Genomic DNA, 70256 nt, shown 5'->3' with positions numbered 1-70256 from the left:
CAGACCAGAGCAGACTCTGGAGACACAGAGGAAAATTCCTTGCAGTGTCAGATGATGCCTTTTGTGTGGATTGGGAGTAAGAAGAGATAGGGCAAGAGGAAATGGCCTCAAGTTGCACCAAGAGAGGTTTAAACTGGATATTAGGAATAATTTCTTCACTGAAAGGATTGTCCAGCCCTGGCACAGCTACCCAGTGCAGTGGAGGAATCACCATCCCTGGAGGGATATAAAAGCTGTATGGATGTGGCCCTTGGGGACATGGGTTAGTGGTGGCCTTGGCAGTGCTGGGCAATGGTTGGACTCAATACTCTTAGAGGACTTTCCCAACCTAAAACCCTTCTATTATATCACTAAATTCAATTTCTTGCCTCTACTGCTTTCGGCTGGGATAGAGTTAAATCCCAAACAGGGTGGTCCTGTACCAGCTGCCTGTTGGGAACAGTCCCCAGCATGTGCAAACTCCTGAAGCTCCCAGTGCTTGGCAGGATGCTCCCTGGGACAAGCCAGAACCATTCCAGGGCAATGCTGTGGAAACAACCCAGCCTGAACACGCCAGGAGCTGTGCTGAGGGTTGGGGGAGAAGGAGCTGCACCCTCTGCATTTCACTCAGTGAGGATGTGGCTGCTGCACTTCTTCCCTGCACGGAAATAATTCACCAGCTCCACATTCACCAGCTTTTGCTCTTTCATTTGAAAGAGGAACCTTACAGACCCCAAATAACCATACCATAGGGACCTTAAAGTTCATCTTGTTCCACCCTGGCATGGGCAGGGACAATTTCTACTATCCCAGGTCACTCCAAGTCCTGTCCAACCTGGCCTTGGACACTTCCAGGGATCCAGGGGCAGCCACAGCTTCTCTGGGCAACATGTGCCAGTGCCTCACCACCCTCACAGGGAACATTTCCTTCCCAAAATCCCATCTATCCCTGCCCTCTGGCAGTGGGAAACCATTCCCTCCTGTCCTGTTGCTCCAGGCCCTTGTCCCAAGTCCCTCTCTATCTTCTCTGTAGGCTCCCTTCAGGAACTGGAAGACCACAATTAGGTCATCCCAAAGCCTTCTCCAGGCTGAACAATCCCAACTCTCCCAGTCTTTCCTCACAGCAGAGCTGCTCCATCCCTTTGATCTCCTCTGGACTCTCTCCAGAAGCTCCAGGTCCTTCCTGTGCTGAACCCAAACCTGGAGCAGCTCTGCAGGTGAGGTCTCACCTGAGCAGGGCAGAGAGGCAGAATCCCCCTTTTTCTGCTGCCCACACTGGGGGATCAGCCCAGGCTCTGGTTAGTTTCTGGATTTCATCCTGCTATGAAACCTTCCTGATGGCTTTCCTACCACAACATGAGCAAAAATCAGGGAGCAATCCCAGCTGTGTTGGGATGTTTGGGAGTTTGTTCCTTTATTTGACAAGAAACTTGATTTCACCCTTGAAATGTAATGTGAAATGCACCTTTTGGTTCCAGCAGCGTGGGATGGGATGGCCTGGCTGTGCTCTCTCTGCCTGCTGGCAGCTCTTACCCACACTCGTGCCTCCAGCACAGCTATTTCCCCCTGTGGTCAGTCAAAAAAAAATGCTCTCTCTTTTGGGGAAATTGTTCTGAATTACCAGTCACATCCAGATCCAGCAAGGACTGGTATAATTAAGTGGCTGGAAAATGGAAAGTGAGGAACAATTAGGGTTTGCTTGGCCTTTTCTCTTCTTTAAATTAAACTTTCAGTTTTTGACAGATGGTGGTTTAGATACCACACCCCAGTCTAAGGGGTAGAATCAGACTCTGAGACAATTTATACTTCCATCATGGGCAGAGATTGAAAGAAAACCCCAAAATGTTTTAAAATCCAGGGCTCTGGGTGGAAAATTTGTGTCTTGCTATCTTTGGGCATCTTGAGATTCAGGGTTTACATCAAGTGTGAATTTAAGATTGCACCCAGATTCAGGTCACAGATTTCTCCAGAGCTCTGATGGGTTGTAGGGGATCTTCTTAAAGCTTTTCCTAATAGTCCTGGATCCCTGAAAGCCATGATCCTGAGAAACAAAGTCACCAAAATGCAGAACCCAGCACCACCTCTGTAAATAAATCCTCAGAGGATCAGTGGAGCTGGGTGAATGCAGCAACAGAAAGTTGACAAATCAACATTATCTGCAGCAAAAGTCGCAAAGAAATCTCTAAAACTATTTTTCATTGTTGTCAGAGGTTTTCCCTCAACGATTTCAGTGCTTTTCGAAATCAAAGCATCTGCACAGGAACATTTTCACAAGTGTTGGCCACAAGTGATGTCCCAGTCAGCGTCGCAAATATTCCTGCTGGGACTCACAGGCAAAATTCCAACTGGGCAACAGAAACAAAGCCACGTGTCATGAGTCACTTCCAGTGATTTGGGCCAAATAATACAGACTTTTCATGCCAGTGAGGAGAAGGGAAGGATCACTGGGAAGGGTTTTTGGTGTCTGGTTGCTTCTACCCTTGTGAAGAGCACTGGGACTCATTGTCCAGCCCTGAATTTAGCTGCCCTGACAGGGAATCATATTCTGTCCATCCTATCAACATCCAGAAAATCATAGAATACCCTGAGTTGGAAGGGACCCACAAGGATCATCAAGTCCATCTCCTGGCCCTGCACAGGACAACCCCAGAATCACTCTATGTGCCTGAGAGTGTTTTTCCAACATTTCTTGACCTCTGTCAGGCTTGGTGCATCCATGCTTCTTCCTGGGATTTATCCCCAGGCTGTGCTGGCTCCTGAGCTGCGTTGGGAGCTGCCTGGGTCAGGCCTAGGATAAATTTGTGCCAAAGATCATGATAGCAACGTGACATAAAATAGGTGAATTCCAGCCCTGGCTCTGTGGATTATCCTAGCACACATTCCTAGAAAAGATAAAGCATTTTTCCCCCTCTTTCTCTGTGAAACATCCAGTGCAGAAATAAACAGATGTATGAGACAAGGCCCAAGGCTGGGATGAAATGTGAACTGGATTTGAATCAAGCAAAAGGCAACAGAGGATGGAGCTGGAAGAGCCAGGTGTGGAAAAGACAATGACTGATGGAAAACACAATGACAGATTGTTGCCTTTCCACCTGGGGCTGAAGGCAGGTAGGGACAAGGAGCTTCCCCACTCTTTTATTTCTATCCCTCTAGAAAATCTGTGCTCACAGGGACAGGCAGTCACTTACCAGCTCCTTCCTGAGCCACGTCAAAGCTTCATCAATGCTCTCAAAGCCACCTATCCTCCCTGAGGTGACAGTCCCCTTGTCCTGGGCAGGGCTCCCGTTGAGGTGCAGCTGCACCTTCCTCATGGGGACAGTCTCCCCCGGGGTCTTTTTGGCCTTGGTGGCCTCATCCTCCCCATCTCCCTCGGCCTGGGGGCTCTTCCAAGCCTGCTCCTCCAGCTTTGCCTTCCATTCCAGGTAGGAAGGACGCCTGGTCTCCAGCCTCAGCTTCTCTGTCAATGCCTTGAGGGTCCTCAGGTGATCATCTGGAGGGGGAACCCCCCCAGAGCCAGAATCCATGCTGTCCAGAGCCTCTTCTATTTGGATTTGGGGGACAGACATCCTCTCTGGGAGTCCAAAGGCATAGAGGTGGGCTGGAAAGGACCAGGGATGGAGATGAGAAGCCTCAGGGTTTGGCCAGGTGTCACAGGGTGCCCAACACAGCTCCTTGGAGGGTGGCTGAGGTGTGGACTTCTGCTCAAGCACCACTCCAGCCTAGGATGAACACCTAGAAAAGAAAAAAAAAAGGATTGGTTTCCACTTTGAGTAGGAAAAGGGAGTGAGGAAAGAGAGATAGCTCATGCTGGAGCAGGGAGTGAGGGTTTTGGGAGAGGCTCAGTGCCAAGGTGCTGCTGGGGAGTGTGAGCTCACCTCGGTTATCTGAGTGCTTTGGGGCAGGAACAGACAGGCTCTGGCTTTTAGCAAAGCTCTGGTTACCTACAGCTCCAATCTTAATTCAAGGGGACATGGAAGGGTTGCCAAGGGGGCCAGGACACATTGCCAGACCCCAAAGTCCTCTGGAGACAGCAGTGAATGCTGCTGGATGTTGGGCTGTCTGGTTCTGCTGATTTTCTGCCTGGCAAACCCACATTTCACCATTTAGGCAAATCAGGTCCAGACGAAAAAAGAGAACCTGAAAGAGGGGAAGTTTAGATATTAGGGAGAAGTTTTTCCCTGTGAGGGTGGTGAGGCCCTGGCACAGGTTCCTCAGAGAAGCTGTGGCTGCCCCTGGATCCCTGGAAATGTCCATGGCCAGGTTGGACAGGGCTTGGAGCAACCTGGGATAGTGGAAGGTGTCCCTGCTCATGGCAGGGGACAGAGGTGATCTTTAGTGTTCCTTCCATTCTGTGATTCTGTGAACCCAAAACTTCTTCTGAGATTTTGAGTCAGAAGGAGAACTGGAAAAAGGGATTTCTTCTTCCCCACACCACATCCCCCTCCAGTTTTACAGATCTGGGTTTAGGTCTGGGTGTGCTAAAGATGCAGCCTTGGGATTCTTCTCCCTCCTGACCCAATCAGGATCATTGTCCCAGCCATGTGGGGACTAACTGGGGTGCTGGAATGATTTGGGTTCAGACCCTCAGGGAGACTTGGACTTGTGGTTTCCCACATCCAGTTTCTCCAGTGGGAATATCCTTGTCACACCCCCTTGGAGCTTCCTCCCCACTTCTCCTCCTGTCAGCACTCACAGAACTGTGCCCAAAGCTGGTGTGACAAACCAGGGGACCTGGAGGGACAGAGCTCTCAAACAACTCTTCAAGAGTTAAGCCCAGGCAGCTTCTGTATTCATTTGCCGGCAGGATCAGATAAGAGACATTCTCAAGGTCGTGTGCTCATCTATAGCTGAGCTAGGAATAGATCCAGAGCTCTCCTCTGAACGTCAGGCACAAAACAAAATACTTTTTTTGCCTGCCTGGTGAGATGCCTGGAAAACCAGGCAGGATAAGTGCAGCTTCCTAGAGTTACTCAGCCATTCATTCTTCTCCCTGCCATTCCCACAAAGGCGTGTGCAGCTCTGAAATCCAGACCATAATTACGCCTCTCCAACCTTTTCAGTGAGAAGATTCAATTTAAAATAAACACCGAGAGAGAGAGAGAGAGCAAGATTTATCCCAACAATTGTGTGGGGGCACATGAGCTGAACGAGGAGTTGATAATGTACACACAGACAGTGTGGGGGTGGAGAGTTAGTCATGTTGTGGTCTCGTTCTGCTCCTATTTATGTTAATGGGAGTTTTACGGGGAGAGGGAGCTCTCACTGCCACTCTGTCAGGTTGAAGCCAACAGCTCTCGTGCCTGGAACAGCAACAATTTTCCTTCTTCTTGAAGGAAAATTGAAAAAAAATTCAAAATTGAAAAATTGAGGGGAAAGCAGTGATCTACCCTGGTGGAGGGGTGCTCTGCAGGGCTCAGGGCATGTCGATGAATTTACCTTTCTTCCCTCTCCAGCCTCCCCAAATCAATAAAGAAAAACAAGTAATGGCTTTAAAGACCTCACTTCTGAGCTTTTTTCCTGTCCATTGAGGTTTCTGTGGAGATTGCTAAGGGTGGCCCAAGCCCAGCAGTCCAACAGTTTCCTGCAGTTCCACCCTGGGATGCTGGATTTGCTAATCCCCAGCAAAGATCATATTTTTATCATTTTCTGAATGCCACAGCTACAAAACAGAGCCCCACACGAACTCTTTTGTCCTGTGGCTTTGGTGTGTATCAAATCCTCAGGGTGGGAAAGGCCCCTGGTATTTGAGCCCTGGACACAGCTCAGTTAACATTTAGAGCATTGGACCATGAAAACAGGACAGCAGCTTGGAGCATCCCCTTTGTCACAACCCTGCTGTCATCTCCCCCTCCCTGTCACCACAACTCCCAGCAGCTTTGCAGGAGATTGGGTTTTTCTACCCTAAAAGCAGCATTGATTCCACCCATCCTTCACTTTCTCTCTGGTGTAACATGAAACATCTCCTTCCCTCTGCAGGGACACCCTAAACAGGCAGCTCTGTTAGCCAGCCTGCCCAAACTGGAAGGAGCCACCTCTAATTTCCCATCAATATCTTGGACTTGGATCAAAGACCTGCTGTGGAGAAAGAGATCTGAAAGTTGTAAGCGTGTGAAAAATGCCCTTGTGCTGTAACACAAACCTCTGGTGCCTGAGAGTTACCAAATTCCCAGGAACAAACCTGCCTCTGGCTCAAATCCACACACTCCCAGTCTCCCTGCCCTAGGTTTCCCCCTGGGCTGCCCTGTGTGAGGGGATTTAAGTGATTAGTCCTTGATTTGTCTCATTATCACACTTGCCACAGGGAGTTGATGCCACCCCTAATTAGGGGTGACGAGTTCAGCACCAAAGTGGGGTGAGGGTTTGCTCACACCTCACTGAGAACCTTTGTCAGGAGTTTTCCCCCTTCCCTTTGAGGAATCCTGAAAGCACAGCACACAACAGGTCACTGAGACAACAACAAAAAAACCCTTTTTTGGGTTGAGTTTCCATTGGAGAAGTCAAGTGACCTACCCCAAGGGACCAGAGAGTCTGGGATGGAGAAATAATAGGATTTAAACTGGGAGTTCAACAATTTGCCAAGGTGGAGGTGTGGGAGCAAATTATTCTACTTCTTTCATTATTCCTGGTGGGCTGCAGATTCCTGTCACACCATTTCTTATCCCAGAGGAGCAGTGGTTGTGGAAGTCTGTGCTAGAGGAATTCTGATCCTCTGGAGGTTGGGAAGACAAAAAAAGCCTCAATATGAGACAAAACCACAGCTGAGAGAAGCCCTTTTGCCACACAGACCATGGATGGCACTTCTGGCATGGAGCAAACAGGGCAGAGGTAATGGCTCAGCCTGATGCTGACCTTCAAAAAACCCTTCAGCCCCTTTGTGCCTCAGTTTCCCTCTCTCTGAGAAGTCAGTTCATGCAATTTGCCTTCAGGGGAAAAGCTCTGAGGATTTTCAGAGATGAACAGAATTCACCTCTGGTGTCTGCAGGTCTCATCTGGGTGCCCATGAGTCCAGCTGGTGCAGGGACACTCTATATGATCCAGAGAGTTTGGGATGTGATTGCCCAGATCTTTTGCTCCAAAGGTTTGCACAGATGTCACCCTGGGCTGTGCAGAACACCTCCTGATCCTACAAAGGAAACCCCTGGAGCAAATCCTTCCTGCCAACATCACCTTCCAGCTCTGCAGGTCCCAGTGAGTGAGGAGGACCCTGAAAGGTGGGATGAGGGAACACCGAGGTGGAGTGAGAGGTGGTGGACACAGCCTGGTGTGCAGGGAGAGCTGTGTTTGCCTCCCTCCTTGGCACAGCAATGACACAGGGATGGGGTGGGGATGCCTGACCTCCCTGGAGGTCTCTGACCCGCCCTGGGTGTCTGCTGCAGGTTGGGAGGGGGACAGAGAAGAGGAGATGCTTGTGAGAAGAGGTTGCCATAGCAATGGAGTGAGGGAGGACTCCAGCTGCTCACAGCAGTGCATGGATGCTCTGGAGCATCCTCAGGGCAGCAGAGACTCAGAGGCCTCAGGAATGGGGTGAGGGAAGGAGAAACCCACCAGGATCAACACTGCAGCTCCCCAGAGCTGGTGGTTCCCTTTCAGGGTGGCTGCACATCCATCATTCCTTTCTCCATGCCAGAATGGCCTCACTCAGGAGAGGAGCTGCTGTGCTCTGTGGGTTTGGTGACCTGGGGGCTTCCTCCCCCTGGGGTTCCCTGCCACAGCCCCCCATCCTGCTGTTCTGCACAAGAGTCCTGCAGGGATGGAGAGCAAATCCCACTGACTCTGAAGAGAGCTGATTTCCCTGGATTTTACTATTCAGTGTTTACCCACCCAATCCTTTTCTGCAGCAGCTGAAATCCTCTCCTGCAGAAAACCAGCCTGGTCCCAAAGTGACCTTCAGCCTCCCTCCCTTCAAAAGGACAAGATCCCAGCAGGATGAAGACCTGTCTGATCCCAAAGCCAGGACATTCCCCAGGGCTGGAACTGGTGCTGTCAGGATCAGATGCTCTCTGCCTGCTCAGGATGGTCAGGACAGAGTGGAAAGGGCTCTGCCCATGCTGGAGGAGTCATGGCAGAGCCCTCAGTGCCACCAGAAATGGTGCCCATGGAGACCTCCTGGCCACACTCCTCTGCTGTGAGGTTGTTCCTTTCTCCATGAAAAGATGACAGCACTGATGTGACCAAAACGGGCACCACGAGCATGGATGTGGACGTGGCATTCACAGATAAATGGGGAAAAGGGAAAAAGGGTTTTTCCATTCCCATCCCACCTGGAGCAAGATGAAGGTTTGCCCTGGCCCATCCTTCTGCCCAAATGGCCTCCAGAAAGAGCCCTAAACACTGCAAGGGAGGGAGGAGGGGAGAGCAGTGGGGGTGGAGAAAACCCACCAGGGGAGTGGAGGAGTGCAGAGATGGCTGCCACATCCCTGGAAGTGTCCAAGGCCAGGCTGGACAGGGCTTGGAGCAACCTGGGACAGTGGAAGGTGTCCCTGCCCATGGCAGGGGGTGGAAAGAGATGAGTTTTATGGAAGGGACCTCCCTTCCAACCCAAACCATGCTGTGATTCTGTGAGATTAGAGGGGACCAGTTTGCACTCCCTGCCCCAAGGCACTTCTCCCTGGCTGGTTTCCAGCATCACCGGTGCAGTCAGGACCTGTTTCAGTAAACACATCTGTACCTTCCTGCCTAACTGCATCTGCATCCCCCACACAGCTCCCAGTAGGCTCCTTGGGAGGGAGCAGGGCTGAGGGAGCTGCCTGCTTCAGATGGGCCCTTGCAGCTCCATTTTCAGCCCAGTTAGGCTCCCCTCTACCAGCAGATTTCCAGGCTTTGTGTGGCAATCCTGCATGAAGAAATATTTGGCATTCCAGCAAACCAGTCTTCCAGGCGGTTGGAAGTAGCTGCAAAGTGGGGAGCTGGATGGGGTCAATGCTCCCAACCCACCAGCCCAAACCAGGTAGGATTCCTCCGAGGAGGAAAAGGATTTAGGAGCAGAATCAAAGGCAAGTTTACAGGTTCTTGGTGAAGTCACCATGTTTTTTGTGAGGTCTGTGGAGCCACAGATTATGGGCAAGGACTTCTTCTCCAAGCACTGCCCCAGACTCCTGGCAGGTTTTGGCCCTAATTTTGGAGATGGCCTGGCTAACCTGATCCCAGAGATGCCACCAAAGGACCTGTGGCTTGGCACAGCTGGCTGTTCCTTTATTTTCCCTGCTGCCACCCCAAGCACAGCCGTGTTTCAGCAAGGAGAGGCAGGGACCTCTGTGCCTGTGTGCCCAGGGTAATGAAAAGGGCTGGGATTCCTTGGGAATGAGCCAGGGCAGGCTGAGAAATGCTCTCTTCCCGGGAGACTAGTACGGGGACTTATTTTTTTTTTTCCCCCAATGCAGCATGCAAGGGTGTGTTTTCAGAAAGAAAAATAACCACCAACCTTTTTTTTTTTTTTGCTTTGCTGAGCTCCAATCTGCCCAGCACCAAGCTCAGCCCCTGCAGGGACAAACGCCAGGTCCAGCTCCCACTGGAGACCCCCAGGCTCTGAGTTAACACGATCAGGGGAGTGGGGTCAGCCCCCCAGTGACACCCTAATCCCCTTTACATGCCTCCTGTCCCATCCAATTATCCGAGCCGTGATCGTCCAACCTCTGTCCTCAAACCTGTCTTCTCCCAGTGCTGAGCTGCACTTTGGGATTTAATATCATTTAAGATGAGCTGGTTGCAAACAGACCCCCCCTCTCCCTCCCTTCAGAAGGGCTACACTACTCCGAGGCTGATTATTTAAATTTTTATTTTAATTTTTTTTCCCCCTGCAGTGCCTCTGCTACATTTTGCAAACACCTAATGGCTGCAGGGCTGTTGCAAGCCCGGCAGAAGCTGGATTCCTCCCATTCTGCTGGATTTTTACGGTGTACAGACCCCCCCACGAAGAATGAGGAGGGGACTGTAATGGGCATTTGAAAGCCGAGAAGAGCTGGCATGCAAAACCCAGCAGCAGCCCCCGAGTGCTGAAATGATGGCTGGCAGAGAGAAAACCCACAGCAGCCAAAACAGGCTCGTTCCCGCTGGAAAGTGGGGAGTTCCTCGGATACAGGGGATGAGCAGACAAAGCCAAGGGAACCAGCTGGGCACAGCTCCTCGCTGGAAGCCAGCAACTTGCTTTTCATCCATTTCTCCCCCCCGATACAATGTAGAAAAGCTCCGGAGGGTGCAGCAGTGTGGAATAACAGGGGGAGCATCGCAGGAAAACAGGGAGGAAGGAATATCCTGCGGTGGGAGAGGTGTCAGCCTGGCCGGACCGGAGCTGGTCCAGGCTGTAGGATGGGTTGGTACCCTGGTGTGCAACACCCCGGGGCGCTTGGGTTTGCACAAACACCCGTGCTGGGAGGGCTGTGGGCTGACGCTATTATTTTAACAATTAGCCCCGAGCTGTTATAAAGGGCTCTGAAGAAGTTCTGGCTGGTTTTTGTTGGTTTTTTTTTGTTTTGGGTTTTTTTCCCCCCTCCTTGGTGTAAACCTGAGCTGCGAGGGCTAAACCTGAGCAGGTGGAAACCTGCTCTGCTCAGCACACACTGCCTGCTTCAAAAAACCAGATGTAGCTACGCCCTGCGCTCATCCCACCATGTCTGCACTGCACAACCCCAAAAACCTCGCCAGGGCTCCTGCAGAGCTCAGGTTGGGGGCAGAAAGAGCAACAGGTGACTGTCCCGAATCCCGGCCACACTCTTCCCTGTTCCACCTCCTCCTGGAGGGGTGAGAAGCCCCGAGCTGCTCCCAAAACCCAAAAACATCATCGGGAAGGAGGATTCAGACCCTGCGCTGATTCCCAGCGTGATTCCCCACCGTGCCGGCAATTTCCAGGGAATCTCGGCGAGTGTGGCTGAGGGGACACAGAGCAGACCCCAAGCCACCACAGCAGGGCGGTGAGGTCCCCATCACCCCTCTCTGCTGCTCCCCAGGCACCTGGTCCTTGCTGTTTTCCCGTTCCGGGGGGCTCGGAAAGCCGGGAATCACCTCCAGACAGCAGCCCTCCGACAGCTCCCAGCCGGGTGTCCCCAGGGTGGCTGTGTCCCCCCAGGGTGGCTGTGTCCCCCCAAGCCGAGGCGAGCAGCAAACTTACCGCGGCTGCAATCAGAAAGGGAATCGCACAGACATCTTGGCTCCCTCCTTCCACCTCGTGTCCCCAACTTGCTGTTCGCAGAGCGGTGTCACCAGTGCCTCCAGGAGTCTGGCTCATCCTCCTCCTCTGTGTCTCGCTTCAGAAATCTGTGTGTGTGGTGGTTGTTTGGTTTTTTTTTTTTCATTTAAGGGACTTTTTTTTTTTTTTCTCTCTCTCTCTCCCAGCGGTTGCGTCAGGGCTGTTGCCTGGAGACAGGCGAGCTATTCCAGTTTGAGCTTTTCAGTCCCGATTTCCTCTCTCTCTTTCATTCATACCACCGAGCCCTGAACCTACCTCCCACCAAGCAATAACCCTGGAGAGACCTGAAAGGGAGGAGCTGCACAGCCTGGGTCCTAAACATCCTCCGGCACGCAGGCGAGGGAGGAGGATCAGCGATGCTTTCGGCGTGGATAACAGCGATGGAGAGGTCCATGTCGGGCTGGTACCCTCAAGGCTTGCAGGAGATGCTCGGAGAGCTGCTGTGCTCCCAAAGGAATCTGTGGCTCTTCTGGACACCACCCAGCCTGGTGTCCCTTTGCTGCTCCTGTTTCACACCGTGGATATCAGCCCTCCAAAGAGCTCTGGCACTCGGGAAAGCTGTGGGATAACGTTTTCCAGGCGCCACAGCTTGTCCAGGGTCACCGTGTGTGGCGAGGAGAATTCTGCAGGGATGCATCAGCATCTCTGGGAAGCCCTGGGGTGGAACCTCGGGGCTCCATGGCTGGTGCCAGGTTGCTGATGCCATCCATCCCCAGGCAGGAACCAGCTTAGGAACCAGCCTGTGCCTGAATTTTGTGCTGGGAAAGCTCCTGTTGCTTCCACAGCTGTCCTAGTGGGGCTGGAAACCATTTTAGCTGTTTCCAAGGAGGGACTGAGAGAGGCAGTGCCCTGGCTGGTGGCTGAGTGGGTACAGAATCAAGGGCAGGGGACAGAGGGGGTTTCCTTCCTTCCTTCCTTCCTTCCTTCCTTCCTTCCTTCCTTCCTTCCTTCCTTCCTTCCTTCCTTCCTTCCTTCCTTCCTTCCTTCCTTCCTTCCTTCCTTCCTTCCTTCCTTCCTTCCTTCCTTCCTTCCTTCCTTCCTTCTTCCTTCCTTCCTTCCTTCCTTCCTTCCTTCCTTCCTTTTTTTTTTTTTTTTTTTTTTTCCTTCCTTCCTTCCTTCCTTCCTTCCTTCCTTCCTTCCTTCCTTCCTTCCTTCCTTCCTTCCTTCCTTCCTTCCTTCCTTCCTTCCTTCCTCAGAAATTGGAGGTTAACCCCTCAAAGCCTGGGGACAGCTGTCCAAAACCTCCCACACCTCACACATCTGGTGGCTCAGAGCCACTGCCCACGTTTGCAAACCTGGTGCTGCGAAGGGTTAAGCCTTGGCCATCGACCCCCAACCATCCAGGCCCCTTCCCACATTCCCACGTTCAGCTTTTGTGAGAGAAACCCCTTCACAGCATTTTTTTTTTTCTTTTTTTTCACCCTTCCTTTCTGGTGCCTAAACCTCCTCCCCACCCCTGTGAGCAACCGGGAGAGATTTACAGCTCCTTGCTGAGCTCTGCATGGCAGGGCTGGGATTTCCCACCTCCCTTCCAATGCCAGGGGTACCCCAGACCCCCACAGTCATTTAGAGGCTGTGCCTGGAATTGGGATTGGAAGTTTGGGGTGCAGGGGAGGGGGTGCCCTGGATGCAGCAGTGCAGATTCAGAGTGAAGAGCAGCGTTTTCACATTTCTGATGAAAATGCAAATCTTTAAAAATTTTCTAATTTATTTTTGCTTCGCCAGCACCCTTTTTTTGGTCAGATTTCAGATCTGCATATGCAAACTCAGCCTGGTGATCAGCTCCTGCTGTGCTGCAGGGAGGCACCTGAAGGCTGCTGATGATGGAGAGGCACCAAGGGAGATGGAAGAGTTGTTGTCTGCGTGTTAAAACCATCTGACAGAGACCTACAGCTCTTAGCAAGGAATCCCAGAATCCCAGGATGGGTCAGGTTGGAAGGGAGCACAGTGGATCACCTGGTCCAGCCTCTCATCCCAGAGCACAGGGCACAGGTCTGTGTGCAGATAATTCTGGAATATTCTCAGTGAGGGAGACTTCACACCCTCTGTGGGATCTGTTCAGTGTTTGGTCACAGCCCAGGCAAGAAGTTCTTCCTCATGTCCAGGTGGAACTTGCTGGGCATCACTTATCCCTTTCCTCTTATCCTATTTCTGGGCCCCACAGAGCAGAGCCTGGTCCATCAAACACGTGGAGATTTAACATTTCCTGCAACATCTTATCCAAACCAAAACTGGGCTCCTGCTGATGAACCAAACAGCACCAGGGAACAGACAGACACAGGATGAAACCCAATCCCTGGCCTGGTTTTGATGTGGGATGAGCAATCCCAGCACATGGCTCAGGAATGAACAATCTGGGGCTCCTTCCTGACAAACAAGTCGGATTCAGCCACCCAGATTTGATAGCCAGCAGTGTTTAATCACAGGGATGTGGCCAGACAGGGTCAGTTGGCCTCATGGCCAGAGCCCAGGTCTAGCAGGGTGAGTTTACCAGCAGAGGTGTTGCTCCCAAGGCTGGATGTCTGTCTGTCTCCTCACAGGAACAGACCACACACTGTCACCCTCTCCCTCCTCTGTAAATGTTTATTTTTAATTCAGTTGCGTAATGGATTTCAAACGAGCTGCCATAAGATAGCAGTGAAAGGCTGCAGCCTCTGAATCCAATCCATGGGGTCTGAATTTTTTTTGGCCTGGATTTATCTTGGTTATGTTGTCTTCATCTGAAAAACCTGGTGGGGAGCTGCTGAAGAGCAGTGATGCTCCCACTGGTGATGCTGTAACACAAACCACCTGCAGAGGACACCTGAGATTTTGTGGGATGAGTCAAAATAAACTTGTGCAACACCAACACTGCCCACACCTAAGGCCCAGTGCTTTTTTCCTTTCCTCAGATACAAAGAATCCTTTCTGTTTCACTCAGAGCTCTGGAGTCTGCCAGTTCCCACATCACCCCTGGGCACAGGACCTTTTCCAGTGAACTGTAGAATTATTGGGAACACAAGGATCCAAGCCTGAGTTCTTGCTGGGATGTGGTTTTGCAAAGCCCAAGCTGGGAATTGCTTGCTGTAGTGGTAATTCACAGAATCATGGAAGGGTTTGGGTGGGAAGGGATCTTAAAAATCATCCAGTTCCACCCCCTGCCATGGGCAGGGACACCTTCCACTATCCCGGGTTGCTCCAAGCCCTGTCCAGCCTGGCCTTGGACACTTCCAGGGATCCAGGGGCAGCCACAGCTTCTCTGAGGCCAGAGCCTCACCAGCCTCATAGAGAATAATTTTTTCCTAATATCTCATCTAAACCCTCTCTCTTTCAGTTTGAACCCTGGAGCTCTGCCTGCCCAGGATGGGAAGAGGAGTCTGTGGTGCTCCAACCATCATTATCCCATCCTAGCCAGCTGCTGCCTCCCTTCCCTCCACAGGGATTTGTACCAGGAAAGTCCTCTGGCATGGCTGGGGGATCACCTGGGAGCAAATCAGCCTGGAGATGTGGCAGAGGCACCTACAGAGGGCAGCAGGTCTCCAGGTAATGCTGTCCCTTGGTGTCCCCAAGGGCTGCCGAGGTCACTTGTGGTCACCTGGCTGCTCATCTCCATGGATCACTGAGGGACCTGGCACTGTTTCAGTCTTCACAGAAACATGGAATGGTTTGGGTTGGAAGAGACCTTAAAGATCATCTCATTCCAATCCCTTGCCATGGGAAGACACATTCCACAATCCCAGGTTCCTTCCTGGTATCTACATTATTTTCTCTATGGGTTTCTCCCAGGTGAGTCAAACATCAAAGAAAAAAGGAAAGGGCAATGATGCCTGAAATCCAACCAAAATCATGGTGGGAATTTTCAGCCAGTTTGTTTTTTCAAAGGTAAAAGTAAATCCATTTGGATTTATTAATCCAGTTAGATTCCACAACTAACTCTGTAAATGTGTATATTGAGTCACTGAATTATTTCTCCTTCAACTCAAAAAAATTTTCTAAGACCTGAAAAACTAGAAATCATTTCCAAACAAAATCAAGACCTTTTCCAAAGATTTTGACTGGCTCATTTGTCATGGCTTTCCTTTGACAAACCTACTAACCCAATTCATTGCAACAATCCATAGAAGTAAAAAGCATTTAAAATCTCAGGACTAATGTGTATTTTTTCCACCTCTCTTCTTTGCTGGGAAAAAAAAAAGGGATTTCAGTTCCAGTTTTACTAAAAATATTTGTAAATTATTTCCAGAAGTGCTAGTTATTCCAAATTTCCTCCTCCAGTCTTTATCTGTCCACCCAGAAAGGCTTCACCACCAAAAACCACAGGACTGGGGGGTCTTGGATGAGCACCATCTCCTCAAAATTCAGTTTAAAAATGCTCTGATTGCCCTGAACTCATTTCCTTGGCTTTGTGAGGAAGGGAAAGGTAACACAGACACCTGCTTTAAGTTGGGGTGGATGAAGGGTGGAGTCCAAGCTCCAGCTTTCCTCCCTTGTCACCCCATATCCTACAAAGATCCTACATGCTCTCTCCCATGGCAAGAGCTGGCAGAGATTTCCTGGATTTGTCACTGATTGTCAGGAAACACAGTTTCACTTCAACAATCTCCTCAATGCAGGACAAAAAAAAAAAAGAAAGACCAATAATTGGATTTTTTCTTCTTCCACCCAAGCTGTTGGATTTCTTTTTTAAATTTTTATTTCTAAATCAAACCAACTCTTTTGGGGACATTAAAATGAGAACAGCACTTGAAATGTGTTTGCTTGTTAGACTCCCCTGCTTTGCTGTTTGTTCAGCCTGATGAATGAGCCATAAAATCAAATGTTTGCAACACTCCCCATGTCCACTATTCCAGAGAGACCCATACTTTGGAATTTGCCTCCAGACAACTTCTCCTGCAGAAATCCATCAGCAGGACAGTGTTATCTTAGCCAGAGGTGATCCTTGAAACTGCAGGACCAAGAGTGAAGATTCAACCTTCTCTTATATAAGGTTTTCATCTCAAAGAAAAGAGCTGAAAAACATCCCATTGCTTGGCCAGCCTCAGGCAGGATCCCTGTTTTCCTGTTGGATGAAGCTCTGGCTGGTTTTCCTCTCTCCTTGTCCCAACGTGCAGCAGTTTTATCCCAAATCCAGCAGCATCAGGAGGTGACACTCATCAGTTTCCTGGCCTTCAGATGAGCTGGTGGGTCTGGAACCCTGCAGAAATGAGGGTGGAAATGAGAATGGTGGAGCTTCACAGCGTTGTATGGTGAAAATAGGAGGGACCTGGAGCTTCTGGAGTGATTCCAGAGGAGACCATGGAGATGCTCCAAGGGCTGGAGCTCCTCTGCTCTGGAGCCAGGCTGGGAGAGCTGGGGGTGTTCACCTGGAGAAGGATCCAGGGAGAGCTCAGAGCTCCTGCCAGTGCCTAAAGGGGCTCCAGGAGAGCTGGAGAGGGACTGGGGACAAGGGATGGAGGGACAGGACACAGGGAATGGCTTCCCACTGCCAGAGGGCAGGGAGAGATGGGATATTTGGAAGGAATTCTTGGCTGGGAGGGTGGTGAGGCCCTGGCACAGGTTGCCCAGAGAAGCTGTGGCTGCTCCTGAATCCCTGGAAGTGTCCAAGGCCAGGCTGGACAGGGCTTGGAGCAACCTGGGATAGTGGAATGAGTCCCTCCCATGGCAGGATGTGGGATGAGATGAGCCTTATTTTCCCTTCTAACCCAAACAGTTCTGTGATTCTCTGGTGCCCAAAGACCCTTGGGAACAGAAGGCACTGAAATCCCCCAGTGCAGTGAGATCTGAGCTGAGCTTCACCCACAGCAGCTCCAGGTGGGCATTGGGTGCTCAGCACAGGCAGAGCTTTGTGCACACCACAAGCAATTAATTGCACAAAACAGAGGGGGGAAGGCAGATCTCACAAAATCTTTCACACAAGTGATACAGAGATCTCAGGATGTGCTGTCAGCTGTCTCCTGTGCTCTTCCCCCCTTGCCCTAAATGGCATCAGCTGTCTTGTACTCGTTGAAGAAAGGAGGAAGAACATGACCAGCCTCTTTAGGTGAGATCTGAAGCGGAAACAGAAACTCAAATGGAAAGTGAGTGAGGTTACAGCCCCGTAACCCAGCTGATTACAAAAAGGGAAACATCTCAGACTCAACCTGACTGGTGATAAGATCTCTGAAAGTTAAGAGCATGCAATAAATAACCCCACCCCTCCTACTGGCCCAGACTTTTCTGAGCTCTGAATGGGCCAATTTAGACAACTCCAGACCCATATTTCTCCTCCCATTTTTAGACCAGCTTTATACCCTGAGCCTCCAGGGGATGGCTTTCAGCTCACCCCAGGCTGAATGAGAGCAATCAGGGGCGTTTTTTGCAAAAGACAGGACTTTTTACAGCCTGAGGAGCCTTTGTGGGTAACGGTTCTCTTAAGGTAGACCCCGTTCTAATATTAGTAGTGTGTGAGCAGTGTGGTTACAGTGCCAGCCCTCCACTGTTGCAGGGGTAACAAACCACTTCCAGTTGTCATTCAGCTGCTGGCTGCAGGAAACGACCCACAGCAGCTCGACGTGCAAGGACAAGAAGAATTGGGGTCTCTCTTTCCAAGAGACTGAGAAGGAGTTGATGGTCCTAAGCTGATGATCTGGAAGGGGGTTTTCAGCTCTGCTGAGCAGCTCAGATCGAACAGGATATGATTTAATCCAAACACAGGACTCTCAAGGTAAGCACAGATGATTTTCCAGCAGTTTTCCTTTCTTCCTGCAGCCTGTTGTCTGCTGGAAGTGGTGCTCCACTGGGTGTATTCCCTAAAAGATTTGGCTTATCTATGGACCAGTGATTATTAAGGCCTTTAGGATTAGGGTGGGATGTCCAATGAGCCAAACTGTTGCCGTGGACCAGGGTAGGGTGTGTGTCTGTCTTTCCTCCTGGCAGCATCCAAATTCTGGAATTGGGAACACTCTGAGGTGGGAATGATGCTCCAAGTTGGATGCTCATCCAGTAGGTTCTCTCTCAGGCACAGACCAACCTTTTTTCTCTTAAAAATAGTGCAAGTAGATGACAGCAAGGAGTGAATGAGTTTCATCCAACTGAATTTCTTGAAAATGAGAGTGACAGGAGAAAGGGAAATCAGGGACCCAGTTCTGAAGTTGAGGGCAGGTGGAAGTTTGGGTGCTCAGCTTCCAACTCAGCCATTTTTGGGTGGTGTGGACGGTGCAGTGAAGGGTTGAATCTTTAATTCCACATCTGTGGGGAGGCACATTTGGGGACTTTAAGGATTTTTGCCTTCTCCCACCCCACCAATTGCTTGAATGGCCTCATTGGATGTGATATTTTGCTTTCACCAGCTCCTCCACTCAAGCTGGTGAAACCACTGCAAAGCTAACTCTGGTTGCAGGCAAAGTTTCTGGTAAAGTTGGAGATCTCCCAGTGGAGCTGTAGGAAGAGTGGACTTGCTGCTTCTACCCTGGTCACTTTGCTGGATCTGTGTTAAGCCCATAAATTCCATTTTTGACTAAAATTTAAGTCAGGCTCAAAATTCCAGAGCTCCAAGTTGGAGCATGGATATTTCAGGATATCTGTGCTTGCTGTGGCACTGCTGGGAGGGAAGAACATGTGCTGTGCTGTGGGGTATTTGCATCTCAGACCTCCTCAGGTGTTTCCTCTTCAAGGTGCTTTGGTTACCCCACTCATGATCTGGGGCTATTTCTTGCCTCTCACGCCAGGCTGCTCTGGTATTTAATTGATTATGGATCTTTAACAGTACAAAACCAGGACACTGGCAGCAGTGAGGGTTCCTGCTGCATGCAGAGCACACACACGTGGTCCCTGCTTGGGAACGTGCTGGCGATGGAGAAGGCAGATGGAAATGAGGAATAAAAAAAAGGACAGCTGCAGGGCAGCCAAGGCACCCTCATTAATATGCTCGGTCAGTCATTCTGTCAAGGTTTCAGTCATTTTTAGCAGAAGATTTGAGGGCTGCAGAGCTTGTGATTTGTTGCTCACGTTTTGCTCTCTTCTCCCAGACCTCCTGCAGCATTTTCGTTATACTGATACCCAAAAGTCAGTGAAAAAAACCTTCTGGCCCATTCTTGTTTTGTTCTGCCAATACAGGGCTATTGCTGTCCCATGAGGATTGCAAAGTTAAAAACTGAATTTTCTGATGGAGGAGGAAAGGCCCAAGGCATATTTAAGTGAAAATTTTGCAAAGGTGCTGCTCCATTATTCTTCATCTGCTTTTCCAATGACTTTTCATGTTTAGTTTAATCAGTATGGGATACTCTGGGATGCTGTTATACCCCAAACTCTCAGATGAGCTGGTGTCCTCCCCAGCCCCTCTTAAATAAACCCAAAATGACCCAGGATGGGCATCCCATTTCCAGGTAATTTGGGCTGTGTGTCCATTCCAAACATGGCTATCATCTCCTTTATTCCTGTTTTCTTGACCTTTCAACATTTAATTCTCTGTGGCACTTTTATGGGCACATCAGCATCCAAATAGTTCTTGAGGACATTTTCAGAAATAGCCCACATTTTTTGTCATCCCAGGCAGGTGTGGAAACAGGGATGCACAGGGATGGATTTCACAGGGATTGCAGGAATGTGTTGAGCAGAGTAGGAGCTCCTAGGCACACTATTACTTCATCATTATTTGCCCTCCTTCCTTCCACTCATTCTTTCCATTCTTTTTCTCTTAAAGAAGGAATTTCCTCACTACTCTTCCACGGTTGATGAGACTCTGGAGGCAACCAAGCGTTGCCTCCATGTGAGTGAGTTCCCTTGTAGCCAACCATTTCCTGCTGGGGTTCTATCATGGGCAAAAAATCTTTCAGGACACCTGGGGCTAAATCCTGCTGGAATCCTCTCCATCCCCCAAAGTTTCCATCCATGTCTTAATTCCTCGTGGTGCAAGTCAGCTTTTTTCGTTAGGCTGACACCACATTTCAAGATTAGAAGTAGCTGGGAGGGGGTGAAAAAGGATGCAATTCCCCCTTGCAGAGGTTTTGGCGACAAATTACAGCCTCAGGGTTGTGATGCTCTTTGTGGAAGAAGTGGTTGCACCACTGAACATCACTGGACAAAACAGGCTATGCAGGGTCATGGTTCTTGCTTAGAAATAAATAGGAATGTAAACCAGAATTCCAATATTTCATGCTGGACAAGACATTTGCTTCTCACACGTCATCCTGTTTTCCATATCAGGTTTAAATCCATCCCACTGGCCAGCCAAAAAAATCTTCCCCACCATCAAAAACCCTACTCAAACCACAGCAGGTCCTTGTGTAGAAGTTAAAAAATGGGTTTCAATTCTATTTTCCAAGAAAATATTGCAATGGAGCAGGAGAACAATGTTTCTGTGGTTTTACAGAGCAATTTTGTCTTTGTTAATGTTGGTCAGTTTTCATTCAGAAAACGTTGTGGGCTTTCCTATCCAAACTTCCAAACCCAGTGAGAAATGCCTGGAGGAGAGGGACATGGTTGAGCTGAGGTGTGGGAAGTGTGAGGAATTTTATGAGGAATTATTGAAAGAAGTAATGCTGCTTCATTTTCTGGAGACACAGCAAAGAGGGAGAGAATAACTTCTTGTCCACTGTGGAATCATGGAATGGTTTGGGTGGGAAAGGACCTTAAGGATCATCTCATTCCACTCCTGCCATGGGCAGGGACACCTTCCACTATCCCAGGTTGCTCCAAGCCCTGTCCAACCTGGCTTTGGACACTTCCAGGGATGGGATATCCACTGTGGGCAGCACGAGGAGTCATGAGTATTTCTGTGAAGGAAATTAGTGTTGGTCATCAGGAAGTAATTTTAAGCCTATGGGAATTGGGTGGCTGGGATAGATTGATAGGAAGCAGTGGGAATTTCCATTACTGAAAGCTTTGATGTACAAGTTAGGAGATCCTAATATTAATGATCTTCTTGAGGCCAATCCTACATATCTGCCACCCCGTGAAATGCACGTGGCTTCTGAACTGAAATGTGCTTTTCAAAATGTGCTTTTAAAATCATCCTCCTGCATTTCCCCCTCTTTATTTATTTACTTACATATTTATAAAATCGCTTCCCAAATTTGATCCAATCCCACTGATGATTTCTGCTCCTCTGGAAGCCTTGGATTGCGTTACTGATCAGAAAGCAGCGAGCAGCACCCCTGTGGTCCTGTGTGTCAAACAGGACAGAGGAGACGCAGCAGAAATAATAAATATGTGGCTCACAGAGGAATTCTTCCCTACTTAATGAGGGAAGAAGAATGAAAAATTGCTCAGCATCTGGGATATCTGATTTGCCTTGGTGATGGCAGAATAGGGAATGATTTTGGGGGATGAAGGTTGGTTGAAAAACTCTTTTTGTCCCTTGATAAAGAGACCTTATGGCCAAGAGGCACAAGAGGTGCTTAGCCCCATGCCCAGGTCTCCATGATCCAAATTTACTACAGGATGGTGTTTCCTCATACATGGAACGTCCTTCTTCTCAAAAAAACCTGGGGTGGGAAAGAAAAATCATACAAAATGCCACGGGCAGAGGAGCTGCTGGACTTCTTTCAGCCCAGACAGTTTCTTGCCCAACACCTGAGCCATGGTGGCAATCCAGGGTTATGTGAACGACTTAGAACCACGAAATTTGGGGCAGAACATCTCAAATTTGCCTATGGGGGGATGATTCTGGAGAAGTGGGCTTTGAATAGAGGTTATATTTGACCTAAGGAAAAATGAAGGCGTCACCTGCGGTGCGTGATGGAAAGAGGGAGAAGTGATGCTGTACTGAGCACACAGAGAAATTGATAGAAAAGCTTTAAATTGACTTTTATCTCGGCAGTTTTTCCTGGCTGTCTCTTGCATATTTGGCCTTGACCATTTTAGAAGCATAGGAAGAAGAGCACAGCTGTTTGAGACATTAATGCAGCAAACTTGCATGATTATTATTCTTTTTTTTCCAGTGAAAGCTGCCAATATTCATGGTGTTTCTGTGACAGAACCTTTTGAAAGGTGGTGATTTCCCATGGAATGCTTTTTTTCCCCCTGAAAATTGTGGTGAAAAAATTGGAAAAACCATTCTAAACTCACAAGGAATAATAACTGTGAGTGGAAGGGAATTGTGCATGTGGGACTCTGGGTGAGACTGGTCCTAACCAGGTGAGAAGAAATTCTGGTGGTTTTAGTGCAGTACTGCTGATGCCAGGCAGAACCTGGACACAGGCAAAGCAAGAAACTTTAGGAAATAAGATTTCTTCTGGCTCTGAAGAATAAATGTGGACCAGATAGAATGTGAGGTAAAATAAGAGTGGATCAGCCCCATCGCTTCTGTGCCATAAATATTGACTTCTGTAACAAACCTGGCTGAGAGGTTTGGCCTTGTTCTGCCACATTTCTGTCTCCTTCCAGCACCATGAGGATGTTTCAATATTATTTTAATTCTGAAAATCGAGTTAATATTCTAATTTTGGAGAAGGGATTAAAAAGTAATGGGTTTCTTCTTGCTTTACGAGCATCAAAAAGGAAATAATATTGAGACAAAGTCTTGGCTGCTGCAAGTAGCCAGGAATAGTCATGTTGTGAGTGTAGGAGAAGCCTGGCAGGAAGGACTGGTTGGGTAGGAGTAATTTTCTCTGTCCAAAAAGGCTTTTCCTCACGGGATCCAGACAAAATCTCTTTGTGGCAATTACTAGCAGAATACCTCCCAGCTGCCGTCAGCCAAAAACACTGCTGCATTTTCATCCCAGTTCCTGGAGATATCCCTGCAAAACCAGCAGGATTTAACCATAAATAACGATAGTGAAACAAGAGGCATCAGCACCCTGTACTCCTGGTGATCTGGTACCTGGTGCCATCCCAAACACAGGGATGGGATCAGGGAAAATCCTCTGATTTCCTCCAAATCTGGGGAAAAGGGACAGCCTGTCTCTTGGAATGCAGAGACCCAACAGGAGGGCAATGAAATCAAGCCAGGCTTTCCTAAACATAATTCAGGAGCCACTATGACTCCTGTAGAATAGGAACCACCAGGGGTTTGGATGAAGTCACCAAATTATTAAGGGTGAGAGAACAAGCCCCAATATCGCCTGTTTTGGTGGTTAAGATGCTGCTTCAGAGTTCAAAAAGTCCTCGGAAAGCTCTGAAAATCTCAAAATGGAGGCTGGTGGGTTGGTTTTAACACACCAGCCTCTTCCAGGAGCAACAGGACACTGCATTAAATAATCTTTTAATCTGCTAGAGGAGTGGGAAGAGGGAGATTCCAACTGGTAAACGAGACTACTCATTCCTAAAAGGGAAGAGGAAAGCATGGCCAGCCCATGAAAACAATGTCTGGAGGAAATGAGCTGCTCAGCTTTTACAGCAGCAGGATAGGGAAGCAGTCCTGGGTGACAAATGGGAGAGGAGAGGTGCCTTCTCCCATCTTGGAGGGTTCAGTTCAGAGCTGGAGTCACCTCTGCAGCCAATATCCCAACAGGAGCACCTCTGGTTCAGTGTGAAATGGATAAAATGCCAAGGGATGGGCATTGCTGCAGAAGGAGGTCACCACTGCAGGGGTCTGGCTGTGGGGTCATCCTGGTGGGTTGTGGAGGGAGGTTTCCGCATTTCCTGGGAATAGCTTCAAACTGACAGAGAGTAGATTTAGGTGGGATATTGGGAGGAAATTCTTCCCTGTGAGGGTGGTGAGGCCCTGGCACAGGTTTCCCAGAGAAGCTGTGGCTGCCCCTGGATCCCTGGAAATGTCCAAGACCAGGCTGAACAGGGCTTGGATCAACCTGGGATAGTGAAAGGTGTCCCTGACTGTGGCAAGAGTTGGAAAAATGTGAATTTAAGGTTCTTTCCAATTCAACCCTTCCGTGATTCTCTCACTCTGTGATTTCACACTGGTGTAGAGGCCTTCAAACTGGAGAGCACCCTGGAGCTGACAAAGGAAAACAGGATGGAAACCACCACCAGAAAGACCCTACTTGGCTGGGTGAGATCACAGTCTGCACTTTCAGGCTGGGGAAGCAGGGACAGATGGAGCCCATCTGGAGTGACTGAGAGCTGCAAATGAGAGACTCTCTCCCTTTTTAGTGCCTTTTCTCACCAGCTTTCTCAGGGTTCTCCCTCCAGCTGCTTGCAGAGGACATCCCTGGGCTGAGCAAGCAAATTTCTTGGGCTTCTTGGCTCCAAGTCTCATCCTGTGGCCATGAGATGCCCAGGCTGCAGGAAACAGGGGAGGCACAATGATGAAGGGATGTGCTCCAGGTGACTCTCAGGATATCTTAGCTACCAGAAAGACCTCCCTGGGATGCAGTAGGCAAACCACACCACATCCAATCCTTTTTATTTTTAATTCTTGCTTTTGAGCTGCTTGAACTGTGCCATCACTGAGATATCCAGCTGTAGCTGCTGGGTTTCCCCACTGCCAGCAGTGGGAATGAGTCTCAAATCAGAAGCAGGTTTCTGTGTGGAGCTGCCACGCTGTCCCCCTGTTCCCAGGATGACTTGGCAGACACTGCTTTGCTGCTCAGCCTTTGCTGCACCTCCTGGTAGCTCCTCCTTCCCACCTCAGCGGTGGGTGATGGCAGCTTTCTGAAAGAGCAACTTCCCTTTTCATAGGGATAGGAAGTGAAGCTTGTTTAGCAAAGAGAGGTCAGGCACCCCAGAGCACTGGGGTTAAATACACGATTTTTAGGTGTATTTTATTTTATTTAATTGTTAAATACACAATTTTTACGATGGTATGGTGAAGATTTTTTTTATTGTAAAAATTTAGGGGTTTTAAGTTGTTAGTTTGTTATGAGCTTATATAATTGTGAGGTGTAACAAATGTGTTTAGTTATTATAGATTATGATAGGAACAGGTATTAGATGTAACTAATTACGAATTTCACAGTGTGAGCGTTTATTAGTTTTAAAAATTGTTTTACAAGGTTCTTACTTTGCAAGGCTGTTTTGTTTTGCAACAGAGCACTCTCCTCCAAGTGCTGAGCCTCTGCCCTAAAGCTCAAAGCACTCCATTAACCTGGCACTGTCCTCTTCTTCCCCAGCCCCAAACCTGAGCAACTCCAACTCCATCCCCTGCCCTTGGCTGGAGGAGAATTGGGAAGGGAAAATGCAAATTAGTAAAGGAGAAGTTTGATAAATTGTCAAGGCTTCCCCATTTCTGTGTCTGTAAGAGCAGGAACACCTGGCTGAGGCTGGCTGGGCTGAGTGTCCTGGGTGTCTTCAGAGGCACCCAGGTTTGGAGGGTGCCAGGAAATGGTGCCAGGCTCTGCTCAGTGGTGCCCAGCACAGGATGAGGAGCAGTGGCCATAAACTAACCTCAAGAAGTTCCACCTCAACCGTGAGGAGGAAATTCTTTAAATTGAGTATGTCATGGACTGGAACAGCTATCTGGGGGGGGCATGAAATTCTCTTTCTGGGAGACATTCCAAACCCACCTGAAGGTGTTTCTGTGTCACCTGCTCCAGGTGATCCTGCCTTGGCAAGAGGTTTGGACTGGGTCATCTCCACAGGTCTGTTCCAATCCCAAATTATTCTGTGATTCTGCGATTCTGTGATTCTGCGATTCTGAGATTCTGGGATTCTGAGATTCTGGGATTCTGAGATTCTGTGATTCTGGGATTCTGGGATTCTGAGATTCTGGGATTCTGGGATTCTGAGATTCTGTGATTCTGGGATTCTGGGATTCTGAGATTCTGTGATTCTGAGATTCTGGGATTCTGGGATTCTGAGATTCTGGGCTTCTGGAATTCTGGACTTCTGTGCTGACCCTTCAGGGCAAAGGGCACGGTGTGACCCCCAAGGACTTGCAGACCCCTGTGCATGGTCCAAACAGCCTTGCAGCCCTCCATGGGGTTGTGTTCCTTCGTCAGGAGCAGAGTTGCAGAGCCAAGGCTCTGAAATGTTTCCAGAGGAGCACCAGGCACGTGCACCCTGCAGCAGCCACCCCCACCTCACACATCATCGTGTCCTCAGCCACCCTCTTGTTGTCTTTGTGTCTTGTGGCTCATAAAGGTCTCCTGCCATGACCTCAGCTCAGATCTGCCCCGTGAAGCCTTTCCTCCTGTAAACAACATCACCAGCGTGGGGGTGACCTTTAGCTCGTGCATCACACCCTGCAGATGTCACCTCGTGTTTGTCCTGCTCACAGTGAGGTCATCCCAGCCTCGAGCTGGACCAAGAATCCCCTTCCCTCCTGCTGCCACTCACAACACAAAAATGTCGTCATATAATCACCCACAGAGGTTTATGTGGTGATTTTGGGGCCTCATGTCTGCAACAGCTTAAGAAAACACACTGAAAACACCACAAAGGAGGCAGCTCGTCACACACCCGCCATGGGAAGCCTCTGTAGAAACAAATCCTGCTTCTTATACAACATTCATCTCCCAGGACTCTCCCAATTGAGAGTTTTAGTCTCTCAATTGAGCATGCTGAGGCAAAATGAGAAAGGTACTTCCTCACAGCCACCCACAAGTCCCTGACCAGGTCGTCATTCGTTAGACCACGCTGCTATGGTTGAGTAGGTTCATAGAGGGATGGGGCTGGCTGGAACAAGATGTGTTTCGTCAGAAGATGGTCTTTTTTTAGTCACAGAAAGGAAAGATCATTGCAAAGCCAGTTTGGTGGGTTGTTGCCTAAAATCTGGTGGTTTGCATAGTGGAAGCACAATCCATTCAGAGTCATTTTCGCTGTTTTTAATGACAGCTGTTAATAGCCTGTGGCGTTTGCTGGGGTTTGTGTCTTGATTCTCTTTGTGTTTCTCGCCTTCCTCATTGCTGTTTTCATTGGCCAGGTTGTCAGGGAAGTGCAACTCCCACCCCCTCCCAGGTGATCATTTTTATATTCAAAATAGAGCAAGGAATCCTTAGGGGGGGAGAAAAGAGTCAGTTCTGACACAAAGACCTGATTAAAAAAAGAAAGCCCATTAAAAGCATTTGCAAAACCAGGCTGCTCCTGAGATCCAGGGGTGTAAAGCAGCCAGTCCCATGGATGGTGTGGGTATGGTGGGAGCCAGAGGCCTCTAAAAGAACAATTTGGGAAGGGCCTTCAGCCCCATGGAGCATCTGTCATGGGTCCGGCCGGCGGCTCGTGCGTCCTCGGAACGTGTCCCCCGGAGCAGCAGCGTGGGAAGCAGGCAAGTTGGCAACACCCCACTCCCATCCACATCCCCCTGAGGGTGGGGAGAAGCCCAGCAGGTTTTTCTCTGTCTTCATCCACTCTCCCATCCCTCATTGTCCTATTTCCTTTCCCCACAATCTGCGGGTTGAAGAGATGATGGAGGCACTTGCCAGCGACTGCTGGATCACACTGAGGGATGCTTTGTAGGGATGCTGTTTACTGAGAAAGGAGGGGAGGATCAAGAAGTGCCAGCTCTGCACATCTGGCTCTCCCAGCCTCCCCAGAGCCCGGAGGGGAAGAGAGGATTTACCTGTGGGGAAGGCTGGTGGGAGTTGGACACAGCTGTGATGAGTAGGGAAGTGCTCTGGCATCCCATAGCTATTCCTGACATGCAGTTGGTGGTGTTCAGGTGGGGAATTGGAGATGTGTATCTTTTCCTAGAGCCCTTTGTCTCAGCTGAGGGTGGTGGGAGGGAACATCATTCCCCCTGAGACCAATCCAAGGAATAGAATTCCTGAGCACCAGCCTGCCACCAGGTTCATTTCTCCTTTTGGTCCTAGAAAATGCTGTCTTGTTCCTAGGAAAAGTCATCCTGTGGGATGCAGGGCCTCCAGAAAGGGCCTTTCCCAGGGCAGAAATGTAGATGGCCACATCCCATCCATCTCCTCATATTCCCAGGGCTGGGAGGGCCAGGATCTCCCACATCCCTACAGATCCCTGTGTTGTGCCCTCCAAGCACTAAGAGCATCAGGAATTCTGCCCAAGGGACCGTGGTCTTGCCCACTACCACAGGATTTGGATGTCACACAGGGGTGGTCTGCAGAGGGGATTTCTCCCTGCTGTGCCCCAGCTCGCCCAGGACCCACTCACAACTTGGCCCACGTCCACATTGGGCAGAGAGCCGAGCATCCATCAAGTTCCAGTGGGATAAAAAGCTCAATGTAAGCAGCCATTTTTCCTCCAGACAGATGTTTTGATTAGGGAATGACCACTCTGGCAGCAGGAGGCTGTTTTCTACTCCTGGAGTGAGCAAGAAGCTTTTATTATCTTCTTCTCTTTATTTTTTTTTTTAATTCCCTGTCAAAAGAACTTTCTGCATCTGCTTAAACTCAAGGTCCTGGAAATCTGTGTGCTCCCACACCCCCCAGCCTCACACAGCCTTGTCCCATGGAGTGTCCCAGCTCTTAAGAAAGGCCTGGAACAGATGGATTTTCTGCTTGGGTCTTCTGCTTGGGCCAGGTCCACCTGCAAGGCATGGCCTAAGAAAAATGGTAGATTTAGGACAGCTATAAATTGTAATAGAAATATAAGCTGAAAGGGAAAGCTGGTTTGGATTGCAGCAGGAGATCTTAAAATAAGCCAAAGATCTTCAGTCTCATTCATCAGATGTGTACTCCTCACTTTGGGATAAATCACAGGACTACAAAGCTCATGGATTTGTTTTCTGTCTGTTCTGGGCTGGCCAGAAACAGATATTTCCAAGACAATTTGGCCACACTGGCTGTGCTGGAGGCTGGGACCTGGACTGGGTCTGAGTCAGGGAGGTGGGATGCTCTGGAGTGGGGAAGGAGGAGGATGGGGCCAGGAGAAGGAGGCACCTAAAGCCACTCTGGGGTTCTTCAGGTGTGAGAGGTTTTGTGATGGACCAGCACCAACATCAGCACCTCACCTCAGAGGCAGAGCCCAGCTGCTCCTGAGGGTTCTTCAGCTTCCCTCAAGGACCTTTAACATGGACCAGAGCATTTGAGAGAGTCCTCAATGCACAAATACAACTTGGCATATTTGTCCATCAAAGATCAGGACTGGAATGGGTCTGAACATTGCCAGTAGGATATTCCCAGTTCTCCAGCAAGGATGCAACATGCAAACCCAACATGAACCACAATGCTTCTTGCTCTGGGCTCTCCAGCTCTTCAGGTGGATGTCCTTCAGTGCTGGAATCATGGAATCATGGAATCATGGAATCATGGAATCATGGAATCATGGAATGGTTTGGATTGCAAGAGACCTTAAAGCCATGGGCAGGGACACCTTGCACTGGACCAGGTTGCTCCAAGCCTCATGCAACCCAGCCTTGAACACTTGCAGGGATGGGGCAGCCAGAGTTTGGCCACTGTGTCACAGAGGGTGGTGGCCATAGCCTCCACCTTCTGCCTCTGAGAAAGACCTTGTGCATGGTTTCAGTGCTCTTTACAGCACAGTGTATTGGTTTGGAGTTGTCTTCTTACCTCCTCTTAGCAACAAACCCACAAATTATTTCAAAATATGAGCTAAAAAGAACTTGACCAAAACCCAGCAGAAGTAGGAAAGAGTCACAGCAAAAAAACACTTCAGTAGCAAATTTTCCTTCTTATTTAAGGAGCTGATCCACCAAGATACTCCATAATTCTTCCATTTTGTGTCTTGCAAAGAAATCCAAGGGTGCCAGGTCAGGAAATGTTTTGAAGAACTATTTTATTGACGGAAGAGAGAATTGAATGCATCTGTGATGTGCCGAGAACTGGAGGAAATTTTTTTTTACTGAACTTTTTCACTCCTCGCTGATGCAAAAATGCAAATCTGGAATACTTAAATTATTGCATCTGAAGCGAATTGATTTCAGCAATTCTTTCTTGACAGGGGATGACTTGCAAAGAGAAATTCAGCATTTTAAACCCTTCATAATAGGCTAGATCTGCATTTTCAAAGTGATTTTTTTAGGGTTTTTGAACCCATTTCCTTTTTAAAAATGTATTCTTAAAAAAAGATGTTCTTAAGTTTTAAAATGAATTGAAATATCTGATCTCAGTGAAATATGGAAACACTTTGTAGCACCCACCCAAGAATCTGGATGGAAAAGGGGCTCATTTTGTGATTTCAGTAGGCTTAGGGGGTTTTTTTTTGGAGCTGCCCCCAGAGTGAAACTCTATTGGCTTGCTTGGGTCTTAACCTCTTTTTCCATGGCAGTTTCATGGGGTTGAGGCAAATGGTGAGCCAAGACTTCTGCTTTTCTGCTCGATTTGGTCTTGTTTCCTTTCCTGTACCCACCCATGCAATCCCAGGGCTGTCTGTCAGTGCCATCCCCATCCCTGTTGCAGAAAGTGGTGCATTCATGTCAGAAATGACTTTGGGTCTCTTTTGCCTTGGTAGAGGAAAGCAGCCAATGGCAGGAGGTGGTGCAGAGCTGCTCATTGAAACAATGAGATGGGCAAAGGTTTGAAATGACAGAACCTGTGGCAATGGAATGAAACTGAGTCCAAGGAGGTTTAGGTTGGATATTAGGAAAATGTTCTTCCCCCAGAGGGTGTTTGGGCACTGAACAGCTCCCCAGGGAATGGTCAAAGCCCCAGGGCTGCCAGAGCTCCAGGAGTGTTTGGAAAACTCTCTCAGGGATGCACAGGGTGGGATTGTTGGGGTGTCTGTGCAGGGCCAGGATCTGCACTCCATGATCCTTGAGGGTTCCTTCCAACTTAAGACATTCTGTGATTCTATGATCTTCAGAACAGCTCCCTTTGACATCCCTGCTGGAACATTTGCCCTTTCACCCGTCTCTCTCCAGCCAAAATGCCACCTCAGCTGCCCCTCTGAAGGTTGCTAAAATTAAGTTTTGTCATCCCCCAGTGTGGGCACCCAGCACGTTTTAGAGGTTCTGCCCACACATCCGGTGTTCCTGGGACCTGCATGCCTGTCCCACGAATTCAGGGCTGGGTGCACCACCAAGCTCATTGTCCTAGTTCCTAGTGGCTTTTTCAGCTTGGCCCTTCCAGGAATGTGTCAGTGTCAAATATTTTTTACGCAAAACTTACCAGCAGCTAAGCTGGACTCATGAAATCATAGATTTTCCTGATTTGGAAGTGACTTGTAAGGATCATGGAGTCCAACTCCTCGACCTGCACAGGACCACCCTAAGAATGTCACATTTTGTTTCTAAAACTCTTTTTGCTAGATTATTTTATGCATATAGAATAATAAAATCCCAGAATGATTTGGGTTGGAAAGGACCTTAAAGCTCATCTCATTCCACCCCCTGCCTCACCATCCTCACAGGGAAGAATTTCTGTATATCAAACCTAAATTTCCCCTCTTTCAGTTCAAACCCATTACTCCTTGTTCTATCACTACATTCCCTGGTGAAGATGGATATGGAAAAAACTTTGTGATGCCTTAAAACTTTTTTTTTTCTGCTTTGATTTTTGGTCATTTAAAAAAAACTTGTTTTAAAATTTGGGGGTTTGAGGAAACAAGTTTTCCGGCTCTCAGTTATTTTAAATATAAACCGGCATTTTTAGATGTGAGAAACTATAAATTCACAAAAGGAAATTTCCATGCTTTTCGGAGTTATTGTGTTCTTCCCAGTACTCCTTTCCACTGGAAAAAAAAACCAAACCCAAACAAAACAGGGTAGATCTACTCTGAGTGGCTTTTCTCATTCGTTTTTCTTGTGAAGATAATTTTAAAAAGCATTAATCAGAAGCGGAAACGTGTTGGGACAGCGTACATTCAACTAAGACTTTTGGTTTTTTTTTTAAGAAATTGCTTTTTAACAAATGAAGGCTCCACCAGATGTGGACTGGGATTTCATGGTCGTGGTCCCCACTCCTCTCAAACCCTGCCAGAGGAGCTGGGATGGCCTCAGACCTCTGGTGGGACTTGCTGGGGTTGATGTTCCTCCAGGCTTTCCCCATTTTTCTCTACCAGTGCATCACTGGTGGTCACAGTAGGTGAAAGGAGATTCTTGGCCAGGTGGGAGATGTAGGACACAGTGATGATTATGATTAGATTTATCACTAATACAATAAATATTGCCAATAAATGCCTAAATAACAGCTCCATCAGCTATTGCAATAGTTATATTGTCACCAGGTTGTAGTTTCTCCTCTTGAGTCATGAGATTCAGTGAGACTCCTCACTTTCTGAACTGCTCAGAGAAGTCTTGGTGTGGCTCAGTTCTCTCAATCTCAGATTTGGTCAACAGCCTGTGACTAAAGGATTACAATACAAGCAGGTTCAGCTAGAAATGTGCAGATTTTCGGTCTTTGGCCTTGCAGAATTCACTGCTGCAAAGCACCTATCGAGCTACTTTAGGATGTATCTCTGTATTTGACCAGGTCTGAGTGCTTTTACTCACCCACACAAAAGTGAATATTCCCTGTCTTTGGGTTGGATGTCCTGCAGGTGTTCCTGCCAGGGTGAAGTCTCATCCAGAAGCTGCCTTTCATCTTTGAAGACCAGTTGGTCCAACAGCATTTTATACCCTTTTGCAGGCCCCAAAGTCATCACAAACTTCTTCTTTTCCTTTTGTTTTTTCTTCTTTTTCTTCTCTTTCTTCTCTTTCTTCTTTCTTCTTTCTTCTTTCTTCTTTCTTCTTTCTTCTTTCTTCTTTCTTCTTTCTTCTTTCTTCTTTCTTCTTTCTTCTTTCTTCTTTCTTCTTTCTTCTTTCTTCTTTTTCTTCTCTTCTCTTTCTTCTTTCTTCTTTCTTCTTTCTTCTTTCTTCTTTCTTTCTTCTTTCTTCTTTCTTCTTTCTTCTTTCTTCTTTCTTCTTTCTTCTTTCTTCTTTCATCTTCATCTTCTTTCTTCTTCTTCTTCTTCATCTTCTTCTTCTTCATCACCATCATCATCATCATCATCATAACAACAGTGGCAATAATAATAATAATAATAATAATAATTAATAATGTATTTGATTAATTATGTGAGCACCTGGTATTCTTATGTTAGGATGAAATGCTCTGCCTGAGATAGAGCGGAAGGGGAGAGGGAGGATGTGTGTGGGAGGATATATTTGAAGACCCAAATATCTTTCGTTGCCATCAAGCATTGAGAGCAACTGAAAACCCCAAAAGAAACATCCGTGATCCCCTAGATGGTCCATCAATCCTGCCATAAGATGGTCCTGGTGGCATGATTGGCAGTCAAAGCACATTGCTGACTTGTGCTCTGTCTCACCTTCCCCAAATATGCTGAAAATATGGATATTGTCATTATGTGTCATTTGGGAGCAGAGTATTTCAAAGATCCCAGGATTTTCCAGTGAGGCCATAACAAGGACCACAGATCGATGTCCAAACATGTCGGTGGATTTTCTGTCTTTCACAGCTGGTAATGAGTGATATCTAAAATTATCCATCATCCAGCCTTGATTTTAAATGATACCTGGCTGTTCCCTGTGTAAAAAGAAAATTCCAGCCACTCTCATGGCAAAAAACACCATTCAGAATCAGAAATCCTGGCAGAAACATGAGTGGAGGAGCAGGAAAATTTCCCCTAATAAATCATGTGCCATTGCATCACCACCAGATCTGCCAAGCAGAGCAAGCCCTGGGTGCGACCTGGAGGCTGCCAAATGAAAATGAAATTGCAGCAGGAACTGCTCTGGTTGATTTAATAGGTGAAACTCCCCCTCTGACTGTGCTGTCAGTGCCTGGAGCAGAGCTGAGGCCTGGGGACAGATGGATGGGCCATCTGTAAACTCAGGTCAAAGGAAATCTCAGAGATGGAAAAGTTCTCATTGGGGGGATAATGTATATTGGTCTATCCTGAAATACTTCACCAATTCCTTCCGTTTTTCTCTTTATCAGTGATAATAAAAAATGAGGCAGAAGGGAGAAGACATTTAAGAAAAAGAATTCTTTAAAATATTGTGATGGCTCCAGTAAAAACCTCATTTCAGAGTCCCAGATTTTGAAATATTAGATATGTGCTAGAAAGCAAAAAAAAAAAAAAAAAGTTGCTTTTACTGGAATATTTTTACTGTAAGTCTGGTTTGCTGAGAGCTTTTCTGAACACACCTCTTGGAGTCTGACTGCCATGACACAGTGCCAGACTGACATTTGGGAGGTGTCCCTGGACCTGAGGTCCCTGATCCTCCATGATCACTGCAGACCTTGAGGTATTTTGGCAAGAATAGGAGTCAATGTGTCTTTGCACAGCTATGAGTCTTCAGGATTTGGGTTTTGGGGTTTTTTGGGCATGGAGCCCACACCTTCCAATGCCTTTGGTTCAAAGCAGGGGCTGGGGCAGACTTTGGCACTGGATATTGCACTTCAGTAATGCTGGCTTCATCTGCTCCTTCATTTTTGAGGCTCCAAGCAGAGTTTGGCCATTTTGGCTACCCAGACCCATTATTATCCTTGAATTCCTGACCGGAGCCAAAATTACATTTCTAGGATGAAAGTCAAACAGTCCTCAAGCCCAGGTTTGGAAACTTTAATGTGGACCAGATGAGGATCCATGGAAAATGTTTGATTCATTTGTGTCTGGTGATCCTTGAGGTGTCCAGAAGATCTGAGACATGCCCATGGTGTAGGGAAACCTAATCCATGATTTCTGGGAGATCCACACCTTGTGAGGACCCAGAACACTTCAAAAAGTACCAGAGTACTGCAGATGGATGAGACATCTCCAAAGCAGTCATTTGTACCTCATTTTTTTTTTCCTCTGGTGACTTACAGTGTCTGTCTGAACCTCATTTGCAAAGTGTGAAACACCAGAGTCATGTGGGAACAGAAACCATGGGGTTCACAAGGTCCAAGGCAGCAGGAGGAGTGCAGACAGGATGGTTTTAGACTCTTCTCTCCACTGTCCCATCATCCTGAATTCTGATCTTCTCCAGCTTGTTCTTCATGAATGCAAAGACTGTTTTGTCCCTCGATGCCTGCTCCTTTCTCCAGGAGCAGTCTCATTAAAAAGCAATTTCTGCTCTTCCTTCCAGGATGGGGCTGTTTGGCAGCAAAAGTCAGCTGATGCCCAATGAGAAACACACTTCTGGAGGCAACCCAAGAGCAAAGGGCAAACCTCCTCCTGCCCCACCCAAGGTAAGCCTGCAGTTTTGTGTCCTTTTGGGATCCCCTATAGTTGGTGTCTGAAGTGATGCAGGCGATATTTAGAATCACAAAACGGTTTGGGTTGGAAGGAACCTTAAAGATCACCTCATTCAACTCCCTGCCATGGGCAGAGACACCTTCCTCTATCCCAGGTTGCTCCAAGCCCTGTCCAGCCTGGCCTTGGACACTTCCAGGGATACAGGGACAGCCACAGCTTCTCTGGGCAACCTAATCCTCCCAACTGATCCCTGTATTTTTTAGACAGGGGTGGGAAGGGCTCTGAGGAACCTCTGTCTATTAAAAGAAGCAAAAATACAGTGTATTGGTACTTTGAAATATCTTTTCATCAGCACTTTGCAACCCAAGCTGATGTTGCTGACTTGCAAGATGGGTCAGATTCAGGCTAAGATTCAAAGTTGCAAACCACAATGGAAACTTCACCACTCTGAGTCCTCAACGGGCTCAGTAAAGAGGGTCTGCAGCCAGTCTGTGCTGAGAATCAGAAATGCTGGGCATCTGCTGCTCCCTTTGAAATCATGCAGCCTCTGGACACAGAGCAGGAAGGAGCTGGGGCAGGATTTAGGAGACCCCAAATGACAAACTCCTCATTTAAACTTTCAAGTCCCTTCACCTCTGTTGCCATCCAGAGGACATGAAGTTGTTTTGTCTCTCCTTGCCCCTGCCAGCACGGCATCCAGCACAAGAGAAAGTCGAGGTGCAATTCTCATGTTAAAACCATCTTGAGCCCTGGGAGAGGAATTGTAAATAATTGCTTTTTATGACAGCTGGAGATGTTTTTCACTCCTTTAGTTTCATTTCTGAGTCTCCCATGGCTATTCAGTCCGGTTTTCATGACAGCAGATGTCAGATCGACCAAGAAGATGTTATTTTCCTAAATTTCATTCTCTCCAGCTCACTGGAGAGCAGCCACTATCAGTATAAATACAGTATCATTGACCACCTTCTGCCACTCATTATTTTTTGCCACAGGCACTCAGCCCTCACATGGCAGGAGAAGTCCAAATTTATTCCAGTTAAATGAGAAATGATGAGCAGCTCTCCCACCCCACACTTCTGCTCAGTTGGGGTCAAAGGGTGGTGCAGGCAGAAAACATGAGGTTTTTTTAATTCCGTGTCTGTTTTTCACTACTTTGCACATGTATAAAAATACCTGATAGTGGTCAGACACCCACTGCAGTCACTGGAAGTTGGGTGGAGACCAATTTCAAACAGCCTCAAAACAAGGTGGTTCCATCTCAGCTCATTTGGAATGATCCATGGACGATTCGCCAGTTCCAGCAGCTGGGTCAAACCAAACCAGGGACAATGTCAGCATTTTAAAAATGTGCCCAGATGAGCTGCAGCACTCTGTTGGTCTTTAATTTCACAGTCTGCAACTTCCTCCTGAGGGGCAGTGGAGGAGCAGCTCAAATCTCTGCTCTCTGTGGCCAGGGATTGGACCTGAGGAATGGCTGGAGATGCATCAGGGAGGGTTAGGGTGGATATTAGGAAAAGGTTCTTCCCCCAGAGGGTGGTTGGGCACTGAACAGCTCCCCAGGGAATGCTCAAAGCCTCAAGGCTGCCAGAGCTCCTGGAGTGTTTGGACACCTTTCTCAGGGATGCACAGGGTGGGATTGTTAGGGTGTCTGTGCAGGGCCAGGGGTTTGATCAGTAATCCTTGTGGGTTCCTTCCAACTTAGGAATGATAGAATCATTGAGTCATAGAATATCCTGAGTGGATATCCACAAGAACCATCAAATATTCTATGATTTCTGCAATTCTCTGATTAATTTGCTGTCACAGTCACTGCCTCTGTTTTTTGAGCTTAACCTCAAGCAAAAGATACTCCATGAGCCTTGGGACAATCACGGCAGACAATATCTCTGTTTTTCTGCTTGAAGTAAAACTGTGATTGCCATTTCTCAGTTGGACCATTCATATCTCACCCCTTGTTAATCCGAAATCTGGCGTCAGTGAGCAGGGGTTGGATGCACCAGGCTCCAAGTGAGTGGGCAGCAGATTTATGCTTTACCTCAGAGGCAAGCCAAGGGTTATTCCAGCTTTCTGTTAAGGCAGCTACGAACACCTCATGGCAAAAACATGCTAAAGCCATCACAACACATGAGGAGCCAGACACAGGGGCTGCTGAGTGGCTGCAGTGGTCTCTGGGCCAGACTCCCACTCGTCTGTGAAGGTGAAATCAGTTCTTCCTGAAACACAGCAGAGTAATAAATACCTCCTTTTTTCCTTTCTATTTCTATCGCAGGGGAGACAAGTTGTCAACAACCCTCATCTAAACCAAACCTCTGCACAAGGTAAGATTTTTTTTTCTTTGCCTCCCCGTGGGGTTTTGCAGGGTAGTGGTCCCCAAATGAGAAGGAGCCATCACATCACATCACATCACAGGCGTGTGGTTTCCATATCTGCAGCAGTGCCAGGCAGGGGTTTTATCAGAGTGTTTCAGAAAAACTCAGTTTACATCGCCAAGTGTTTGCAGCTGCCAATTTTCCCCTGCTCATCAAAGAAATTGAGAGGGAAAAGCACTCCTTCTCCTTTGGAACCAGGTGATCTCTAAGGTCACTTCTGATTCTGTGATTCCAGGATTGGTGGAACAAAGGGAGATCTGAGCATTGAGCTGTGTGAGATTTCTCTGCCCAGTCCACAGCATGAGAAGTCATGGATGTTTTATGCAGCCAGCTGAAAAATTCAGAGGAAATAGCAGGCATCAGAGAGGCTACAAAGAGAAGGAGAAGAAAGGAAAGAGCATAAAATAAGAATACACAGAGCCCCTGCCTGGAGACGGGCTGTTGGCTTCATCCACCTCTGCAATTATCTGTGGGTCACAGATGGTGTTTGGAGATTATTGTCTTTTAGCAGGGAGATCTCTGCTCCTCTGCCCAGCCTGCAGCAGCAGCTCGTGTGTGCTTCTGTCAGAGTTCTGCAGATTAAGGACAGAGAGAGATAATTGGAAGATAATTGGGGGAAAAATGGAGAAAGATTGGGAGAGGCAGTTAGCAACACATAAAGTTCTCCACGTGGATGGAAGTGTAGGATTAGGGGAGACAGGGAGTGAGGGAAGGAAAAAGGGAGGTGATGAATAAATGGGATGGGTGGAACAACACCCATCCACCCAGAGTTAGATCTTCTTAGGTCTTGTAGATGGTGATGGAGAGTCCCATGCCAGGCACAGGAAGTCCTGCAAGGCCAAAATGTTCTTCAAATTCAGCATTTGTTATGGAAATGAAATTTGTGGGAGGTGAAGTTCCTCCACTGCACGAGCTGAGGTGCGTTTCTGTGGAAATACCATTTTTCCAGAAACCACGTTTTCTCTTGGAAAATTGTTTTTGTGGCACATTTCCAAGTGGCTGTGCTCTCCTGCCTCCCCAGCTGAGCAGAGATTGAGAGTTTTTTATCACAGGATTTTTATCACAGGGATTTTATCGTGAGGTTTTTATCGCAGGGATTTTCTCACTCTGGTCAGACTCACAGCAGAAATTGTGATCAGGGAGGCAGCTTTTACTTCTCCTTCATGCCTGAAGGCAGAAGTGGGAAGATGCTAAACAATGGATTAAGTACCATATTAGCTATTTTCAGCTCCCAAAACTACTTTTGTTCATTAGATTCAGTTCCATTTCTAGAGTAATATTCATATTGGCAGTCCGGGAAACTTCCTATTTTTCTCTGCCAGTGGCTGAGTTTCCCAAAATGATGGTACATCTGACTGTGTGGCAAAACACTGATAAGAACCATGCAAGATATTTGAGATACCAGAGATCTTCTCCTAAACGACAGCAATTCAAGTGAATCGAAAGAGAAACCACAAAATCCAGGCAATCACATAATGTAAAATAAAAAAAAAAATCAAAGAGATTAATTAAATCCTGTGGGAGCACTTAAAATTCAATTAGGGAAAATTATTGACTGTGGAAGTGTGGCATGTAATGTAAAATCAACCCCTTTTTTTCCTTGTTTTTAAATTTTTGTGGGTTTTTTTTCCCCTCCTTGCATTTTGAATGATTTTTTTTTCTGATCTCAAAGCAGTTGAAATTGTTTCACACTTTCCAGCTTTCACACCCCTGTCTCAGAAATCATCTATTTATTTATTTATTTATTTATTTTTAACAAAAGCCTAATTCCTCCTGATGTTATTTATCCTTATGGACATAACACAAAGGCAGGGGTGATGGGCAGACCCCAACATCTGCAAGGGGTGCAGAATTTTGGATTCCATGGGGTGCAGGTGGCATCACCAATCCTCTTTCCACTTGGGGTGGTTCTTCCACGGTCTGAGTCTCCCATTCTTTTTAACACCATTCCCTGAGCAATTACAAAATTTTTAAGGTTGGTTTTAGGTCTCTGTGGAGTCAAAATTTTAATTCTGAACCCCCAAATCCCCTGGCACAGCAAAATCCTGGCCCATGGTGGCCCCAAAGCTAACAGTCCCATGGCTACAGCTGCTGTTTGCTTGCATTGGATGGATAAGACAGAAAATAGGTAGAAAAAGCCCTGCCCTTGCCCTGCCAGCTGCTCACAGCTGGATTTCAATCCCCCTGATGGAAAGAGTTGGCATTTTAATAATCTGCTACAGCACAAGGGGTCGATCTCTCTGCGAGCTCGTTTCTTCTGATGAGGAACCACAACTTCTTCCACCTCTTCACTTGCTTTTTGCTGACCAAAATATGAATAGGGCTGAGTTTCAGGGCATGGGAGCTTAGCAGGCTCTGGAATCTGTGGTCTTTTGAGGCATCTCAATGTTAACACCAAAATTCTCGATTGTTTTTATTGTTGTTCCTTGAATGTGGTTTTGAGTTTGAAAGAAATGCTGTCAGAACCGTGGATTTGAGCTGAAGTGGGGAAAGGAAGGGTTGTTTCTACTGAAATGGCCGAATTTTCAGTGGGAAATTAAAACTTCTTGTCCAAAGTGTTTACCTTGATCTGGAGCCCATCTGAGGGGAAGTGGCTGAGGGAGCTGGGAAAGGAGCTCAGCCTGGAGAAAAGGAGGCTCAGGGGGAACCTTCTGGCTCTGCACAACTCCCTGAGAAGGGATTCTAGCCAGGTGGGGGTCAGGCTCTGCTCCCAGGGAACAGGTGAAAGGAGAGGAGGAGATGCTTCCAGCTGCACCAAGGGAAGGTTAAATTGGATATTAGGAAAAATCTCTTCACAAAAATGGTTATCAGTCTTTGGCACTGACTGCCCAGGCAGAGTCCCTATTGCTGTAGGGATTTAAAAGCCATGTGGATATGGTTCTTGGGGACATGGTGGCCTTGGCAGTGCTGGGTTAATGCTTGGACTTGATGACCTTAGAGGTCTTTTCCAAGTTTAGGATTCGGTGATTACAGCCAGCCCATGCCAGGCTGGAACAGAAAGCTGACCCCATTTCCAGCAGCAGGAACTCATAGCTCAGTGCATCCAGCTGGCCACGTGTCCTGCAAGTTGTCACTTACACCATGACAGTCCTAAAAGGACTCTAAACCAATGGATGATCCTCTGGGGCACCCTGGCACAGTCTCAGCCTGGCTTTGTGGCCATGAGACAGTTCCATTAGAGACAGGGCAGCCGTGGGAGGACTGGTTGGATCATTTCTATGGAGCCACCAAACTGGCACTCAGCCCCTGCAAACCCTGCTGCTATCAGACTTTCCTGCCAGCAGCTCTGAGCCAGGATGTGTTTGGCTCCCAATCAATATCCCTCATGGCCTGAGAGGATCAAACAGGCCAAGGCAGTGTAATCCATGTGTTTCTCATGGGGCAGCAGACTCGGAGACAGGAAGAGTCCCTTTCGTCATGAGATGGCAACTGCTGCTGGCTCAGGCAGAGAGAGCTTTTCTTCTGGCTCATTTTTAGTGTTCTCAGCGCCTGTTTTGGGATAAGAGGTGATAAAGTATTTTTTTCAGCCTACAAACCCTTTTTCTCCTTGCCGCGTTCGCTCTTTTTAATTTCATTCATTTTCACTTACGTCAGTCCCTTCAAGATCAAAACTCCATTTTCATTTTCTGCCGTACACAGCCACTGTGGGCTTGAAGATATTTACACATTTGCTCCTGTTTTGCAAAGCACCAGCGTGATCACTGCATTATTTCCCTTTCAAGAGCACCGGGAGGGTGTGTGTGGATCACAGGCTGGTCGTGGACACCTCGCAGGAGGCACATTGCCCCAAACCCTTTCATGTCAGGGCAGATGTGTGATAACAACTTTCTCGAGGAGGCAGACAGAGTTTGGGTGCATTGCTAATTCGAGATCCCTCAAGGGGAAGCCCCCAACCGTGCCAGCTATTTTCAGACTTCAAAGCATTCTCCCTCGTGACTTGATCATCCTTTCCCCATCCTGGGAGAGAGGCTCTGCTGGAACCTCTCATGGATCTCTGATTTCCTTCTCAAAAGCCTGAAGGGAGCTGCTCAGGGCTTCTCTTTCCAAAGCTGCCTTTCCTCCCACGCTGACCCTTTCTCCTCCCTAACAAATTGCCCTCGGAGCAGCAGCCAGCCTTGCACAGACACAAACCCCAAGTTGCCCCAGAGACACTGTTATCTTGCGATGACAAAGGGCCAGTCTGGCCCTCTTGCTGGTGGCATTATTTGAAAAGGTCACCCAGAGACAGTGGCTTGACAGGCTGTTTTGAAAAATGCTAATAATAGGCTGTCCATCGCTCTCGGTGCATTAATTAGGCTGAGCACAAGCTGAAGCCTTTCTGTAACACAGCTAGCTCCATTCTTCCTTTTTTTTCTTTTTTCTTTTCCTTTTCCATTTTCTTTTTCCTTTTCTTTCTCTTTTTCCATTTCCCCCTTTCATTATTATTATTATTATTACTATATTTTTATTTTAATTTTATTTTTACTTTAAATTTTAGTTTTTATTTTGTTTTTCTTTTTTTCCTTCTCCTTCTTCTCCTTCTTCTCCTTCTTGTTCTTCTTTTTCTTCTTTTCATCTTTACCTCCTCTTCCTTCTCCTTCTCCTCCTCCTCCTTTCTCTCCTCCTCCTTTTTCTTTTTCACCACTGTGCTTTGGTTTGATTTCTGTGGTCCTGTGCATGTGCTGATCCTTTTTATAAAGTTTGGTCTGCCCCAAAATAGCTGCTCTGTTCTGCTTCAGCAGCTCCAAGCCTGCAGAGCACAGAGGAAAGGTTGCACAACCTCCTCAAGAGCAGCTCTGGCACCATCTGAGTGTGCAAACCAAGAGATTCAGCTCCATCCCACAGGGATCTGCCCCAGGCTGTGTCAGAGCATCGTGGGACATGGACAAGGCTCAGAAAAAGGAGAGAAAGGGACTTTTTATATGGGCAGAGAGTGACAGGACAAGGGGCAACAGTTTTAAACTGGCAGAGGGCAGGTTTGGGTTAGATGTGAGGAAGAAATTCTTCCCTGTGAGGGTGGTGAGGCACTAGTACAGGTTAACCAGAGAAGCTGTGGCTGCCCCTGGATCCCTGGAAGTGTCCAAAGCCAGGCTGGGCAGGGCTTGGATCAGTCTGGGATAGTGGAAGGTGTCCCTGGCCATGGCAGGGGATGGGATGGGATGGGATGGGATGGGATGGGATGATCTGTAAGGTCACTTCCCACCCAAACCATTCTGTGATTCTGTGATTCATTCTGTTATCCACAAGGAATTGTGGACAAGAGACTGGATGAGTCAAGGGAGAGTTAAATCCTAGAAATGGGCTCAAATAACAGAAACTGAAATTACACTTTTTTTAAATCAAAAACCCCTCATCATTGCGAGTCAAATCCCACAGTCACCCTGGGAAATGTTGCTACTGCAGTTTTCATTTACCGCTGTGCAAAACTCAGGCTGAGCTCTGACAGGTTATTTATGACCCTTCTAATTCCACACAAACCCCTTTTTCTTGTTGACACTCCGGGTTTTGTGGATGGGAGGGGGTTCTGCAGTGTTTTAAAAATACATACACAGGAAATGCTTTGTTAAATCAGTGTTAATCCCCGAGCAGAGGTTGTGGTGAGTGAGGAAGCTGAGTTGGTGGAAAGGTTGGATTTGGGGGTGGGAGGGTGACAGAGCCCCCTGTTTAGGGGCTGAAATGTCCCACCATACACCCAGGTGTGCATCCTTCAGGGTTCAGATGGTTCCTGCAGGGAGCCATCTGGATCCAAAGGAGTTAATTCTTCTTTCAGATCCCTTGTTTGTGGTTGCACTGTACGACTTTCCTGCCTCCAGTGACCGTGACCTGGAGCTGGTCAAGGGGGAGAAACTCCAGGTCCTCTCCAAGTAAGTGACCTGCTGCCCTGAGGAAGTTCAAAGATGAGCACAGGGAGGCTGAGAAAGGGCAGACCTTGAGGTCAGCCACCACTTTGCAGCTGACCAGAGCTGAGCCTGTGCCTTGGCTTTGCTCCAGAGTGTGGCTGTGGGTCCCCTCTCCTCTCAGTGACATTTCCATGGGTCACAGGTCCTCTGGGGCTGGGCATTGTCCCTGCCTGGGTGATACTGGGACCTTCTTTGCCATCAGTGCCTCTGGATGCAGAAGTAGCATAAATAAAAACAACAAAACCCCCTCAGCTCCTGTCCTGTGTTTGTGCTGATTGTGCTTCTGCAAAGGATGTGGGTTGGGTGTAGTCAGAGGAAAGGACAGAACTGAGCCAGAGACATGTGAGGTTTCATTTCAGCTTCTCAAACTCACCACAGAAGAGGCCCAGGGCTCTTAACAGGACAGAGGTGGGTTTGGGGTCCCTAGACCCTGTAGGGCTGCTCCATCCTTGACTGCTCTGGGAGGTGACATTCCTCCAGAGGTGACATTCCTCACCCAGATGGGATGGGCTGAGACCTGTGGGACAAGGAGATGGAGAATCCCCTGTGTAGGGATTGCTTTGGGTCATGGCTGGTGCCTCAGTCAGCAGTGGGAGAGCCAAGTGGGGTGTCTGGAAGGTGAAGGAGCAAAGAGGACCCTCAGTGCCCCAGTTCAGGAGACAAAATAAACCCTGTGACCCAGATTTTCCTCCTCTCACTGAGGTGTGTAGCCAAGGTTTGGGTCTGTGGTCACCCCACATTCATGGAAAGAGTCTGTCACCTCCCCAGGTCCCTGAAACACCAACAGCCTTCAACCTGGCTTTGGTCCTGGGGAATCCAGAGGGAACTGCAGGGTGGATGAAGGAGTCCTGGTCCATCTGCACTGCTCAAACCCCACAATCCATGTCCTCAGAGCCTCAGCTTGGCACAAAACCCCCTCTGAGCACTCACATCTTTTCCTCTGCTCCCTTTGCAGCGAGGGGGACTGGTGGCTGGCAAAATCCCTGAGCACTGGGAGGAAAGGATACATCCCCAGTAACTTCGTGGCACAAGTGGACAGTTTGGAAGAGGAAAAGTAAGTGGGAAAGCTTTGGAGTGGTGAACACCAATGCAGTGCTCTGAATCTCAACAAACTTCAGGATGAGCTTTACTGGATGGCAGGAAGATGTCACTGCTGGGCTGGATGGCAGGAGGTCTTTGCTCATCCCAAATAATGCTGCCTAAAATCTCAGGACAAGTTTTTAGCATCATATTGGTGTGGAAAGGGAAAATGAGTTTTTTATTGGAAAGTGGGCAAAGATTCTTGTCCCATTGATTGTACCCACTGTGGAAAACAAGGATTTGGGGGGAACAACATGAAGGGTATGGTGACAGTGCCAGGGACAATCCTCTGGTGCCACTGGGCCACTCCACCCACACAAACAGTATCCATATATATCCATATATAAACTGGGAATCTCTGGATGGGGTGTGTTGATCCAGGTCTTGGATGTGCCAGGGACCTCACCAACAATTTAACAGGACAGACAAATGAGTGCCAATGAACAGTGCTGGTTTTTAATGAGCCCTGATGCAGCCTCCCTGCAAGGAAGGTGGAAAGAAAGACTCGAGTTAAAAGAGTTAATTTTGCCTGTAATACAAACGGCAGGGGGATTTTTTTTTCCATGAGTTATCCTCCTCTATGGCATTCAGCTCTAATGATCACTCCTGCCTGCAATCTCCTCTTGGAGGGACCCAACCATCACTGAGTTCAGCAAATATTTAGCAGCACACAGAAATGTGGCTGAGACATAAAAGCTCTTTGTATCCAAAGCTTGAACTTCTCCTGTGTATGGGATCCTGCACATCCCATCTACTCCCTGCTCTGTCTGAATTGCCAGGCTGTGAAATAAGCCCAAAGCACCAAAATCTGATGTTAATCTACCCAAAACTCTCTATTACTGCCACTTTCTGGCATATTCCACACTATTTGCTGATAAAAATAATTCTCGGTTTCACAGTGTAATGGTAAAAAATAATGAGCTAACTGAAAATAATTCCTTTTTTTGTTTTTTTTAGAGCTTTTCCTTTTCAAATGATGATTTCTCCTTTTCTCTTTCTTAGGTGGTATTTTAAAACTCTGAGCAGAAAAGATGCTGAACGGCTGCTGTTGTCTTCTGGGAACAAAGTTGGCTCTTTCCTCGTCCGGGAGAGCGAAACCACCAAAGGTGAGATCCTTGGAGCAAAGGTAACTCCTCGTTATTGCCCAGGCTTGGAAAACCTTCAGCAGGGCTCTAGGAGTGAGCTGAGGGCTTGGAGGAAAAAAATTTCCACAAGACGCTACTCAAATGTGCAGTTCTGGCTCTGGTAAGAGTGGCTCTTCCACCAGAGTTCATGGCAGAGACACAGGAACACAAATAAGCAGATTTTCCAAAACGGTTTAGGGGTTTTTCTTTTCCTTTTCTTCTCAAAGAAATGCCTCTTTTTTTTTTTCTTTTCATTTTATTGGCAAATGCAGATACTTCTACACACTCTTGAAGGAGTATTTCTTCTGTTTGCAGCAGAAACTTGGAGAATTTTGGTAAAAGTCATTTTCCCAGGGGAAACATCTTTTCCCTGACAGTCTGTAGCAAGGGGAATTCATACAAACTAGAACTTCTAGAAGGAGACTGACTGGAGCAGGATAGATGGACTTCATCCACTTTCCTTCCATATGAACATGTCTGAGCTCTGAAGAAATGATCCAGTGAGAATGGAGAGAGAGCATTGGTTACTTCTGTTGGGCAGTGGATATAGTTATTAATCATATTATTTAACCATGTAATTTCAATTTGTAGAGTCTGGGAGTTAGTTTAGGTTGTCCCATGGGAATTTCATATTGTTTCTTTCCTACTTTTTTTCTCCTTGCTTCCTCTGGACCATCATGTGCGTTTACAGCAGAGGAAATGATGGTCATGGTGGTCCCATGGTTCTGCTCTGAACCAGATCCCTCTGTTTTCCTTCCCCATGATCTGTATTTCCATTCACTTTGCACATCACCAGCAAAATCTGACCATCAGGGATGAGCACTGGGCTGAGCTAATCCCAATTAGTGACTTACACTGGGAGGTGTGGGATGTCTCAGGCACAGCAGGATGGGTTCTGCACCCTAAGAGCAGCACCTATTCCCAGCCCATCCTAAGCAAAGTCCCATTTTCCTCGTGGTTTGAGATGCAGAAACTCTGCAAATCTTCAGAGTCAACGTTTCTCAGAGCCCATGAAAGGCACATTCAGCATCCTGGGAAGATGGGAAGAGTGTGGGAAGCAGGCTGGTGGTGAAATCATCAGCGGAGCACTGTCCTTGCTGAAAATGCTGCAAATAAACAAAGTCCCCCTGAAGTCACAATCATTCCAAAAGCACACATTCCCCAGCTGTGCTGAGCCACAGGCTCCTGTATCCCAGCAGGATTTCTGCATTTCTGCTCCCAGCAGGAGGGACCTTGCTGAGCTCAGCCCCTGCAGCCAGCTGAGCTCCTGTGCTTCCTAATGGGAATGAGTGAAGGGCTGCTGAGCCATAGGAGCAGGAAATGTCCCACCCATGTCCCCAGGTGCCACATCTCCATGGCTTTTAAACCCTTCTGGGACTGGGGACTCCACCACTGCCCTGGGTGTTTTGATGGAGAAATTGTTCCATAAATTCTGTACTCTGGACTCTTTACCTGCCTGTGTCTGTGCCAGGATGTGATGCAGGACTGCAGAATGGGCAAATGTCCCTTGTGGCTGAGGAGCAAGAACTCCCTTTGTCTACCCTGGATATCATCAGGGGGAATTAGGACTCCACTTAATGATTTTCATTTGCTGCTCTTACTGGGAGCAAAAACCAGGCTGGACAGGGTTTGGAGCAACCTGGTTTAGTGGAAAGTGTCCCTGCCCATGGCAGGGAGTGGAATGGGATGAACTTTGAGATCCTTCCAACCCAAACCATTCTGTGATTCTGTGAGAGAGAATTGAATCTTCCCAGCCTTGGTGCTTTGCCTCTGCACAGCAATTCCAGAGGGCATAATAACCAGCCTGGAAAATGACAGGGAAGCTCCACCACACTCCCTGCAGCAAATTAAACTGACTTGAGGTGAAATGAAGTCATTAGCCTAACGACAAGGTAAGAATTAACACCTGCAGTAGGCAGCTGAAAGATTGGTCCTTTCACCCTTTGGAAGCTGCAGGAAAGTTTAAAGGGTTGGTGGGGTCTGGAAAGGAGATCCCGTGGGAGGAAATATTTTGGGTGCAACCACCCTGGCAAACAGGGTAGGTGTCCTCTTCCCTGCTGAATCTCAGCCCCTGACACTTCCCTGCAGACACACAAGTCATCAATTCCTGGATTTCCTTCTTCAGGGTTCTTTGGCCTCACTGCAGCTGCCTTCACATCACATTTGGCTCCTTCCTTGAGCAGGTCTTGCCCCATAAAAATCCCACACAAACCCTAAGCTGTGTTCCAGGCTTGCAAAGCAACCTCTTGGTCTTGTGGCATATGAGCCCAGCTCTTCTGGGCTGCAGCCTGGCCTGGGCAGTGTTTCAGTCTGTTTGAAATGAAAACAACATTATCATCCTTGCCAAAAATAATGGAAGTTAATAATAGTAATGGCCTTAATAGTAGTAGTAATAATAATAGTAATAATGATAATAATAATAATAATGATAATAATAATAATAATAATAATAATAATAATAATAATGATATATAGGTGTTACCATTATTGTATTCTTCTTCACAGAATCACAGAATCATTTAGGTTGAAAAAGATCTCTGAGATTATCAAGCCCAGCCTTTGGCCTTGATGTTTAATAGCATTATTTTGGAACTTAAGGGCCACATGGGTGCCAAAGAGGAGCCAGCAGAGCCATTCCTTTGCCCTTCCCTTGAGGTTTTTTTACCCCATTGAAGATGTTTCAGGGCAGTTTCTCAGTTGTTCAGCTGCAAACCAAAAGGGCTTCTCAATTTCTCTTCTGCCTGACAATTCATGGTGAAGGAAACAGAATCAGGAGAGTTTCCTCTGCTGAGAAGGAGACAACCAATCAAGCTGTATGCTTCAAATTTGAGGTTCCCTGGCTCTGCATTTAAACCACCAGGTTTTTCCATGAACTTTACACCACCAGATCTTGGAGTCTGGTCTCTGCAGGAAGGGAGTCCCCTCAAAATGATTGCTGGCACTTGGAAAAACTTTAGACTCTTCCAAACTCTGCTTGTAAAGATTTATGATGACTGCAACAGCAAATATCCACAGAGGTGGGGGTTTTTTGCTGCTTTTTATAGATGCAAATGGTTTTCAGGCACAGTGTAGGGAAAACTGCTGGTGCTGGGATGGAGAAACACCAGCCAGTGAGGATTTTAAAAAATAAACTTTCCCTCCCATACAGGATTAGGGTTTCAGAGTTGCTGTGGATGGCCCTGCTTCTTTTCATGATCCTACATGACAGACACAAACTTTTGAACATGTGTAGCCTTGCCTTTTCATTTAAAACCATCAAAAGTCAGCAGTTAATCTGCCCAGGTGACATATTAGACTTTGAGCAGCCCAGCAGGCTTGTAACAACTCACTCCAGAAATGTGATCCAGACAAAGGGAAAAAAACCACTGCTGAACTGCATTGAATCACACTGACACAGAGTGGAAGTTCTGCTCTGCAGCAGCATCTAGTGATGCTTTTGTGCACTAAAACCCAACCCCTTGGTTTAGATTCTCATGGAGGGAATGGCAGGTTGGAGTGGTTGATCACTGAGCAGCTCCTTTGAAGCCCAACAGGGACAAGATTCCAGATGGGAATCTCTAGATGTGGTTTAGCCACAGTCACAAGTTTAAGGCTGAGCAAGACAGATCTCCTGAACTGCCTTTTGTGCCTCCACAGCTGAACTACTGACCTTGGCACAAGGTTTCATAATGTTTAATTGAGAGGAAAATGGCTTTAAATGGCTTTTAACTGAAAGAGCGCAGGTCTAGATTAAATATCAGGAATAAATTCTTCCCTGTGAGGCTGGTGAGGCCCTGGCACAGGTTGCCCAGAGAAGCTGTGGCTGCCCCTGGATCCCTGGAAGTGTTCCAGGCCAGGCTGGACAGGGCCTGGAGCAACCTGGGATGGTGAAAGATGTCCCTGCCCATGCCAGGGGGTGGAACAGGATGAAATTTAAGGTCCTTTCCAACCCAAACTATTCTGATTTCATGATGCTGAGGCTGACAGAGCTCAGATGGGAATATGGAGCTGTGGAAAGACCACTCTGACCTAAGGAACATCTGATTGCTCTGTTTGGGGAGATGCTGCTGATTCCCACAGTGCTTCCATGGGGCTGTTGGGTATGACAGGCAGGTCTTACCCACTGAAGTCTGGACAGGATCAATTAATCTGTGATGAACTTTTATTCTCTCCCTTTGCTTTGGAGAGTGGGAAGTGTGTAGCTGTAAAGCCTGGGGGCTTACCTAAAACAGAAGCTAGACAAAGTTAGGAGAATAAAAAGCAGATAAATTTATTGAAGGGCCTTCAAGGTGCATTTAGGGCAGACAGAACCTTTTTGAGAGGCTACACCCAAAATGGATGCTGAGTCACAAGTTTTTCATGTTTAATAAGTTCTGACTATGTAAATATCAAGCCTTAATCCTCCAACTACAGCTTCAGGTAGTGATGTCATTACTCCAAGTTTTCTCCCCCCATTTCAACGTTGTTTACATATCTTGGGGCTCTGAGGCAGCAAAGTGTCCTTGGATCCTGAGCTTTAGAGGAATTGTTTGCCTAAAAATCCTGGGAACAGGAGATTTAGCACTCTATATGGAGTCCACAGCCACACACTAAAACTACAGATACACAAAAAATACAGAACCTAAAATCCTAAGGCATCAAGGGGAGGCAGTTAGTCCCTGATCTGGGTGCAGTTTGTCCTCACTGCTCCTCCTGTTCCTTCTCCAGATTCCTATTCCCTGTCTGTGAGAGACAGCGACTCAGTCCACGGGGATGTCATCAAACACTACAGGATTCGCTCCCTGGATGGAGGGGGTTATTACATCTCCCCCAGGATGACTTTCTCCAGCCTGCCAGAGCTCATCCATCATTACAGCCGTGAGTTGTTTGCCTTCCCTCGTGGATTTGTGTCCTGGAAGAGAGCAGGGATGGAGGGGGAAAAGGCCTGGGAGACACCACAGCTGCTCCACCCTCTCTCATGGGCCAGGTGTGCTCCTGCAAGCAGAATGCATGTCCTGGTTTCCATCCTGGGGAATTGCAAGGGTGATTCTACCCACAGCCCTAAAATCATTTTGAACATGTGTAGCCTTGCCTTTTCATTTAAAAACATCAAAAATCAGCAGTTAAAATCAGGCAGTGTCTCCCATCAGGAAAGGACAGAGGTGGATGCTGTCAGGTTATGCAGGAGGGGTACATAGGAAGCAAGGTTTGGACAAACTGGGCAGGATAATTTGCTCCTCTGTGGCTCCCTTTGAGCTTTTTCCTTTCATTGGGTCTATTTTGGGTGCCTTGATCCCCGTGGCTGAAACATTTCACAGAATCAGAGAATTATTAAGGCTGGAAAAGCCCTGCAAAACCACTGAGTCCAAGACACTGCCAAGGCCACCACTGACCCATGTCCCCAAGTGCCACATCCACATGGCTTTTTAATCCCTCCAGGGCTGGGGGCTCCACCACTTCCCTGCGTGGTTGAGGAGTTTTCCCATGGGTTGATTTTTCCTGGAATGTGTGGATGAAGGAAGTTTTTCCTGCCATCCTACTGAACTTTCCTGTGCTTTGTCCTCACCCAGAGAAAGGGGATGGGCTGTGCCAGCGCCTCACAGCTCCCTGCACATCCCTGGCTCCCCAGAGACCCTGGGCACGGGACGAGTGGGAGATCCCCAGGGAGTCCCTGAAGCTTGTGAAGAAGCTGGGCAGCGGGCAGTTCGGGGAAGTGTGGATGGGTAAGTGGAATTTCCCCCCATTTCAGGAAAGAAAGGTATAAAGAGAGGAGATGAAAAACCCTTTTTCCTTTTCTGGGAGTGGATCCTTAAGGATGAACATGTATTTATGGATACACACACAGCAGTAGCTGCAGGATCCCTGGGAAGGACTGGACAGCTCATGTTTGCACAGATCTGAGGCTGGTCAAGAATTTCACAGGGGTTGGGTGTTGAAGTGGCTATTTATGGGATATATATACACCCATTCCTCCTGGGAATCCTGGCACACCTGTGGGATTCTAAGTTACACCCAGGAGAATACTTGGGTGACATTTTCTTGCTTTTTCAGCTTACCTGTCCCACTTTATACCCCAGACCTCCATCCTTTATGCCTTCCTGCCCACTGCTAATCAGCAGCAGAGGAAGTGGGGAGAGCTCAGCTTCCTCTGCCACCCTCTTTGTGGCTGCTCTTTGACTTGGAAATCGAGATTGTGGCCAGGAGCAGGCTGAGTTCCTGTCCTGGCTGCACAGCCCTGCCTTTTGGGATGGTATTTAGATTACCTGAGAGCCCATCTGGTGGGCGACACCAGGGGTTTCACACAGAAAGGGTCTGGGAGGGTTTTGTGAGGATTTTGTGAGGATGAGCTGATTGCAGGGGTGATCCCTGATGGAACCTCATGGATTTACAGCTTTGCCATTGATGTCTAAACAGGGCTTACCTGAAAGAGAAGGCTCAACAAAGTTAGGGGAATAAAATACAGATTAATATTTCTTAAAGGCCTTTAAGGTACATTTAGGGCAGAGAGAGCTCACTCCAGAGGCTACACCCAAAATGGATAACAAGTCATGAGTTCTTCACATTCTGTAAGTTCTGTCTATTAACATAACATCCTTAATTCTCCAATTACACCTTCAGCTGATGATGTCAATTACCCCAAGCTTGCTCCCCCCAGTTCACTGTTGTTTACATATTTTGGGGCTCTGAGGCAGCAAAGTGTCCTTGGGTTTTCCAACTGAGAGGAATTGTTTTGTCTCAAATGCTGGGAACAGAGGTTTTTAGCGCTTTATATGGAGTCTAGAGCTATACACCAAATCTACAGATACACAAAGAGTAGAAGCAAAATATCCTTAAGGCATCTCCAGGAATGTCCCTCCTCACACCTGCTGGCACTGGGATTTATCCCATTTCTTTAGGAAGGATTCAAACTCTTCCTGTGGTTTTCTTCTCCATGAGCTCCTCTTCTCCTTGCTGCACAACACCACAGAGCCTGCAGAGAGCCCAGAATTCCTCAAATCACCGTTCTCTCTCTGCAGGCTACTACAAGAACAACATCAAGGTGGCTGTGAAGACCATGAAGGAGGGCAGCATGGATCCTGACGCCTTCCTGGCAGAGGCAAACCTGATGAAGAAGCTCCAGCACAACAAACTGGTCCGGCTGTACGCCGTGGTCACCAAGCAGCCCATCTACATTGTCACAGAGTACATGGCCAATGGTAAAAAACCCCCCTGGAGCTTTTTCTTTGGCTTCTGCAAAATCAGTTCTGGGAGCTAGCCAGCATTATGGGGTGGGCAGGAGGGGTTTGTACCAAATCTGCAAACTTTTTACCAAATTTGCAAGATCAAGGAGGTCTAAGTGACCCAAAAGTTTGTTTATAATACAGAAAAGAAACTTCTGGGTGATGAAAAAGGCCTCAAAAGCTGCTTCACAAGGTGGTGATGCTCCATTTGAGGAGTGTTTAAAATTCTCCTCTCCACTGTTCTCACTGGAAGTTTGTTTCAGGTTTTTACTCCCATTGTCGTGAAATTTTCCCTTTTTTTGGCCCCTCTTGTCTGTGGCACTCTGAGTGATGAGTGCCCAGCATTTTGCTGCAGATCTCTGTAAATTAGAGGGCAATTTGGGCTGTTTGGGAGCTTTCCTAACGGAAGATGCTCCAGTGGAGACCTATTCTAGTTCCTGGATTTCTTCTAGGATGGAGGCAGAGTTGTTGCATCTATTCAGAGCAGCACCAGGGAAAACAAATTTCTAGATTATTCAGAAGAGTCATAGCAGTCCCTCCTCTTCTGCAGGGTGTTTGCTGGATTTCCTGAAGACAGAAGAAGGAAGCCAACTGAATCTCCCCAAACTCATTGATATCTCTGCTCAGGTCAGTGAACAGCAGCTGGGAAAAGGATTCAAGGTTTGTTATTGACTCAGTTGAATTCTTGCAGGTCTGAAGTCAGCCAGAGAAAAGATTTCCTGGAGAAAAACAGCTCCTCCTGGTGTGTTCTCTTAGGGATTCTCCTCATCCTTTCCATGTCAGCTCGGTCCTTAGAGCAGCCCTCTGATGGCTTAGTGCAGAGCTAGAGATTTAGAGTCTTTGGGGGTGCTTGGGTATGTTTTGGTCTGATTTCATTTATTTTGCTTTTCTGCCTTGCTGAGCAGGAAAAGAGGTTTGGTTTTTTCTTATTTTTTTTTTACTGAAAAGGAAGGAACAGCTCAACCAAGTGACTTCCAATGCAGGGCCAGCAGTTCTGTGCTTCTGATGATGAGGAATAAAGGATGTTCTGACCCTCAAATCTGGAAATATTGCTCTCTGTAAAAACAAACTTCTGACTTTTAAGCATCCCCAGGCTGTAAATCTTAATAGCTGCAGCTGCACTGTAATATTTTAGTCCAGAAGTGTCTCTAAACACAAATAAGGCAAAATTAGGGAAATCACACAAAGAACGAGAATGGCAAAATCACTGCACTTTGGTCCCAGCCAGCTGTTGAAGATTTTGGCTCACCCAGAGCAGAGTTAGGCTAATTAGGAAATATTTGGGAAAAACTCGTGAAATATCAGGCTGAATAAAGCTGAATAAAACTCTGGGATTTATCCATGAGATCACTCAGCCTCTCCTGTCAAACTGGACTTAAGGAAAAGACATGTAAAGTTTTTTTATGTAAAGGTTTGGGGTTTTTTTATGTTTCCAGCCATCATATAAAGTTATTTTTTAATGAATTAACAGCTGGAGAATCTTAATATTTAAGGAAATGTTTTATGATAGTGAAAGACTTTCCTTCTTGCTCTAACCAGGATGAAAAGGTTTAAATACTTTAAAGCAGTGCCACCTTCTGTCATATTTACTTTGAACTGTCCATAGGGGTGCAGAGGAAGCTGTTTGTGTTCCTTCCCTCTTCCCTACTGATAAATTTTCCATATCTGCAGCTTTATCATTGATGTCTGTGAGATGTTATGGAGACAAATGCACCCTCCCTGTTTAGTATCTTTGACTTAATTACTTCTCTCCTTCCCTCCTTCTGTCTTGAACTCCTCACTTCCCTCCCTCCATTTTTCATTGTTTCATTCCCTCCCTTTAAAACAAGCCTGTGGTTTGCTTTAAATCCCTGAGGATAAGGAAAATGATCCCAAATTAGTCCATATTACAGAACCCTTGGGTTTAGTGGGAGCATTCCCTAGAAATTGGCTTGATGCATTTCTGCACAGGAGGAAATTGCTGCAGTCAGAGCAGTCTGTGGGTGACCCAGAGCAAAGATTTTGGCCAACGTTCCAAAATCTTGGAATCACAGAATGGTTTGGGTTGAAAGAAACACGAAAAATCATTTCATTCCCACTCTCTGCCATGGGCAGGGACACCTTCCACTATCCCAGGTTGCTCCAAGCCCTGTCCAGCCTGGCCTTGAACACTTCCAGGGATCCAGGGGCAGCCACAGCTTCTCTGGGTACCCTGTGCCACACACCAGGACCAGGATAATTTAACACAGACCAAACCTCCACACCCCAGTGATGCAAAACCCACAGAAGTCACCCTCACCGTGGGGTAGGAAAGATTTTACCCATCCCTGAGGCATCAGCATCAACTGGAAGAACAGTTTTCATCCTTCCCCCTCCCACCCCAGTACCACCTCCCCAGGGCAGAGACTCAAACATTCCCTGGGTATCTCTGGGAGGAGAAGCAGGAGGAGGAGGAAAAGGGCAATCTATCAAGCTATTTTGCAATCTGTTTATCTGTGGTGTTGGGGTGACATCACAGCCCAACAGGCGCCCAACCCTCTTGAGCGCAATTTTTGATCCGATGACATCCGTGGAGTTAAAATTAGCAGTCTGGGCTGATGCACTCAGCCCTGTGGTCAGTCCTGAGGGTAAATGCTTGAAAACACTCTGGGCTGGAACGGGCCAAGCACCAAGTCCTATCTCATTAACATCAGGACAGGAAATTACATCAATTCTTCCATTTTCCACTGCAGCAAGCAGCCCTTGCACTCGAGTGGTGTTGACACAGGTTAGAAATGCAACACTGGAAAGTACTGTGAGTATCCTGTTTGAAACCACATGTGAGTTCTGAGGTTCATGTGAATCTGCATGGAGTGGAAAATTGCTCTGCCCTCACCCCCTGAAAAAGCTTTAATAAATGCTACCCTTGCTGGCAGGGGTTGCACAGACTCTCTCACCTTCCTGATTAATGCCCAATCCAAGTCTGGGACTCAGCCTGGCCATCTCTGTTTTCCATCAATCTCCCTTTTAAATCCTCAGCACTCCTCAATAAAATGTTGCTGCTGTCATTGACAGAGGCTTATCACACACACCAGGTGCCTCGAGCAGATGTTAGGATGGAATTCTTCCCTGTGAGGGTGGTGAGGCACTAGTACAGGTTCCCAGAGAAGCTGTGGCTGCCCCTGGATCCCTGGAAGTGTCCAAGGCCAAGTTGTTCAGGGCTTGGATCAACTTGGGATAGTGGAAGTTGTCCCTGCCCATGGCAGGGGGTGGAATGAAATGAACTTTAGGGTCCTAAGGTCCCTTCCAACCATTCTATAATTCTGTGATTTGCTGGTTTGGATTTTTTGTGGGGGCTTTTTTTCCCGTTCTTCATTCACATATCTAACCTGGAATGTTTATGACTAAAAACCCCACTGGAGAAGAGAGAACTTGTGGCAGAAACCAGGAATGCAGTGATGTGGTTTCACCTTTCTGCATCTCACTGCAGACACGACCCAGGGCTGTGACTTCTGAGCAGAACAGAGGGTGATGCTTCTGTTCTCCTTGCCTTGGCTGCTCAGAGCTTTCAGGCTGGTAAAGCTGAATATCTCCACCTTTACATGGGCAATATCTATTTATTTACCTGTCTGTTGATCCATCCATCCATCCATCCATGGGGACAAAGGCACATCCAGGATCACAGCCACATTCGAGCAACCCTGCACAAATTCCATGCTCTGCAGAGCTGCCTGAGCAGCAGCCAGGATAAAACAGGGGAGGTGATGATGAAGATGGGCTCTTCCTCCCCTCCCAGGTGGCAGAAGGCATGGCCTACATCGAGCGCATGAACTTCATCCACCGGGACCTCAGGGCTGCCAACATCCTCGTCTCGGAGACGCTCTGCTGCAAAATCGCGGATTTCGGCCTCGCCAGGCTCATCGAGAACGAGTATTTGGCACAGGAAGGTGGGTGTTGTTCCCAGCATTGCCTCACCAGTGCTCTGCCCTTATCTCCCACCCTCCTGTGATGCCTTAAAAGCTGGGAAAAATATGAAGCAGGCACAGCAGTAAAGGGAAAAGGGTATTACCATGGTTTAGTAGGATCCTAGGTGCTCAACTCATCAAAGGTGGAACACACTGAGCAGCACATCCTGTACAATGTGTATACAAATTTATGGACCTCACAAATTAGCATATCTACCTAAAATCCCCCAATAAGAAACTTAACAAATGAGGTAATTGTTTCCCTATTCTAATTACCCCCCTAAATGAGAGTACAGCCTAGTTTACAAAAACATGTTCCAGAGAGGAGGCTCTGTCCGAGGTTGGAGCCTCTAGTTTTGAGATAGTTAGGAATTTTTCATCTTCCCCCCCAGAGAATCCCCAAACTAAGCTAAATATCAGACTACAAAGTTATAAACATGTGGGGCTAAGGTACAAGGAGTGTTTGTGAAGGGTACAAGGAAAGGGAAAGGGTATGAAAATGTATAAAAAGGGTATGAAAAGAAAGGACAGAAAACCACCAGGCATCAGCTGCCTCCAGGAATGCCAGGTTACCAGGCTGGGATCAGGTAAAGGAGAGCAAAACCCACAGAACTGCTGCTGTCAGCATCTGGGCAAGAGGCAGAGAAACAGAGACACCCAAAATCCAGTCCTAGGAGGCGCAGCAGTGCTTGGGAACTATAAAACCAACTGAGAATTGCAGAGAGAAATGGGAAATAAGTCTTTTGGCTCTGTTTGGGGGAGTCCTGCTGACCCTCGGGTTTGTTTAGTGGTGCAATTTGACCTCTGCTGATGAAAGCTGCTGTCTGTGCCCATGTTTGCCCAGGGATTCAGTCCAGAGGGAAGGAAATAATGGAATAACTCGGTCATTGAGCTACAGAGGGGAGCTGGAGCCACAAATCTGGGCCCAGCAGCAGCTTCCAGGTGTCCTAGGCAACCCCAAAAAAAAGCCCTGATCTCATCAGGTTGCTTCCACAACAGAGAGACAACTTGGAGAATATTAAATCACAGAATGATTTAGTTTGGAAAAGACTTCTGAGATCATCCCTGTATTGAGGTCTGACTCTGAGCTCAGGTGTGAGATAAAATCATTCAGATTGCAGAGAGAGTCTATAGAGCATCAGGGACAGCAGCAGGAGTGATTGAAATTAAACAATTAAATCAGGCATAAGTGGCATTTATCAGAACATTTTCACGTTTTGGAAATCTGTCCTCCTCTAGAGCTGGGATGAGATAAAATTCCCCCTAAAATATACTCTGAGGAAAGGAAATGTAATAGTTTTTGTGGGTTTTTTTTTTAAATAACAAACATTTCTTTCAATTTCCTGTCCCCAAAATACTTTTTGATACAAATTATACCCATTTCCAAATGCAAAACTATTTCAGAGTAGTAAAAGATCCCAAATGTAATTCAGAAACTGTCATGAAGGGGAACTTTAACTTCGCTGCAAATTTCTCAGGCAGTTTAATCCTTAAAAGAAGCTTTGATTAAATCAGTATAATTCCATTAATAACCAAAGGAAAAGTGGAAAGCAGCTCCTATCAGCATTTTTTCCAGCTAGCTTTGCTCTGAAATAACAGCTCCCCTCTATCTGCTATCAACAATTCTCACTTCACAGATTGCATTTCCCAGCCTTGTCACTCAGAGTGAGATGTGCAACAACTGAGGTGCTTATTTCACACCCTGCAGTTGGATTTTCGGTCCTGCAAGGATGTGTATAAATAAAAATGTGGTTTCCTCTGCAGCATAACATGATCAGTTCCCACTTGTCAAGGTGGTTTAACTGATGGTTGGGTTTTTTTTAGTTTTTTCATTTTAGCTAAGCTGAAATTGCAAACTTATGGTCATTGCTGTCCACAGTGGTTAAGCAAGAACCTGGTGAACAAAATAAAATGGGACTTCTTTTGGTTTTAATAAAAATACGCAGCTTTAAGAACTGGGGAATTTATATTTGCAGTAATATTTATGTGTTTTTGCTAAAAACAGCCCCTTCTAATAAGTGATTTCACAGAATCATAGCGTACCAGGTTGGAAGGAGACCTCAAAGATCATCTGATCCAATTTTTCTTGGAAAAAGCCAAGGAAATTTCATATAGACTAAAATCCTACTGTTGCTGTCCCACAATAAATCTGCCTGAGACATTGGTTTTGAATTTTCCATCCAGTTCTGGGATGCAGCAGGTCCAGAGGAGGACAGGCAGATGGTCAAAGGGCTGGAGCCTCTCTCCTAGGAAGAATCCCAGAATCATAATCCACAACCCAAAGGAACCAGGGAACAGTTTTGGGGAATTGCTGTGCCTGTGAGAGGTGAGGAAGATGCTCTAACTCCAGGTGTTTTTTCCCCTGTGTTTCCTCTGGACAGGTGCCAAATTCCCCATCAAATGGACTGCTCCTGAGGCCATTAACTATGGGGTTTTCACCATCAAATCCGATGTGTGGTCCTTTGGGATCCTCCTGACAGAGATCATCACCTATGGCAGGATCCCTTACCCAGGTACAGGATCTCTTATCCAGGTTTAGGATCCCCTATCCAGATACAGAATCCCTTATCCAGATACAGAATCCCTTATCCAGTTCCAGGATCCCTTATCCAGGTCCAGGATCCCTTATCCAGCTCCAGGATCCCTTTTCCAGGTCCAGGATCCCTTGTCCTTGTTTAAGGCCTCTAAATTGAATTAACTCAGCACTGCCAAAGCCACCACTAACCCATGTCCCCAGGTGCCACATTTATATGTCTGGTAAATCCCTCCAGGGATGGGGACTCCACCACTGCCCTGGGCAGCTGTGCCTGAGCTGGAGAATCCTTTCCATGAAGAAATTTTTCCTAATATCCAGTCTGAACCTCCCCTGGTGTGACTTGAGACCATCTCCCATTGTTCTTGCTACCTGGGAACAAAGCCTGACCCTCACCTGGCTGTCCCCTCCTGTCAGGAGTTGTGCAGAGCCAGAAGGTCCCCCTGAACCTCCTTTTCTCCAGGCTGAGCTCCCCCAGCTCCCTCAGCTGCTCCTGGTGCTCCATCTCCTTCCCCAGCTCTGCTCCCTTCCCTGGACACTCTCCAGCCCCTCAATGTCCTTCTTGTCACAAGAGGTCCTTCCTGCTGTGTTTCCCTCCCTGTGCAAAGCCAAACTCAAAGAGGGGAGTCAGGGAGGGGGCAGAGGGATGGAGGGGAAGCACAGCCCTGGAGAAGGGATAATTCCCAGATATGGGAACCACCGCAGCCCCTCCAGCCCCACCTGGGAGCTGCTGGGAGCACTGCCCTCCCCCCGGGGCACCGAATAACTCCTGCTGGGCTGTGCTCCCCTCCAGGAATGACCAACCCCGAGGTGATCCGCAACCTGGAGCGGGGATACCGCATGCCCTGCCCGGAGATGTGTCCCGGAGAGCTCTACAACGGCGTCATCCTCAAGTGCTGGCGCAGCAACCCCGAGGAGCGCCCTACCTTCGAGTACCTGCAGTCGGTGCTCGAGGATTTCTACACCTCCACGGAGAAGCAGTACGAGCCTGAGCCGCAGCAGTGAGCCGCAGCCCCGCCGGCTCCTGGGGACACAACTGCGGCAAAGCCACCGCCCGGCGTGGCTCCGTGCGGGAGTTTCCCTTTCTCCTGTCCGCACGCTGAGATGGGGAATGAGGAGGGACACGAGGGAGGAGGATGCTGCCCGCTCTGTGGTTGTCACAGAGGCTGAAGAGGTGGCTGAGAGATGGCTCAGCTGCTTCTCCGTCCGCCTCGGGGAGCTGTACCCAATTTGTCCCCTGAAGGACAGAAAACTCCTTCGTGACCCACTCGGATACAGAAAATCCCCTCAGCCCCGCAGCTGCAGCCCCGGGCAGAGGGATCCGTGGCCAGGGTGGTGTATGGGGGTGCAGAATCTCTGCCCCACCTCCGAGCCCACTGCTGGCAACACCACAGCCCCTCCATGTCACGGGCAGCGGTGGCAGAGTGTCCTGTCCGCACCTCTCGGGTCACACCAGCTCCGGAGGTGATGCCCCTGCTCTGCCTCAAGTCAGTAATAAAAAACTGGATACGATTTCCCATTTCTTTATCCTGGAATCAGGGTGGGAGTGATTTCCTGTCCTTGCCGTGCCCACCCGCAGCCCGTGAAGGGGCAGGGAGAGGCTGGGGAGCTCCCCGGGCAGCGCGGGGAGATGCTGCGGTGGTACCCAGCTGGAAGGGGAGGATGCCCGAGGAGCAGGAGAGATGTTCGTGGTGCGGCCACGAGATGTCCTTCCTTCCCAGCAAATCTGGGAAGTAAAACCACGAGTAATAAAATAACTGAGACATAAAAGCCCTCCCCGCTTGGCTGAGCCGTCACTGCACAAGCTCCTGGTGCGACATCCCGGCAGGTCCCGCTCTGCTCGCAGCGCCGGGAGCGTTCAAATGCCATTCCCCTGGGTTCTGGTGAATCTCCGAGCCGGGGGATTGTCTACAAGAGTCCACAGGCTGGTCTCCAATCAGGAATTTCACTGGGCTGGGGAGTGAGGGGCAAAGAAATAAGGCAGAGGAGGACTGTGAGGAGTGAGCGCTAGGATGGGACACGGGGAGCTCTCCAGAATCATCTCCCCGGGGTGTTTCCATCTGCTGGTTCCTTCTCCATGAAGCAGATTTTGAGTCCAACTGTAGAGGGTGCATTTCACAGAGGAACAGGGGTGCTACAGGAAAGAAACAGCAGAGATGAAAAGAGAAATCTCTGGGAGACCTTTTAAGATCCAAAACAGGGTTTTAAGAAAGATAAGGACAAACCTTTTAGCAGGATTTGCTGTGATAGAAAAAGAGGTGATGTTTCAAAATTAAATCAGGGTAGATTTAGACCAGATATAAGGAAGTTTTTTTGGGGTTTTTTTGTTGTTTGTTTTTTTGTTTTTTTTACAAAGAGGGTGTGAAACACTGGCACAAGTTCCCCAGAGAAGCTGTGGCTGCCCCTGGATCCCTGGAAGTGTCCAAGCCCAGGTTGGACAGGGCTTGGAGCAACCTGGGGTAGTGGAAGGTGTCCCTGCCCATGGCAGAGGTTTGGAATGAGATGATCTCTAAGGTCCCATCAAACCCAAACCATCCCATGATTCTGTGTCCTGTGTGTCAGAAAAAACACCCAACGACCTGGATTCAAATGCTTTGTAGACACACAGAAAGACCACACTGAGATTGATTTAGCATTCACAGGAGGCCAAAGTCTCTGGAGATGGCTGGTTTGTAGTTTGGAAATGTCATTCTTGCACCCTGAGGGGGAAAGGAGGATTTAATGACAACAAATAATCTCCCAGACTCAGGAAGAATGGAACTGGGTGAGATGACCCAGCCTCAGCAATGCTGGATCTAGTGGAGAAACCCTAGGGTGTTCCCAATTTTTCCATAGGGTTGGTGGATGGAGGTCTAGGGAAGACCTCCACCCCTCTAGGACTGCACTGGAGATGGATGGGAAACCTTGGGCAGTGGAAAAGATCTCCATCTTCACAACCTGAACCTCATGAACTCAGTGCTAGTAAGTCCCAGAACTAATTTAAGATGAATCAGGGTTAGTCCAGTTCCTTCACAGCTCCCTAGGGACAAGTTACTTGGGCTATAATTACCCAAAGCCCTTTTTAAACCACAGGGGGAAAAAAGCCATTTATTCAATAATTTCACTGGATTTGAAGGAACAGGCTTTCCCCTTGGTTGAACTCCAGCTTGGTCTCTCCCAGATACCAGGAACTCCATGCAGGACCAGCAGATTCCTCTTAATGAGATGATAGTCAGGAAATAAATACAGATGAAAGCTATTTGACTCCTTGGCTGTTAATATTTTATTGAAGTGAAAACTGTGGGTTAGTTGTGCTGGAGCAAAGCAGGAAGAAGGGCTGCAGGGTGTCTGCTGAGCACTTGTACATTGCATTATCACCCAAGGCCAAAGTGTCAAGTGTTGTAGCTGAAATTAGAAAGGAAATGGATATTTTTACGGCCAGTTGCAGCACGTGGCTGAGCCCAGGGTGAACATAACAAGGGACTGTGAGCTGAGCTTCCTCTGCACTGGACACCATGGTCCTTTTTGCTTCTGCTGCACAAACATGTCTTAAATTTGTTCCCTGGGGCAGACCTGACTCCATAATCTCCTCCATGAAGACCTGGAAGAAGCCAGTAGAATATCTTCCCTTGCTTTGGGGAGTGGGCTGTGGCTGTGGCTGGTGGCTCAGCCTCTCCAGGGGATGGAGGGAGAGTTTGAGCACTGTGGGCAGCCATGGTTTTACAAAACATCCACAGTTTTACAAAACACCCACCAAAACTGCTGGGAAATGGACCTGCACTCCTGGCTGAACCCTGAGCAATGGACCTGCACTCCTGGCTGAACCCTAAACATGGACATCAGGGATTGCAGTCACAATCCCAGGTGAGAAAGGAGGTTCTGCCTTCTGTGACCTCCAGCCCAGGAGACTCCAGGGGACCAGGATGGCTCTGATGCCATCAGAAAGCTCTTCAAGAGTCTCTTTGACCCCACACCAACCTGGCAGCCTAAGAGATGTCCCTTCACGTGGGTGAGCTCCAGCCAGAAGCTCACAGGGGAGTCTGGAGCAGGAGAAAAGTGCTAAAACTGATCCAGGCTCTCAAATTCAGTTTGTGAACCAACCCAAGAAGAACTTGTCAGGCTGTGCAAAGGTATTTTACAAGACATGAGTCAATTCCTGCTGCAGACAGAGCATGAACCCCTGAATGACCCAGACAAGGATTTAAGGATTCCCTAGAGATGTGTATCCTGCATAATATCCAAGATAATCCTTTCATTTCTTCCCTGGGTGCCACCGGAATGATCTTTCCAATTCTCACACTGAAAGATTCAGTTCCTCATTATTGGTCTTTGTTTTCCCAAACAGCCTTGGTCCTGCAACTCCATCCCCATACCCATCTGAAATTTCATCTCTGTGGGTAATGTCTGCTCTTGTGCAGAGTTCATTGTCATTAACACCCTGTTGACAAGTGGTTTGAGGCTTTGGAGAGAAGGTTTTTGTGGTATTTCTCAGTTCTTCACCTCGCAGATGTAGAAATAGCCCATGGCTGCAGTGTAAAACCTTCTCTGGGCAATAGCTGAGCACGGTGACATCTTGGCAAAGTGGGAAGTGCATCTGGAAACTTGGAGCCAAGGCCAGGGAGGGACACAGTCATGGAAAAATCAGCAGGGACTGAGGGGAGAGGTGTCACAGAATCATGGAATCACAGAATGCTTTGGGGTAGAAGGGACCATAAAGTTCATCTCATTCCATCCCCTGCCCTGGGCAGGGACACCTTTCTCTGGAGCAGGTTGCTCCAAGTCCTGTCCAACCTGGCCTTGGACACTTCCAGGGATCCAGGGGCAGCCACAACTTTTCCACAGTCAAAAATATTCAATATTAATATAAAAATGTCTAATAATAATATGAAATTAATATCAAACACTTAATATAAATTGATAATTTGCAGCACTTAATTTAATTATACTTAATTATTATTTTTATTATTATTATTTTATTATTTTATTATTATTACAATTATATAACTATTTATAATAATTATTATATAATTATTATAATATATGACTATAATTATTATAATTCTAATAGATATTATTATATTATTTTATTATTCTGTTTTATTTTTATTATTATTTTATTTAAAATATTTAATAAATTTATAATTCTAATTAAATAATATTATCTATTATTTTATACTGATTAATATAAAATACCTAATATTAATATCTAATCCAATTCTACCCTCCTTCAGCTTAAAGCCATTGTCCCACATCCTGGGAAATGGGATTTTATTTCAATGCCATCCCATACTGGGCTAATTTCTGGAGCAGAGCAGCACTGGCAGGCACAGCTCACCCACATGCACATTCCAGGAGCTCAGGATCTCTCCCAAGGGGATAAAGGGAAGATCCAAGTGTCTCCACCTGCTCTGTGCAGGACAGGCTGCCTGCAGCTTGCCAGGCATGAAAACCAAGGCATGGCTGCTGGGCAAGGGAGGCAGTGAGGAGCCTCACCTTGCTCTGTTTTACCTCCACCCACACACAGCAGGGAAAATATTCCCTGGCAAACACTGCAGAGCAAACAAGGGCATCAATGTCCTGCCAGGCTGAGCTCTGCTCTCCTAGCTGCTCCACCAAAGGGAACAATGACCACTTCTTCCAGGACTGTCCCCTCCCTGGCCTGGCAGATCACTAGCCCAGTGCCAAGGGAGAATTCACAGAGTTTGCTTCTCCAAGGAATCTTGGTTCAGAGCATCCCCAAGGGTGGTGATGCTCCAGGCTGGCTCTGGAGGGATCTGTGGCTCTGAAAGGGATTTGTGGCCATCCCTGAGCACCCCTGACCAAGGAGAAGCTGGGGCCATGTGTCACAGCCAGGCTGTGTGGGTGGCAGAGAGCAGAGATTTGTTCCTTATGGGAAGCAGAGTCTGCAACAAGTCAGCCCAAGGAAAGTCCTCTCCATCCCCACTGGCTGCTCAGGGCAACATTCCATCCCTTCCAGCAGCCAGGAAAACCTCTCATGGATAAAAGGGCTCAAGGGAAGCATTTTCCTTGATCACTGAAGGCCCATGGCTGCTCCAACGGGGTTTGTGTTGGGTTGCAGGAGGGTTGGGGCTGTTTCTGGAGGATTGTTCATCCCTCAGTGGGCTGACCCAGGTGTTACAACACCATCCCTGGCTTGGAAAGTCTCTAAACCACTGATTTCCTTGTTCTGCTCTCCCAGGGCTCGTGTTGTATCCTTCCCATGGCATCTGGGATTGTCCAGCACTGCAGACAGGCTGTGACCTGCCATGGGCTCTCCTTGCCTAGGCTGCTTCCAGACCTCCTTTCTCCAGAGTTTCCTCCTCCCTAAAATCTGTTCAAGGTCTCTCCCAGTTAAAATTAGCAGTTTATCCAGTGTTGGAGAGCAGGGATGGCCAGCTGCTCTGGCCTGCTTGTTGCCCTGGGGTGTGGCAACAGGACACCCAGCTGTGACTCCTCTTGGAGATGAGGGTGGCTTTGCCATCCTCGTGGTCACAAGCAAATGATTTGCAGGCAGCTTGTCGTCTCTGCCTTAAACCTGAGCTACAGGTCTCTGTCAGCAAAGCAGGAGGAAGGAACATCCCTCTGGAGCCTTTGACTCTCGCCACCATCCTCTAAATGTCACCCTAATTGTACCAGAGCCAGACATTTTACTGGCCATCATTGTCTCTGTGATAGCAGATTTCCCTCAGCCTTTCAAATCTATATTTAACTCATCCTCACCTGAACCTTCTTGCTGACCTTATCTTTCATCTTTTTTCCAGGGCAGGCTGAAGCCACAGGGTGGAGACAGTGGAAAGGCAGCTGTGGCAGGGTGGTGGGAGTTTTCTGTGGTCCTGCCCTGGGCTGGAGATGCTCAGGATCATGACCAGAAATGGGAGTTTAAGCCATATAGGTGTCTGGGAATATATGTGGATGTGGCACTTGGGGACCTGGGTAAGTGGTGGCCTTGCCAGTTCTGGGGGATGGTTGGACTCAATGATCTCAGAGAGCTTTTCCAGCCTAAATGATTCCACAGCCACAGGAGCCTCCAAGCCACAGCAAAAAGCCTTGACTAGGGATTGTGCTCTGAACAGGTAAATTTGAGAGGCTTTACCCCTGTTTTCTTATCCAGATCAAACCTCCAGGTCATCCTCACCTGCCCCATCCAGGAGATCAGAAATTAGTATCATGCCTTGCTTCTCCTATTTTCATCTGACCAATTTTCATAGAATCACAGAATGGTTTGAGTTGGAAGATACCTCAAAGATCATGCAGTTCCAGGCTCCCTGCCATGCACAGGGACACCTCCACTAAACTTTGCCTTTCCATCTTCAAATGAGGACCTCAGAGGCCTTCCACTGCCAGGACAAACACTGCCAGGGCTGCTCTGTCTGGTGTTGACTCTCCAGTACCTTAAACTTTGGCACCTACTCAGCACAGCTGTGCTGGTAAACAAAAACATACCAGTTCTTTCCCCTGATTCTGAGGCCAGGGCATCTGTTGTGGCTTTGTCCATGCTATTAAACTTTCTCAGCCTCCAAAACAGTGTGAACAGATCCAAAAATATATTTTGGAAGTGTGCTGTCTCCAGTGGGGTTGGATCCAGGGGCTGTTTGGATCTTTGATAGCTGAGCCTGGCCAAGCTGATGCTTGCTGGGAGCAGCTTGAGAGTTCAGCAGTGGAGATGATCAGATTTCTAGCTGTGTTGAATTTAATACTACAGATACATCCAAAAAGACAAATTTTGCCTGAAATCACCAGTGCTGGTTTTCATCTCAAGGACAGAGACGCCTCTCTCCTCAGGCCAATATGACAGGGGATGCCAAGCAACCCAACGGGTTAGACTGGAAAAAACCAGCTCTGCCATCCATGGACTGGCAATTGTTCATCCCAGGTGTTGAGATGCTCCTGTAGGCTTGGATCCATACAGACCAGGAGCTCTCTGTATCTCCAGATCTCCTCCCTTTGGGCTGTGCAGCATCTCCCCACAGCTCCCCTCACACCGTAGGTGGTCCTCCAGCCCCACCGCATGGTCGCTTCCCCCTGATAACTCCAGGGTCCCAAAGGTCACCCCAAGGGCAGCGGGGGGACATGTATCAACCAGCCCCGACACGCTGCACTCCAGGAGTAGCTGTGTTTAGAGCCAGCGACTCTCTGATCTTCAATAACCTGGCAGCAGCTTGTAAACAGTGCGTCTGACGTGATAGCATCCTCAGTGAGCCATTTGCACCCTTCCCCCCAGCCCCCTGCCCTCTTCTAGCTCACACTTGGGCTGCTCGGAGCCAAAATTGCTGGGAGAGGCTCAGCCTGAGGCTGAGTGTTGGATAGAGTGGGATGGGCAGCTGGGGAGGGATGGAGGGGTGGGAAAACTCTCTGAGCACAGTTTGAGTGCCAGAGAAGCACTTGTGGGTGTTTTAAAAACATTCCCTTGCTTTGTCTCCTATGGATTTGATCTAAAAAGGGAGGGACAATGCAAGAGTGTAAACCTTCGTCGTGGACCAACAACATCCCAGCCCCAAGGTGTGATCTGAAAATGTAAAGCCATTTGTTGGGATAAAAGCAAAGCCTGCCAGGCTGGTGGTCTGAATTCACCTCCAGTTTCAACGAATCCTCAAATGGTTTGGGTTGGAAGGGACCTTGAAGATCATCTTGTTTCACAATCCCAGGTTGATCCAAGACACATCCAACCTGGCCTTGGACACTTCCAGGGATCCAGGGGCAGCCACAGCTTCTCTGGGCAACCTGTGCCAGAGCCTCACCAGCCTCACAGCCAAAAATTCCTTCCCAATATTCCATCTATCCCTGCCCTCTGGCAGTGGGAAGCCATTGTCCCTTGTCCTGTCCCTCCATCCCTTGTCCCAAGTCCCTCTCCAGTCTTCCATCCTCAGCTCCTTGCACACCAGTAAGGAAGGCCTGAGCCCTGGGGATGGGCTGTATTTCACTCAGGGGGATCTCAAGCCTTGTCCCACTTGGATGCAAAAGGAAGGAATCTCAGGATAATGCATTGCAGGGGAAATGCCCAACCAATGTCATCTCTGAAGTGGGAGGAGCTCAAAAATACAGAGAGAAGGAACAGGGATGATCCCATTGCTCTGTCTCTCATAAAACATGGGAATAAACCCTTTAAAGTTCCATCTCCAAACTGTCCACCCTGCTTGGTCTGGCACAGGTCTGGCTTGGCCTGGGTAGCACTGATCCAGGTGAGTCCCAGGCATAGTTTGGGGGTTATCATGGGTCAGAGACCATTCCCAAATTCCCAATAGTCATTTTGAGTCCTGCTGTGCTTTTCTGAAGGTGAAGAGAGCTTATTGGGATGGACCCAACCAGAGGCTCCTTCCACCTGGGAAGAGTACAAAACATGAAAGCAGGAGAAATCAAAGAGCTCTGCAGCCACATCTCCCCTTTCCTTCCTCCCCCCTCGAAGCAGCAGGTGAAGGCCACGGGACAGAGCTCAGCTTCCAGCACAATCTCCCACGACATCCCTGCCGTCAGCCCCACTCCTCCTCCTCCTCCTGCTTGGAGCAGGACGGCAAAACAATCCTGCTGTCTCCCTGCTCATTCCAGAGCTGTTTCCTGGCACTCAAGGTGACTATCCATGCTCATCTGTGCCTTGTCCCCCCCGGCCACCCCTGGCCTCCCCTGGGGAATGTTCTGTACCCAGCAGTGTCACCGGGGGAGCTGCCTGCGTCAGGCGCTCCTGCCATGGAGACCTTGACTCCTGCCTGGGAACGGGAAGGACAGGCTAGGGCTGCCCTGGCTGAAAAATGTGGAATAGCAGGGTTGGGGTGCAGGATTCTCTGGTCTGGGGTGCCTCTCTCAGCTGGTGGCTTCAGGGTGATGCTTCAACAGAAGGTGACAGACATCCCCAGCAGCAGGTTGAGAATTTCCCATGGGATATTTTTTAGATCCCATTCTCCTCCTCACCTCAGATATAAGGGTTTCTATCCCTTACAAAGCCCTGGTGTGTTATTTAGGGTGTTGCTGGTGTAAAACTGAGTTTTCTTTCCATCCATATAAAAATCCACACTGTTTTCACATGGATTATAAATCCACCATGACTTTGACCGGGATATTCCCTGGTCCACAGGCACAATCACCTCTTAGTGCAGATGGCCTGGAGCCAAATGAGGACAAGGAAACACCAAGGCCCTGGAATGCCTGGACATGAGATGTAGAAGTACACTGGAACCATGCACAGGAACAATGTTTCAGCTTTTGCTGCAGTCCAGTCAGCCCACCAGTGTGGATAGTGGGGAATAAAAGTCTTTTCTATCCTGAAGAGGTGTCTGTTCTTAGTCAGAGAAAGTTTCTCCTTCCCTGGTTGCCCACTGAGCAGAGCACAGAGGAGGTCAGGTCTCCTCCTCATGCCTTTCCTCCTTTTACCTTTTCTCTGGGGTGCAACATCTGCAAGGTCCAGAATTTCCAGCATGATGGAATCAACTCCTCCCTCCTCCCTACAAGAACAGGAGCACTGGAGCTACTGGAAGCTCAGCTCTCCATGAGCAGGGCAGTCCCTTTTCCCCTTGTCCCTGAGCAGAAAGCTTGGCACCAGGAAGCACCACAAGGTCTCAAAGATCACCAAGACACATCTGAGCCTCCAAAAAAACCTCCAGCATCCAACACAGTGAAGCTCCAAACTCACCTACAGCCACACCAAAACTGACAGTCAGCCCTCTAAGACTCTAAACACAACACTCAGCCCACACTCGGCAAGAAAACAACTGAGTTTTGGTGAAATGCGAAGTCCAGACTGCCCAGAAATATTTCCTTCTGCTCCTTCACCTCCTCCTGTTGTTCCAGGAGACATCTCCATATCTGTCTGGTTTTTAGCTGCCTTTTCTCAGCACAAGCCAAGAGCAAGAGAGGTTGGCTGCCACTCTTCTGCTGCTGCTGAGCAGATTTGGGTAGACAAGAAACTGTTTGGCAGGGGAGAGTTGACAAGAACTGCTCAGGCTATTTAAAAAGGGTGATTTCATCAGCAGAGGTATTTCTGCCCAGCTCCCTGCACAGAACATTTGGCACTTTACTGGAATCAGACCAAGGTGTTTTATCAGGAGCAGCGAGGAAGGGAAGGAAAGGGCAAAGCAGATGAGTGTGCAGATGAAAAAAAAATAAAATAAAGAAAAGCAAAGAAGAGAAAACAGAGTTAAAAATAATATCATGGCATGTTCTGGGCAGAGATACCAGCATCCTAGGAAAAATATACG

General features: G+C 47.8%; 2 protein-coding genes across 4 annotated transcripts in view; one reads left to right on the top strand and one right to left on the bottom strand.

Moving 5' to 3' along the window:
• The window catches only part of FAM167A (family with sequence similarity 167 member A), an 18067-nt gene extending 5973 nt beyond the window's left edge, over positions 1–12094 (bottom strand). The window contains exons 1-3 of one of the 2 annotated variants that reach the window (XM_085057139.1): positions 11084–12094; positions 8359–8459; positions 3168–3711 (exon numbers count right to left, since the gene is read on the bottom strand). In XM_085057139.1, the coding sequence (XP_084913265.1) occupies positions 3168–3545 (378 nt within the window). In that variant the 5' untranslated portion in view covers positions 3546–3711; positions 8359–8459; positions 11084–12094. The remainder of the gene's footprint in view (positions 1–3167; positions 3712–8358; positions 8460–11083) is intronic. The other variant, XM_085057138.1, reaches the window with a different exon arrangement.
• Positions 12095–17330: 5236 nt separating this feature from the next.
• BLK (BLK proto-oncogene, Src family tyrosine kinase) lies at positions 17331–60603 on the top strand. 2 transcript variants are annotated; one of them, XM_085057145.1, is made up of 13 exons: positions 17336–17843; positions 34896–34998; positions 37275–37323; positions 43124–43217; positions 44209–44307; positions 45336–45439; positions 50144–50293; positions 50986–51138; positions 52432–52611; positions 53186–53262; positions 56390–56540; positions 58940–59071; positions 59885–60603. In XM_085057145.1, the coding sequence occupies exons 2-13, from the start codon at positions 34897–34899 to the stop codon at positions 60094–60096; spliced, it is 1503 nt and encodes a 500-aa protein (XP_084913271.1). In that variant the 5' UTR covers positions 17336–17843; position 34896; the 3' UTR covers positions 60097–60603. The 2 variants fall into 2 exon arrangements, with proteins under 2 accessions (XP_084913272.1, XP_084913271.1); XM_085057146.1 differs by lacking the exons at positions 58940–59071; positions 59885–60603 and adding an exon at positions 58743–58924 and having other exon boundaries at positions 17331–17843.
• The last annotated feature ends 9653 nt before the right edge of the window (positions 60604–70256 follow it).

This window comes from Lichenostomus cassidix, chromosome 3 (assembly GCF_008360975.1).
Source record: "Lichenostomus cassidix isolate B80296 chromosome 3, HeHo_3.0, whole genome shotgun sequence".
Taxonomy (NCBI): domain Eukaryota; kingdom Metazoa; phylum Chordata; class Aves; order Passeriformes; family Meliphagidae; genus Lichenostomus; species Lichenostomus cassidix.
Note: the sequence above shows the minus strand (reverse complement) of the source record. Positions and strands in the feature narration are given on the sequence as shown.

Excerpts from the sequence above, each read along its gene's own strand:
- BLK (XM_085057145.1), top strand. The coding sequence starts at position 34,897 with ATGGGGCTGTTTGGCAGCAAAAGTCAGCTGATGCCCAATGAGAAACAC. Across the intron at positions 34,999-37,274 it reads CTCCTCCTGCCCCACCCAAG|GGGAGACAAGTTGTCAACAA; the intron begins GTAAGCCTGCAG and ends TTTCTATCGCAG. Across the intron at positions 59,072-59,884 it reads TGGCAGGATCCCTTACCCAG|GAATGACCAACCCCGAGGTG; the intron begins GTACAGGATCTC and ends GCTCCCCTCCAG.